Below are 71,450 nucleotides of genomic sequence, written 5' to 3'. Positions count from 1 at the left end.
ACATGGTTTTAGAGAAATATGCGATTGGGGCTTCAGCGCCGTTGGGCAGTTCATGGCTGAGGACTGCCCCCACCCCGTATGGCGACGCATCGCAAGTCAGCTTGATGGGGAGCGTCTCGTTGTACTGGATGAGGACGCTTTTGGAAGTTAAAAGTCCTTTTATGGCTCGGAATGCTGCTTCCTCTTCTTGGCCCCACTTCCAGGAAGCCGCTTTCCCCAGCAGGCGGTGGAGTGGCTCAGCAACTGTGGCTTTCTGTTTGAGAAAGATGGCATAGAAGTTAAGCAACCCAAGGAATGCCTGAAGTTCCGTTTTGTTTTTTGGGCTTGGAGCTTCATGGATTGCTTTCACTTTTGATTTGGTGGGGTGGATGCCAGTACTATCTATGAGATAGCCCAGGAACTCGACTTCCTGTACTCCTAGGATGCACTTATCACGCCTGACCCTCAAGCTCTTGGCCTTGAATCGCTGCAGGACAAGCCTGAGCCTTTCAAGGAGTTGTGCTTCTGAGTCTCCAGAGATTAGCACATCATCAAAGTAAGGCACCACCCCTGGAACGCCTTGGAGAAGGCGTTCCATCATAGATTGGAAAATGCCGGGGGCAGCGCTGACTCCAAATTGGAGGCGGTTGCATTTGAATGCCCCCCTGTGCGTGACAATTGTTTGTGCCTCTGCCGTTTTTTCATCCACTGGCAGTTGCTGGTAAGCCTGGGCCAGGTCCAGTTTCGCAAAAATTGAGCCAGATCCCAGGGAATGCAGCAGATGTTGCACTACTGGGACTGGGTATGCGCTCTGTGCCAACGCCTTGTTGATGGTACAATGGTAGTCGGCGCAGATGCGCACAGACCCATCATGCTTCAGTGGGGTCACAATGGGGGTCTCCCATGAAGCATGATCGATCGGTTCCAGGACGCCCTGGGCAATCAGCTTATCCAGCTGCTGTCTACTTTCGGCCGCAGGGCAAACGGAACCCGGCGGGGCTTAAGCCTGATTGGGGTGATTCCCTTGTCCAGATTAAAGGAGATTGGCCTTCCCACAAATTTCCCCAGTTTACCATCAAAGACTTCTTTGAACTCTTCGATGAGGTTGTCGAGTTCATCCCTGTGAATTTGGTGGATGCCTTCGATGGATAGCCCCAGCGGCTTAAACCACTCCACTCCTAACAGGTTCGGTTGGCTGTTCTCCACGACTGTGATGGGAAGCTCGCCTTGGAAATCCTTGAATTGGATGTGGATGGTGGTTCTGCCCAGGACTCCGATGGGGTTTCCGCTGAAGTCCACAAGCCTCGACTTCGGGGGTTTCAGCTGGGTCTTTTTGCAGGATGGCTTCAGATGCTTCAGATGCTGCCAGTCCATGATGGAGTAGGCGGACCCGGAGTCTACTTCCATCTTGCACGGTGACCCCTCTGCCAATAGGGTCACGTGGAAATTGGTGGCACCCTCGTCGTTCGTGTGGGCGATGGTGGTCTGGTGCACTGCTCTGCTGTGGGGATATTCCTCCTCTCCACGCCGGAACTGGTTCGAGGACCGTTTGGATGTCCTCTGGGTTTCTCTGCGGTTCTCGCGGAATCTTGGCCTGGGTGGTTCCGGGGCTGGATCTGCTGCTCTGCAGGCCTCGGCGATGTGTCCCCTCTTCAGACAGCGGCGGCAGGTTGCGTCTCTCCATCTGCAGGTTGCCCTGGGGTGGTCGCCTTTGCAACTGCCGCAACGTTCCCCCCGGTCGCCATGCTGAGGGTTTTCCCGCCTGGGAGGGCAGGAAACCTTGTGGACGGCCATTTCCTCATCAGACTCTGATGGTGTGGTCGAGTCATCTGATGAGTTCAGGCCGGACTTGTGGATCTTGTGGATCCCTCTTGCCTTCACCATCGCAGCGGCTGCTTTTTCGGACATTTCGGCAGCTGTGGCCTCTTTGAGGACTTCCTTGAGTGGGATCCTCTTTCGGCTCAGGAACTTCTTCTGAAGACCCACATCCCGCATTCCAAAAACAACGCGGTCCCGGATGGCATTATCCACGTTGTCGAATTCGCAATTGGCAGCGATTTGGCGGAGCGCTGCCACGAATTCTTTGATGGATTCACCTTCCCGTTGGTTTCTCTGTTGGAAGGTGAACCTGTTGGTGATCGGGGTGCCTGTGGGTGCGTAGTGCTCCTGTAGGACTTCCTGCAGGTCATTCCAGGACATCTCCTCAATGTCCCTGGGTGCCACGAGGTCAATTGCCATTTCTAGGACATCGGACCCGCAGTGAGCCAGGAAGAGGGCTCTTTTTCGCTCGTCGTCGAGGTTCTGGTATCCATTCCCTCGCAGGAATTGCCGGAATCTGACCATGTACGACCTCCATTTCTCTCGTGCCGGGTCGAATGGGTTCAGCGAGGCAATCGGAGCTTGCGGGTTTGCCATTCTGAAGGTCGCTGTGGTTGAGTGACTTCAGCTCGGTTGGCGATCGTGCCACGAGTCTTGCTCAGGTTCTCTTCTCTAGTCCTTCGTCGCCAGTGTTAGATCAGGCGCAGGAAATGAAGACGTGACCAGCTCGATACATTTAGTAACTTTATTGGCTACAAAGTAAGACAAGACAAGACTGCCCGTGCGCTGCCGGAGCTCTCCTTATATTCGCTCCGGCAGTCGCACCGCCCCTGACAGGGATTCAAACTTTCCCGCCCGATGGCTGGCAGCCAATCCGGGCGGATGTCCTTATAAGGACATAACAGAAAGTTTAAGGCATCTATGTGTTGCCTTGTTTGTCCTTGACAAAACTATTTTATCAATGAGATCATCAAACAAAGCTCAAAGTTATTTAGGTTCATTTCCTTGTGAGTTTGGAGGATATGCTTGGACTGAAATATCCTTTTTGCTTCTAATTAAAGCCAGAGCTATTCATCATTAGCCCAGTTAATATTAGTAATCAACCCACCTCCAGCGTCAGAGAAGACTTCCTGTTAACTCCTTGCTAGCCAACAGTTTTGAATGTTAAACATCTACATTAACTTATGCTTTTCCCAAAGGTGCTTTTTCCGAAAGGCAACTGGACTTTCTTAGTCTTTTCTTTGTAAATATTTCACTTCTCATCCAAAATGCTTCTTCACTTCTAGAGCAGTTTTCAGCCATCCAGGAGCCCTCCAGATGTATTAGAACTACATATTCTAGAATACTATGCTGTCTGAGAGATCTCCAGCTTGGGAAATACTATCCTGGGAAATAATAGGGCTACATGTCAATATATCTCTTTAACTATATTGGACTTGCTTAACTAACTCAACAAATACAGAGGAGAGAATGGTCAGTCTATCCCAGCCTATCCCATTTTCTGCACTCTTCCAGTTCAAACCTTCTGCAGATTGACATCTCAAAGGTGTAGTTCTACATCAATAGGGGAATCATGCTAAGGATGGGTATCTCTGGAAAATAGAGTCACTTTTCATGAGCTCTGAGTAAACATCTTTCTGTTGTAATGTTGCACTGGAATTCACTGAGCAGGTTGAAGGAGTGCTTTCATTCAGAGCCAAGTGTGTGGGACAGCATCATTTAGTCATTTTTAAAAAACAGAACACCAAGGAACATTTTTTTTCAGCCAGAAATACTCATATATTGGACCTGTGTTGTGAAAAGATTAATGGGCAAGCCCTTTGGCATGGTGGAGGGAAATAGGAGGTGGGGGAGACAATGGATAAAATAGATGGATGGGATCAAAGAGATTATGAAATGTCCTTGGAAGAGCTACAGGTTATTACTGAGATAAAATTTTCAACATTTTCCATGTAGTCACCATGAACCGAACCCTATTCAATAGCAGCTAATTTTTAGCTAGAGACAGCAGATTAGAGTCTATCTATCTATCTATCTATCTATCTATCTATCTATCCATCCATCCATCCATCCATCCATCCATCCATCCATCCATCCATCCTGCATGCTTTCTGATTTGCAGTTTAAAATGAAATATCCCAATAGAAGAAGGAAGGGAAGGGAACAAAGCTCAGCCAAGTGGAATGGAGATGAACCTCAAATGACTGAGTAGCTGTTCCTTCTGTTCTGGATGATAAGGAAATGGTTTTCAAAGACTTCTGTGAGGAAAGTCCCCCAATTCAGCTGTTAATATCAATTGCTTGCTGCTTCTCTTCATCACCTAATTGTGCATTTCAAACAAAGAGGTTCCTTTGACTGTATGACTTCATGGATATGTCAGTTTTGGCCTATTAAAAACATACTTCAGCCACAGCATAACTCTAAGAGGAAAATTAGTTCATTCATGGGTGTTCACAGAACTGGCTATATGTTGGCTATGCTGCCACAAAGCAATTTGAGTTGACTATCTGAGAAGATTATCATGAAAAGAAATGGAATCGTTGCTATTTAGTTTATGATTGTTGGTTTTACTATGAGAGAATGTGAGAAAATTAAGAGAGTTTCTGCCTAAGTGGTAAAATATTTTATTTATTTTAGAGCTGTGGTGGCACAGTGGTTATAATACAATATTGCAGGCTAATTCTGCCAACTGCCAGCAGTTCAATTCTCATTGGCTCAAAGTTGACTCAGTCTTCCATCCTTCTGAGGTGGGTAAAAATGAGGACCCAGATTGTTGGGGGCAATATGCTGACTCTGTGAACTGCTTAGAGAGGGCTGTAAAGCACTGTAAAGTGGTACATAAGTCTATTGCTATTATGTGGTGGTTCCAGTGGGAGGGGAAACCATTGCTGTTATCTTCAGATTCATACAACAGATCTCTATTGAAGCCTGATGCTAGATGCAGTGGATCTTAAACCTAATCTAGCAGGATATTCTTGTCATTACTATGGCACTAACATTTTGTACATAAACAAAACCATGTCCAGCACCATTTGCAAAGGATTAGTAGAAGTCACAAGAAATTATGTCAGTGATCCAAAGAGATTACCACTACATTAAAAAACGTCTGGTGGACCAATGCCTACTCAGATAAAAGGCATTGCATCCCATGATTAATGTTGTCATGCCATTGTATTTCCTTCCAATTTATAACTGCGGCTGGATCCATTTAATGACTTTCATGATGTCACTATAAATGGATCCAAATGTCATTCATAACTGCAAAACACTGGACAGTATTTCTATTTTTTTGTTTATATTCAAGTTAACTTGTTTTGTTTGTGTAGGTTTTCAAAAGCAATAAAAAATAATTTCTTCTATGATGAGAGAGATTGTAAACCATCAAGAGTCCAAAAGTCACCTCAATGACTTCCTCTTCTCTTTATATTTTCTGACTTCTCTTTCTACATTTCATAGCCTTCAATTCCCTGTCTCCTTTTTGTTGTTATTTCATTCTGAAATCCCAAAGATGCTTTTTTTCAAAAGGCAACTGGACTTTCTTTGTTTTGTTTTGTTTTTTGTTTTTCTGAACTGATGAAGCGTCTTGGATGAGAAGTGAAATGTCTTCAAGGAAAAACAAAGAAAGTCCAGTTGCCTTTTGAAAAAAGCAGCCTTGGGACAAGCATGACCTGGATGACTGAGAATCTCCATAGACTTTCATTCTGAAGCCTTTCCTTGAATCTGCCCACAGGGAACCTGACAAATAGTCCATTATTTCACACAATTTATTCATACCAATGTGGCTTGTATTGGCTTAGCATACAATATGAAGCTGTGATGAATGCAAATAATAATGCCACAGCCTACTACTTGAAAGTGACCACTATAGCTTGTTCAATAAGTGGGTTAAAGCAAACTATAGTTCAATCTAAGATGTAAGCCTAAATGTCAGATGGTTGGTCTCTCTAGCCCCTACTCTTTACTCTGCTTTTTGTTCTCCAGCAGAATAACAGAAGAGAATAATAGAATTGGATGGGACCTTGGAGGTCATTTAGTCCAACCCCCTCCCTGCTCAAGCAGGAAACCCTGTACCATTTCAGACAAATAGGCTGACCTTTCCCTCGCTTATCACAAGTCCAGATCCTCTTTACCAACGTCCTTCTCTTTGCTGAAATGGCAGGGTCTAGAATGGATGCATGTTATGGGCAGAGAAGAATGTTTATCTCATTAACTGCCCACTACATTTCTGCTTCACTTTCCCCCCCAGCTATCTCAGAGAAACTTTCTCTTCCAAATATGACTTTGGAAGTCCAATAAGGGACAATTGTTGAAGGATACCTTATGGAGAAAAATCACTGGCAAATAATTGCAGTGATTTTGCCTTTCTGCTACAACACAAGATACAGTTTTAGAGCTAGTCAGATCACTGCTGCCCATGATCTGCTAACCGTGTTGGAACTTTTTCTTTTCATAATCCAGAATCTATTTAGTGATGTTCCCCTGGCAATGGCTACAGTCCTGCAGTGGCAAGTCATGGAACCTTAAGCGTGAGTCGCCCACTCTTTTGAAACTGATGCCATTAATGAGGCTGTGTGCAATAAAAATGGCAGCCTGTGGTCTGCATGTGGCAAAAATGCACAGCAAAGCAAAGTCTTTGCAAATGTGGGATGGAAAAGTATAGCACCAAGGACGCCACAATTATAGCGTTGTGGCCAGTTTCTTCTTGGAAGGACACAGCCTCTGTTGCACAATACTTCAGTGTAATGGATCTGAAGCCATCAATAGGACTCTGGGGAAGCACAAAAGAACGTCCTGAGTTCCAGATGCTCAGTTGAAAGGCATAATATGCTATTCTGGTCCTGAGAAGTTGCAGCAATATTGTTTTCACCACTCAGTGGCAAAGCTCATCTTTGACCCAGAGAGTTTCAGGGATTTGATGACCAGTTCAGGTAGCCCTTGACTTACAAGCTGTTAGTTTAGTGACCATTCAAAGCTACAACAGCACCGAAAAAGTGACTTACAATTGGTCCTCACACTTACAACCATTGTAACATCCCCACAGTCATGTGATCAGAATTTGGGCACTTGGCAATCAGCTTGTATTTACGATAGTTGCAGCATCCCAGGCAGTGGTGAGTTGCTCCTGGTTCACCCCACTTCGGGTGAACAGGTAGTGGCGGTGGCGGCAGGAGGCTCCGTCCACCCACCCAGATGTCATCAGAAATGCTCTGTGCATGTGCAGAAGCGCCGTGTGCTTGTGCTACTGATAGCGAACAGGTAGTGAAACCCACTACTGGTCCCAGTTTTATTTGATCACCATTTGTCACCTTCCCAGTTGGCTTCCAACAAGCAAAGTGAATGGAGGAAGCCAGATTTGCTTAACAACTCTGCAAATCAACTATAGTGATTTGCAACCATGGCAAAAAGGTCATAAAATCAGGCATGACTCACTTAACAACACCTGCTTAGCAACAGAAATTCTGTTCTCAATTGTGGTTGTAAATCGAGGACAATCTATATCCAGTGAAAAGAGGTGAAGAAGGCCTCTATAGAGAGGAGATTGAGTAAACAGATGAAGAAGACCTCTGTATGGAGTAGGATTGCAGCCAATTTGAGCAAACAACAAACTGTATTGGCTAAACTAAACAGTTCAGGGGCATGGAAAATAATGGGTCAGTCCCCTTGTAAGCCAGACATGACCTAATTAGCTGCTAAATTGACAGATGTCCTGAATTGATCTAGGGCAGTTTCTTAATGCTTTTTCCCCACTGCTGATTCTATCCCCACTGCTCCTTAGAAGCTTCAGATTGGTTCCACGGGGCTAAAACTAAGGCTGGGCAGGCAGATTCTTGCTTGTCTCTGCCTTCCTCCATCCTTCATGTGAGATGTAAATGCCTTATTCCCTAATGTGTAAATAATGTATATATGGGACATCGGGGGTTAACTTATTCTTTGGTTCCTAATGTATTCATAATTCACCACTCCCATTCTTGGCTCCACCCCTTGTATATATAAGGAGCCACCTTCACCATTTTCCTTGCTTCTATCTGTGAACATTCAGTGAATATAGAATGCCTGTTATAATTAAAGAGAAATATATTTAAACCTCTAACTCTTATTATCATTATTGAGTCTGATCCTGAAAATATTGCAACAAGCTGGTAGCAGAGGATGGTTAATTGACTCAATAAATACTTAAAGATGTCTAAGAAAGATAGGCCCAACACCAGGGCCTACAGCAAAGAAATAGAAACTGAACAAGAAATAATCAACGAATCCACAAACGCGATTTCAAGAGAATCCGAAGAATACACCACTGAAGAAGAAGAACTAATAAATGAAAATAATGACCAGGAGGAAATCGAAATAGAAAATAACGAACTCAGGTCAGAGATATTAAAACTATTAAAAAGCCAGAAGAATGATGAAAGCCTCATCGCGAATCTCCAAGAAATGCTGAAAAACAGCGGAGCAGCGAGAGAGAAAAACATTGCTAAAGAGAAACCCAAAGACCAAAAAACTGTGGGTGATATGACTACAGAGAAAGTTGTTATGAAAAAGAAAAGATGTGATCCCGCGCGAAATTTTGAATGGCAGCCATCTTGGTTCCAACAAGCCTCCAAAGTGAGCGAAGCAGAGCCAATCAAAATGCTCAGTTCAAAATTTCTGGCGCGAAAAACGTTATCAGACAACGAAAGCGAAAAGGAAGATTCAAACTCTTCAGAAGAACCAGAATCAGAAAGCGAAGACGACTTAACGAAATCCCAAGTAAAGTCAGCAATGAAGACGCTTTTTGCTGCATTTGGGCCAAAATTAAAAATTTCCAAAGCGACAACGAAGAAGCTAGAGAACAAGCCGATACCTCAAGACCTGCACGCTCCCATCCTGACTTCGAGAGCGACGACGCCCGAGCCCAGAGAGCCATGTCGATTCCGCCCTACACCGCAGACCGGATCAAGTACCAACGCACACAAAAGAAAGAAAAGAGCAGTCGCCGCCATCAAAACTCCTAAAACCGAGCCAGAAACCGACTCGTCTGAAGAGGAGCGGAGCGAGCGAGCTGCAATGGAGAGAACCTTCCACGACGACGCCAAAGAAGAAATGAGCAACGCGCATGTGCGAAACTACGTAGACGGTCCGGAAAGTCTTGAACTGGCCAGAGAACCGCGCAGACTCGTTGCGAGCATCCCCATGCCGTTTTGCAATTTCCTGCACTTGCGAGACCACGGACTACCTCAGGTTGTAAGTAATGGACAAAATAATGTGGGAAACTTACCCAGTGACTTCCCAAAACTTAGAGTTGATGGCATTAATTTGCAAGAATGGTATCAACAGCTTCAGGTTGTCTTTATGAAAGAAAATTTACTATTCTTTATCACTAGTCCTCCAAGAAGACCTTGGACTTTAAAAATAGATTGTTTACATCATAGAGCATTTTTCTTAATAATATCTAGCGTGTCTCCTGCAATGTATCATAGCATCAAACCAAACCTAACTGTTTCAGAAATAATTCAATGCATGTTTAATCTGTTTCACAGCGATAGTGTAGCTACCACTACAAGAATGTCTAAGGATTTCTTTTCTTCCAGAGTAAAACCAGGGGTTTCCATAAGTGAGCATTTGATATCTCTAAACAAAATAAGAGCTGAGCTGCATTTGAGGGGGGAAGTGATCTCAGATCAAACAATGAAAAGTGTTATTATCAATTCACTTGATTCATCATGGGATAGTTTTATGTCACACTTAGACACCATCAATCTAGGATATTTATCCATAGAAAGTCTATCTAACAAATTGATAGCAGAAGACAATTCAAGAAAAAATCGTTCCAGCAATCACACAGAACACAAATCTTTTAGGAAGGTAGCTTTCCAGGAAAAATACAATGAAGCTTTTAAATGCCATAATTGTGGGTCCAGGGAACACAATAGAAGAGACTGTCCCAAAATCTCAAAGGAGAGACATAGGTCAGAGTATAGGAGCAAATACAATTATAGACAGTCTTCCACAGATAGACATAAATATAGAAGCCCACCAAATTACAGAGATAGTAGAGGGGGTAGAGAAAATTCAAAAGAGAGAAAATCTGGTTCACTGAATGGACTAAATAAACAAGACAGCACTAAAACACAACAAAATGAGAACAATAATTGGCTTATTGATTCTGGGGCAACCAACCACACCACTAATAACAAAAATATATTGTCTTCATTTACAGAAGATAAATTTGTAATAAAGGTAGCTAATCAAGAAAAGGTTCAAGTATTAGGCAGAGGAAATGTGACCTTGCCTGGCCTAGGAAAAATAGAGGGGGTATTGTTAATTCCAGAAATACCTCATAACATACTAAGTGCCATAAAACTAAGCAGAGATTCTGACATCAATATAGTTTTCTCAAAGGGGAAAGCAACTTTAGAGAAGGACAAAACAAATGTAGGCACTGTGATGATTAAAGGAGGCCTACCCTATCTAATAACAAAAGAAAGATGGTTACATAACATTGATTCAAATATGGAAGATTGTATTGAGGCAGATGATGAAAATGTTAGTAACAGTGACAATGATGAATGTAAAATATCTCATGATCACGCAAATACACACAATGAGAAGAAACCAAGAATAGGTAAACCAATTCATGATGAGTGTGCTCACATCTTGCATAGGAAGTTAGGACATGCAAGTTTTCCTGTAGTACAAAAAATGACTGAACACGCAGAAGGTGTCAAAATAAAAAATTGTGAAAATTATTTGGAATGCTCAGTATGTAAATCCACTAAACTAAAAACTAGTCCCAGACCAAAAAAATCCAACAGATCAACTAACAAAATTTTTGACTTAGTACATATGGACCTAGTTGGTCCATTAACTCCATCAATCACTTATAGAAAACGTTACTTCCTAACAATAGTAGACGATTACAGTCGCTATGGTTTTGTTTACACATTAAAACACAAGGATGAAACCTTTCAGAAATTTAAGGAATTCTACAAACGCATAGAAACACAACATAATATCAGAATAAAACAAATTATGACAGATAGGGGATGTGAATTCATGTCTAAAGAATTCTCCCAATGGTTAAAGGATAGAGGAATGCTACATTTCACGTCTAGTCCATTTTCTGCGTTCCAAAACGGGATTGCAGAGAGAAAGAATTCCACACTACAAACCATGATTAGGTGCACATTAGAGGATGCTGGTTTAGGCAAACAATTTTGGTCAGAGGCCTTACATTATTCAAATTACACTCAAAATAGAACCTGGTCCAGTATTGTGAATAAAACACCATATGAGGTGATGTATAATAGGAAACCCAAATTAGCACACATGCACATATTTGGAGTCACTGCAGACGTACACATACCTAAGCAGTTGAGAAGAAAGGGAGAAAACGTATCCAGAAGATTAAGATTTATGGGATATGAAACTGGCACCAAAGGGTACAGATTCATTGATAATAATAACAAATTTATAGTCTCCAGAACAGCTGTGTTCCATGAACAGGCCAATTGGTCTAAATTACATCTTAATGAAATATTTCCAAATAAATGCAAAGATACAAAATCTTGTGAGGAAGGGACAATAGAAAATCAAAATATCAACAAAAATAAAAACAAAACCAAAACTTGGACAAATAGTCAGCACAAAATAAAGACAGACACATTAACAAAAAAGGAAGCAAGATATTTGCATGATAACCATAGCAAACCCGAAAGAGCTATTAGAAACAATAGAAATCAAGTACCAAATAAATACAGAGATTACATAATGCATATGGATGGTGAACAAATGACACCTAATACATATGAGGAAGTATTAAAACTCCCTCGTGAAGAAAAGGAAAAATGGGAACTAGCTATGAAAAAAGAGATGGAAAGTTTGCAAGGATTAAATGTGTTTACACCTGCGATTGCACCTAAAGATAAAACGATTATAGGTACCAGGTGGATTTATAAAATTAAGAATCTAGAAGGAGGCAATACTCTATACAAAGCTAGATTGGTTGCACAAGGTTATGCACAAAAATATCCGGAGGACTACACTGACACATACTCCCCCACAGTGAGAACAGAGAGTGTTAAAACAGCTCTAGTAGTGGCATCTGCACTCAATCTTGATGTATTTCAATATGACATACAGACTGCGTATTTACACGCAAAACTAGATAAGGAAATATATGTAAGAGCACCACACAGTCAATACACTAATAAGAATGAAATTTGGCTATTGAACAAGAGTCTATACGGATTAAAGCAATCTGGCAAAAGATGGTACGATTGCTTGGTAAAAGTACTTAAGACCATGGATTTCAACGCTACCACTGCTGATAACTGTTTCTTTGTAAAAAAGAGTGATGATCATATTGAATTTGTATTAATTTATGTAGATGATATTTTATATATAGGAAAACACAAGGAGAGAAGAGAAACCTTTGTAAATAAGCTAAACGAACATTTCTCGTTGAAATCTCTAGGTAAGGTAAACAAATACCTTGGTGTACAAATTAACAAAACTAGAAGGGGATTCAAACTTACTCAGAAAGATAAAATCATTGAACTTCTGAACAAATGCAATTTAAACAATGCCAAACCCTGTGACACTCCTATGCAAACTGATTTCCTTAGAAACACTGATGAATCTTCCCCTGAATTCAAGGATAATACATTTTATAGATCAGTCATAGGTTCACTTCTTTATATATCTAATTGGACCAGGCCAGATATTGCATTACCACTCAACTTATTGTCAAGATATGTTAGCAAACCAACAATGTATCATTGGGAAGCAGTCAAAAGAATTCTAAGATATCTGAAAAGTACATTAGACTTTTGCTTAGTATTAGAACCTAGTAATGGTAAAGAACCAAAACTTACATGTTACGCAGATGCGGATTGGGCTGGAGATATATCATGCAGAAAGAGCACTTCTGGTTATATTTTTCTATTAAATGACTGTCCAGTTTACTGGTACACTGGTAAACAAGAACTGGTAGCCACTTCGACCACAGAAGCGGAATATGTTTGTTTGTCCAAAGCTGCAAATAACCTTGTATGGTTTAATGATTTGATTTCAGATGTTTGGAAAAAACCTGCTTTGCCTTTTGTTATGCATGAAGATAATAAAGCAGCCATTGAAATATCCAGATCCGATGCCATTGGACAAAGGTCTAGGCATATAGATATAAAATTTAAGCATGTGAGACAATTGTCTCAAGATGGATTTATCAAAGCAGTGCATTGTGATACCTCTGAACAATTAGCTGACATATTGACGAAGCCTTTACCTTCTAAACAGCACAAATATTTAACATCAAAATTATATGTCTTATATTGTCCTGAATCTGAATGTAATTGGTGTTGTATAGCGAACCGGCATTTAGAGGGGGATTTGTGAGATGTAAATGCCTTATTCCCTAATGTGTAAATAATGTATATATGGGACATCGGGGGTTAACTTATTCTTTGGTTCCTAATGTATTCATAATTCACCACTCCCATTCTTGGCTCCACCCCTTGTATATATAAGGAGCCACCTTCACCATTTTCCTTGCTTCTATCTGTGAACATTCAGTGAATATAGAATGCCTGTTATAATTAAAGAGAAATATATTTAAACCTCTAACTCTTATTATCATTATTGAGTCTGATCCTGAAAATATTGCAACACTTCAGTTATGTGGCACTCCCGATCACATAATCGCCCCCCCCCCTCAAGGAAAGAAAACAGCGCTCCTTCAAGGAATGCCAGGCACCTTCCTTCCCTCCCTCGGCGTCTTTGGGGGGCAGAGGAGGAAAGCCACGGCGCAGCCCCAGCCAGCAACGGAGGAGCGGAGTTGAATTGCACTGGCTACACGTGGCGAAGCAGCCCAAGACCCACCCTTCGCTGGGATGGGATCGGGGAGGGGGACCGACCGCAGTTAGGGGAGGAGACCAGCTACGTTGGCTCGAACAGGATCTGGAGGTTCCCCGCGGCTGCCAGCAACTCCCTCCCCCCCTCCGTCGCTCCCCAGTCCCTTGGTCCCCTCCCCGCATTTGGTCGCCAAGAGCAGAGGGAGCGAGCTCGGGGCAAGAGCATCTGCGCGGAACGGCGGCGTCCCCAGTTCCAATCTGCCCGCTGCAGGACTGAAGGACTGGCCGGAGGCTGCGGGAAGCGGGACCTCGAAGGGACGGGCGAGGAAGGAAGCGGCGCTGTCCCTTCTCGGCGCTCCGGCTTGCCCTCGCCGCTGGGGAGCCGCTTCTGGGCTCCGTTAGAAGCTGCCGCACGAGTCCTGCCGTCGCCCGCTGAGCTTTGAAACCTCGAAGCTGCTCGGTTGGAGCTCAAGGGCGAACCGGGAGGAGGAGACCCTGCATTTCTTCTACCAAAACCGACTTCCCTCGTTCTCGTTCCCATCTGCAAGTCAATTCCTGGACCCTGTTCTTGGGCTGGTACTTCTCTCCTTCCCTCTGGTCCAGGCTGCCTCTAGAGCCTAGCCTCTCTTCCCCACTCAGCTGTGGCTTCTAGGAGAAGATACTTCCTATACCAGAAAAACAGATAGCAGATCACCTGGAGGTATCTGTCTTTACTTCTTCCCAGACCCTTGGCCTCCATTGGAATCTATCTGCATCTGCACGATGAAAGGTGATGGTCCCCCGTTGCTTCTTTCCCTGCTGGTGGGAATCTTGTGTCTCTGGAACCCCAGTCCTGTGGAACCCCAGTCTGTGTTGACCGACCATGAAATTGAGGAATTCTTGAAAGGCTTCCTGGGAGAGGTGGATGAGGACTTAGAAGGGCCAGAGACAGGAAAGGTGGCTGTTGGTGAGGAGCTTCCTGAAAATCAAGGAAACCTGAATCCTGCAGAAAGAGAGAAAGCTCCAACAGAGGTCGAAGAAGGTGAGACCCAATATGTCATCAAAGATTTTCTCTACAATCAGTATTTCTCAACCTTGGCAACTTTAAGATGTGTGGACTTCAACTCTCAGAGTTCCCCAGCTGGAATTCTGATCTTAAACTTAAATAAGCTTGAGAAATGTTGTTTGTACTACCTGAAGTAAATCCTAAGATTTCATTTGGATGGAGAAATGATAGGAAAGATTTGCAGCCAGGAGATAACTGCTATTCAGAGTACTCTGGATTAGATTAGGCTTCCCATATATCTGGGCTGCAAAAATCTTTAGTGGCAACAAAGAGTTATTTTGCTGCTATCTAATTTTTGCCCCCTGGACATGGCAACCTTTGATTAGACGCAGTTGATCAGTGGCTTGACTTAACAGACGGGTTCCTTTATTAAGTCATAATCTATTTTGATTGACTTGACGTGCTGTGGGAATCCAGCCGCTGCAGCTTCTGGGCTCAATGTTGTCAGTTTAATCCAGGCATGGAAAACTTGTGGCCTTCTTGAGGCTGTGAAATGCAACACACAGCATTTCTTTTTGCTGGCTGGGATAGTTGGAGTTGTAATCCAACAACATCTGGAAAGCCAAAGTATCCCTGTTTCCTGTGTTTTGCATGATATGTGAACCTGACCAATTCTCTCATAGTCAGCAAACCACATTTAAATGTTGTAGCATGATGCATGAAGAATTTTAAACTTTCCACAATGGTATCTAGTGGAGAAAGTAAAAAAAGTTTTGTGTCACAGCCTTCTCTTGCCCTAAATACAGTGACAGTAAATTAAGATAATCAAAGCTCACTTACTAAGTGGAAGATACTGAAAGTTGGATGTGCTAATATTTTATTAGGAAAGTTTTGTGTTTCATTCCTTCTCCATCCCAGTCCAGAAGTGCTATGTTACTGTTACCTAGGAACTCAGGGTCTGGAAGTTTATATGGCTACTATTGAAGATGCTGGATTACAATCTGGGAAAACTTTGACTCTCGTTAATGCTGAACTGGCTACCCTATCTCAATCCAACTTTTTTCCTAAAATGAGAAAGACCCTCTTAGGTGTCCTATTGAGCTCCCCAAATGAAAACAGGATAAGAAAACCTGAGATGAATAAATGCAAATAAATCAACCTACATTGCCCTCCATGGTTGCTAGAAGGTTGCTGAGGATTTTTTGACTCAACATTTTGTTGGAGAAGTTGGTCCCTCAAGGAACACCAGCCTTTGTAACATTTGTGGATACAGCAGAATAGCTTTCTTGCATCCTAAAGACTTATTGTGGTAGAAGTTCTCATGAACAAGAGTCCATTGTCCTCCGTTGGCTGATCTACCTATGGAGAGAAAATGGGGATTAAAAAGCAAAAAGCATACTCCTAATTTTAGGAGTGAAGTCATTGTCCATTCTTCCTGTTGGGGTTCATTTGCTGTCCTTAGTTGCCAATTGGAGTTAGTAACCCATCTAAAGGAAGCCCATGAAAACTGAGGCTGTTATAAAATTGTTACTGTTTATTATTAGGAAAAAGGCAAGAATTGTGCACGGAATGATTGTGGGTACAATGTTTTTTCCTTTCCACTTCATGCACTGAGAAATCAGCAAACTATGCAGTTAACTGTCCATTTGTGTCTACTCAAGAGAGCTGTTCCTGTTCAATTTCTTTTTCAACCTTCCCTTAAAAGCCCAGAAACCAGCAAGAAATGTCCCAGGAGGGAGGTGGTTCATGCCAATGTGTGATCTTTCCTTTCTTTTTAAAGCATATATTTATGGAACAGCTGCCGCTCCTTCTATAGTTATTGCCTATTACTCATATAATGTTTTATGACTAGTAGTATATTAGCATTTATTAATTCTTCACCACATAGCATAACATTCACAACTCAGGACAGAAAAAGCTTCAGTTCTGCCACAGAGCTCCCTTGTTGAACATGGCTAATATACTTTGAAAACGGGGTTTTATAGAGTTGTGTGAGTCCTGTTATACAGCTTGGTAAAACCATGATTTAGCGAGATTGGTTAGGTCTTCAGGCAGCTTCCATCCAGACATTGACTGAACTTAGATCACTTAGAAAACTTAGAACTTTTTTCCAACAGGGTTACTATATTGTGCACCTGCAACTTTGTGAGAAGAAATGTTTAGCTAGACACATGTCCCCAAGGGTAGTCTCTATCCCAAGGTATCTCCCTATGTGTAGTTGTGTAGAGGTACAGATTTAATTCTTGCATCTGTATCTGCAAGAAATCCCTGCACTACCTATCTGATCTTCATTAAACTGGCTGATTGTTCCCTTTGATGCAAGTTGTTGCAAGTTCTTGCCTGCAGTTAGACTAGGAGCAGAACCCCTTGACAAGGAAAGTTGATTAATGGATTTCAGCTAGTTAAATTTCCTTTTGTGGAATCTGACTCACAGTTCCATTTCTTCTTGGAAGCTATCCTGCCAGAATGATAGCCCTGTTCCCAGTAGCTAGATAAAAGCCTGTTATTACGTATTGTCCAAAAATTTGCTTTATTGTGTTACTATGAAACATAAGTAGTACATTATATTCATTGGAGAAGCCTAAGATAATTTAATTTTGTTTTAATGTATTTTAATATTTGTATTGTGTGTTTTTAATTTTGGCTGTTCACCACCCCGAGTCCTTCGGGAGAGGGGGCGGTATAAAAATTTAATAAATAAATAAATAAATAAATAAATAAATAAATAAATAAATAAATTTATTACCCATTTCACCTCAGTCCTAGAGGAGATCAACCCTAACTGCTGTTTAGAAGGCCAGATCCTGAAGATGAAACTTAAATACTTTGGCCACCTAATGAAAAGGAAGGTCTCATTGGAGAAGAGCCTAATACTGGAAAAGATTGAGGACAGAAGAAGGGGACGGCAGAGAACGAGGTGGCTGGATGGAGTCACTGAAGCTGTAGGCGTGAGCTTAAATGGATTCCAGAGGATGGTAGAGGACAGGAAGGCCTGGAGGAACGTGGTCCACGGGGTCACGATGGGTCGGACACAACTTCACAACTAACAACAACAAACAACAAAATCCATTTCACCTTCCATTCTTCCAAGAGGCACAAGTTAGTGTACAGGCAGTCCTCGATTTACAACAATTCATTTAATGATGGTTCAAAGTTACAACAGCACTGAAAAAAGGGACTGACAATCATTTTTCACACTTACAACCGTTGCAGCATCCCCATGGTCATGTGATTTACATTCATATGCTAGACAACTGACCCACATTTATGACCATTGCTGTGCTCCAAGGTCATGTGATCACCTTTTGCAATCTTCTGACAAGCAAAGTCGATGGGGAAGCCAGATTCACTTAACCAAGTTACAGTTTTAACAATTGCAGTGATTCACTTAAAAATGTGAGAAAAGTCGTAAAATAGGGCAAAACTCACTTAACAAATTTCTCACTTAGCAACATAAATTTTGGGCTCAATTGTGGTCATAAGTTGAGGACTATCTATATACAATTTTTCTTCCTGCTTTAAAAAAATTATATGGTTTCTACCCTGTCTTTCTGACTGGAGAGTGTTCTGCATGTTATCATGTTATCTGCATGACAATCCTATGAGGCAGGATGTTGAATAGTACTGATCAATTCAAGATCATAAAGTGAGACTGAATCAACACTGATATTTGGGTCTCCATCGTTCCCACCATAATACCCAATCATGCAGCTTAACAGGAGATTTTTGGTTTCACTTTAGGCAAAGTGTGAACAATGCTCTGGAGGCCTGAGATCAGACATCATGAGTTAGGAGGAACCGAAAATACAGTGAGTTGTATCATATATATGTAGTCCTCAACTTACAGCCATTCGTTTAGTGACTGTTCAAAGTTCCAATGTCACTGAAAAAAGTGATGACCGGTTTTCATACTTACAACCATTGCAGCATCCCCATGGTCACATGATCAAAATTCAGATGCTTAGCAACTGGTTCCTATTTATGATGGTTGCTATGTCCCAGGGTCATGTGATCCCCTCTTACAACCTTCTTACGAGCAAAGTCAACAGGGAAGCCAGATTCACTTAACCACGTTACTAACTTAACAACTGCATGAGTCCCTTAACAACTATGTCAAGAAAGATGACAAAATGGGGCAAGACTCACTTAACCACCGTCTCGCTTAGTAACCGAAATTTTGGGCTCAATTGTGATCATAAATCGAGGACTACCTGTACCTAATTCGGCATGAAATCTTTTCCCCTGATTTCCATTAAGGCAAGACAAGAGCTCGAAAGGCTTTCTTCCTTTAAAAATACATTTCATCTGTTTTAAGGCTTAAACTGTTTTTTCTGTACTTTCTTCAAGCGTCAGGAAAGCGCTCTGTTGTTTTTCAGGGGGTGTCAAAGTTTGCCTGCCAAACAAGGGGGCAGAGGTCTTTAATAGGAGCACTGACTTGCCATGATGCTTTCTGCTAATGGAGATAATTTTGTGGGAGCCGTGTGCTTTGGCTGCTGAGTATATGCTGGCAGCAGAAGAGGAGCTTGTACTATGTCGCTGTACACAGTTTTCCTCATTACACAGAAATGATCTTAGTTGGGAATGTGTGTGGTGCTTTCAAGTGAGGCTTCTCAACAGCTCTAATCAGCTGGAGAAAGCCCAATCGGTTCTTGGAAACATCCTTCTGATGATGCATTCAAGTGATTTTACTGCATTCCTAATTTTTTCCCATCCGTTTAATCCCTCTGAGTTGATAGTTTTGCTTGCCTTTCTTAACATTGTTGTCTTCTGCCCTGCAGGAACCATGAACTAGCTAGACAGTTCCATGTGGATTATTGCTGATGAATCTCAACTGCAGTTGCTTAGCTTGGCACATAGGACTTGCCCATGCAGTCTGGATCTGGGTGGAAGGATATCACAGCTGGGACATGACTCAGTTGGAATTGGAAGCAGATCTTTTCTTAGGCACAATGGCCCCAAAGAACTCTTTGCTGTTCTTTGCCATTCTCCATCCTGGTTTGGTTACAGTAGAGTTTCCAACCTTGATTTCTTTTGTGGCTTGGACACAGCAGGAAGAGTTTAGATAGCTAGATCTTGTTCTTATCTTCTGCAAATTCCTGACCTTGCTTTAGTCATGGACTTGGTACCTCCTCGCAGAAGGAGAGAGAGATGTCAGGGGATATGAAAATTATGGCTTCTGAGACAGCCTGCCGGCAGGGCAAGATTTCTGCTCTTGGTTTACCATAAGTGCCAGGTTGTTTTATAGCTGGTTGCCCAAACTGGCCTGGGTTGTTCTTCCCACAGGCTGTAGAAATGCTGTTCAGAATTTAGGAATGAGGCTGTTGCTCTCTTGGGGTTATGAGTTGACATTCATCATTAGCAGTCTGTCCAGGGAGAGCCATTGATTAATAGAGCCAGATCCTTTGCCCAGATCTAGTGCAGGCCTTCATGTTCAGGATTTTCCAGAAATAAAAGTTTTCAAAAAATTCCATAAGGAAACCTGAAATGAAATCTAGTTTTGTGTTCAGAGTATGGCGTCATCCATTTGTTACTGAATCAGAGAGAAAAGAGCAATGGTGGTAATCATATCTTTATCTTGATGGTGATTCTAGTTGTTTTTTTGTGGATGTTTGGGTAAAACTTTTGGTGGCTCGCAAGTTAGCCCATTGTCTATAACCAAGAATTTGGTTGAATAAGCGTTAGGATGTGCCCAGTGTAATAAATTATCCAACTCTTGGATTTTATTTAGAAATGTAGAGAACTAACAATCTTCTCTCTCCCAAAGTAACACAGGAGAGAGTGACAGAGAAGCCCAAGAAAGGGAAGAAGGAGAAGCCACCTAAACCTACAAAAAAGCCAAAGGAAAAACCACCCAAAAGCTCCCAAAAGCCAAAGCCTCCCAAAAAGGAGAAGCCTCCCAAACCCACCAAAAAGCCAAAGGAGAAGCGTCCCAAAGCCACCAAGAAACCTAAGGAGAAACGTCCCAAGGCCACCAAGAAACCAGCAGCAGGAAAAAAGGTGGAAAGGCCTTCTCCTCCAGTTCCACCAGAAGAAGAGAGGTATCACTTTCCAGAAACACCACTGATTCCACCCGCAACAGGAGTTGAAGATGGCTATGGATTGCCAGATTCACCCCATGACCTCTCCCGAGTCAATGAAGAAGGGGGCGAATGTAAGTTCAGGGCATTTCTCATCCATCCTACAACCTCTTGGCTTCACCACACAGTGACTTAGCCTGCACATAATGTTAAGACTTGATGTGTGAACCCACACATCAACTGTTTCCTGAACTGTTTCCTGTTTTTTAAACCTACTTTCTCATTCCTCTCTTACTTCTTAAGAGAAAGCACCCTGGGGCAAAGATGCTTATTGGGAATCCCTAGAGAAGGGCATTAGTTGAAAGCAATGATTAGGCATTTTGGAAGCAAAGGCCCAGGCAGAAACTTTCTCCCACACATAGCCAAGAAGCACCACTTGGAGATTTGCAGTGCTGTCTTTTCTCTAAATTGTTTAAATCCTAAAGACAAGCAAGCTAGATCTAAGCAAAAAATTCCTAACAGTGAGAACAATTAATCAATGGAATGACTTGCTTTCAGAAATTGTGGGTGCTCCATCACTGGAGGTTTTTAAGAGGAGACTGGATAGTCACTTGCCTGGAATGATATAGAATCTCCTGCTTGAGCAGGAAGTTGGACTGGAAGAATTCCAAGGTCCCTTCCAACTCTGTTATTCTGTTTCAGAACTATTTCCAAAGCATTAAGACACAATTTATGATGAGACATGCCAGTTTAGTCACATACATAAGATCTACCCAGTACCTTACTCTCTTTTGCTTCTTAATTTCCTTCTTAAATTCTCTTTACCGTTTGGCCAGTTAATTGTCCCCTCCTAGCAATTTTCTATCTTCACTCTTCTACCTCCAAACTGAGCTTACGTTACTGAATGTTGCACTGCAAAATTGTTATCCTCAGACACAAACTGGACAAACAACCCGTCATTATTTTGCAGATCTGCAAGATTGACCCTGAATGGTTCCTAGCTTGTTCAGGGGCCCATAGTTTTTTTTTTAAAAAAATCTGGGTTTAGTGCTTTGTGCAAACACACTCATTGCCTTGTATCACACATCACACTAACCCTTAAAGCAATATATTTGCTTCTGGGTTAGTTGGTCACATAAAAAAACCCCAAACAATCAAGGCTTAGTGTGATGTGAAAAAAGAGTGCTCATCTTTGACTCCATCTATTTTATCCTACAGCTCTCTATCCTGAGAAGATAACTGAGAAACAAGATCCATCCAGGTTTCACAGTAAGTAGAATCAGATTATGGGGTATAGTATTAACATGTCAACAGGTATTTAAGGGTTGCTTCTAAGGCTATGTGGGAAAGGAATTTAAATTTTAGAAAAAGGGAAAAGGCATGAATACAGTTGATTAGGATAAAATATTATATTCATCAGGAAGTTGCAATAATGTAGAGTCATCCTGGTAGAAAGAAGCCAAAGAGATTTCATATGAACAGGGCAAGGATGATTAAATTCAAGGTAATAACAATACTGGGACTGACAGATTTGCTGAAGGATTACAGTAGATAAGACCATGCTAGAAAAGGGTGAAATTTAATCCAGAAATGATGTTCCCATTTTAATGGGTTTTCAAGCATTAAAATGCATTAAAATTGAAGCACTGGATTTAACAACAAATTGCCCTGGGTGAATTCAGTGGCAAGCAAGAAGCTTTGGGTGGATCTGTAGTGTGCAGATTGTAAATTACCCCTAAAAGAATAAAATAACAATAGATCAGAGGGTTGTACAGAGCAAGAATCAAATGGATCCTTTATGGAGGTATGTATATGTTTACATCCCTGTTAATTTGATTGTGCTTTTTGTTCAGCTGATGTCTATGAATCTCCAACGGAGCCACAGGAGACCCCCCCAGATGACAAAGATCAGGAAGGTCAGCCAGGTGAACAGACATTAATTTCCAAAGTTGGCTGTTTCTCAGATCTCTTGCTGTCTTTAAATCAAGACCACAAAGTGGATTAAGGAAGCTATTTCTTCACTCCTCTTGCAAACAAACTTCTTAGCTTGTTCTCTTAACCCAGAGACTGATATATACCTAAGGGCACTCCTGAATCCCACCATGGGATTAGATCAGTTTTTCTTAGCTATCATAGAAAATCCTGCATAGATGCATTCCTGGTTCTACATCTGGCCAGACCTTCACTATAAATTTTCTTACAGAGTGGAATGTAACTGCTGTCATCTACGCAAAAAGCCAGCATGCTGGAAACAGGATTTCAAAAGAATTTGAGGGCCAGCCAGAACTATCTACTATAGTTAATGTGATGCATGGAATAGAAGTGGCTATTATTTTACTGAAGCAGGGCTGGTGTGAGAGACAAATTGTGATTTGTGTCTTCCTTTCCTGTGCTTTTGTGCTCTATCACTTTGGGAAAAAGTTAAGCTTTCTATATTCAACTTGCTGTTGAAGTGTCTTGACAAGTTGTAGTCAAAACATTTGCAGAGTTTTTGAAAGAGCTAAAAATATAAGACCTCTGATGTATTACTATATGGAATACCACTTAATACATCTATGTCTTACATATTTTGTCCTTCCTCGCAGAGAATGGAGGAAATTGAGATCTATCCCAGAAGGAGGGCACCATCTTGGGAAAGGATGGTTGAAATGAATCAAACCTATTCTCTTTTTAACTAACTCTTGCCTTCCAAAGGCTTTGTGTCTTGGATACAACCCTCAAACTCAGGAAATGTCTGTGCTTCTTGTTTGTTCTCTAGAATTTCCTGTAGAACAAGAGCCGCCAACACTGGACTACAATGAACAGATTGAGCGTGAGGACTACAATGATTGTACGGTGCTATTCTTGTTCACTTACCCTATCCAAGGATCATACTCTTTCTTGGGGAGTAGCCATCTCCTGTTGTGGGTGGAGGAGTAGCAAGGGTTCATGGCTTCAGGATAGCAGATTCTTTGTGTTTCTTTGATTCAGGCATGATCTGATGTTGTTGTGTGCAATTCAGGACCTCTGAACAGATGTTCCCATACTCTTAATTATTTTCTATGGCCAAAAATTTCCTAGTCTTCCTAGCCACAAAGCTTCTTGGGTTGTGTATGAACATCTGGTGATCTTTCTTGTGACAAAAAAAAAAGGTAATGTGAAAGATTAATGACATTTCCATGGTCAGAGGATCCTTGAAACTATTTTTGATGCCCTGTGACCAGCATAATTAATTCAAGTTTACAGAATCTGTGCTTGGCTTTGATATGGAATGTATTTATGGAGAGCCTCTACTTAGAGTTTAGCCTTTTGGCTGAGTGGTAGAACAAATATGTTTATGCAACTGATCTTGGGTTTAATTTCCAGCATCTCCATGAGTGGAAAAGATTCATCATATCCTGGAGAGGTCCTGTTGATCAGTCATGTCAGCCTTCCCCCATCTAGTGCTTTCCAGATGTGGGGATTTCCAGCTTGCAGAATCCTAACTATATTAGCTATGATGGCTAAGAATTTGGGAGCTAAGAATAGGTTGATTCTGGTGGAGGCTATACTGAATTAGTACTGTAGGGTCTACACAGACTTGCTGTTCCAGAAATCCTCCCTGCTTCTATCCCAAATGTGTTTTTTCAAGTGGCAACTGGACTTTCTTTGTTTTTCCTAGAAGACGTTTTGCTTCTTATCCAAGAAGCTTCTTCAGTTCAGTTCAGTCAGTTGCCTCTTGAAAAAGCACCTTTGGGAGAACCATGGATGACTGAGAATCTCTGTAGACATCTCCCTGCTTCTAGAGATGCTGACTAAACAACAGAACTAGTATCTCATTGCTTGGTTAAGTGGGATTTTGGAAACTTTCTGGGTTAAGGTTAGGAAGTGACCCTCTGATGGATTCACCAGAAGTTGCCTTTTTGGGTTGGCATGGCCAGTCATTTTTACAACTGGGTCTGCTAGGCTATGCCGCTTCAATTGTTTTTGCTATAGGACAATCTTTGGGTTATCTAATTGTCCCCCGAAAGAGGTCCCAGCTCTGATTGTTTTTGCAGGTCACATACCTGTGTTTCATATATTTTGAACTTTGCTCTACATCAATATTTCTTAACCTTAGAAACTTTAAGACATGTGGACTTCAATTCCCAGAATTCCCTAGACAACCCCACTCGGCTTCAAGCTGACAAGATTGAGAAACATTGCTATCTCCAGATAGTTCCTCAATTTACGATGGCAATTAGGACCAGAATTTCCATTGCTAAGTAAGACAGTTCTTAAACCCCAACGATGCCCTTGAAGTGATGTCCCGGTGCCTGGAGGCCGTACGGATCTGGATGGGGAGGAACAGGCTCAGGCTCAACCCATCCAAGACCGAGTGGCTGTGGTTTCCGACGTCCCGATATAGTCAGTTGACGCCATCACTGACTATTGGGGGCGAATCATTGGCCCCCACGGAGAGGGCTCGCAAGTTGGGCGTCCTCCTGGATTCACGGCTGTCTTTAGAAGAGCACTTGACAGCCATGACCGGGAGGATTTTTCATCAGATTCGCCTGATTCGCCAGTTGCGTCCCTTTCTGGATCGGGACTCGTTACGCACGGTCACTCATGCCCTTGTCACCTCCCGCCTGGACTATTGCAATGCTCTCTACATGGGGCTCCCCTTGAGGAGCACCCGGAGGCTCCAACTGGCGCAGAGTGCGGCCGCGCGGGTGGTAATGGGAGCGACATGGCGCTCCCATGTAACACCTCTCCTGCGCAAGCTGCACTGGCTCCCGGTGGTCTTCCGGGTGCGCTTCAAGGTTTTGGTTACCACCTTTAAAGCGCTCCATGGCTTAGGACCTGGTTATCTACGGGACCGCCTACTACCACCAATAGCCTCCCACCGGCCAGTACGCTCTCATAGAGAGGGACTCCTCCGGGTGCTGTCAGCCAAACAGTGTCGGCTGGCGACCCCTAGGGGGAGAGCCTTCTCTGTGGGGGCACCTACCGTCTGGAATGAGCTCCCCCCAGAGATACGGAGGATCCCGGATCTGCGCACCTTCCGCCGCGCTGTGAAGACCTTTTTATTCCATCAGGCGGGCTTGGCCTAATCTCTTCCCTTTTTTAAATATGTAAATTTTAATCTGTTTTTAAATTATTGGGGTGTTTTAATCTGTCTGGGCCAAAATGATTTAATTTGATTTTATCTGGTTTTTAAATTTTTTGTATCTATGTATTTTATTGTTTGGCTGTTCACCGCCCTGAGTCCTTCGGGAGTAGGGCGGTATACAAATCAAAGAGAAAAAAAAAATGAATCACACCCAATTTCATGACCATTTTTGCCATAATTAAGTGAATCAATGCAGTTGTTAAGGGAATCTCACAATTGTTAAGGGAATCCAACTTCTCCCATTGACTTTAAGCTGCCTGAGAATGTCGCAAACAGCAATCACATTATTCTGGGATACTGCAAAGTCAGAAATACTTGCAGTTCCAAGCACCTTAATTTGGATCATGTGACCATGGAGAAGTTGTAACATTCATAAGTGCAAGGACCAGTCATAAATAACTTTTTCCAGTGTTGTTGTAACTTTGAACAGTTGCTAAATTAATGGTTATAAGTCAAGGGCTATAGTCTCCTTGTTGGGGGCAAGAAAACCACTTAGAGAGGGCTGTAAAAGCACTGTGAAGCGGTGTATAAGTCTACCCTGTTTCCCCCAAAATAAGACATCCCCTGATAATAAGCCCAATCGGGCTTTTGAGCGCATGGCAATAAGGCCAAGCGCTTATTTCAGGGTTCAAAAAAAATATAAAACAGGGTCTTATTTTCAGGGAAACACGGTAAGTGCTATTGCTGTGGCTTGTTGTCAATGCCTCACCTCTATGGACCAAGCAGGTCCGTTCTTTCCTGCTCTTTATGCCCACCCTGGTGAGAATCTAGACTGTCTTTTATGACCATCTTCTATCAAGAGTGACTATGGTCCATTTATGCTGAATTTTTGAAAGGATAAAGAGAGCACTATGCTGCCTGTTTCTGTGCCCTGCAGACATCTGCGTCGGAACCTCCCCATGCCACATTTCAGAAGAAAACAGTTTCTCGCATTTAGGCATTTGAGAAAAAGAGAAAGAGAACATTTCAAAGCTCAGAAAAACTATTTTAGCTCCATGCTGTGAGTTGGAAATGAAGGCGGTTCCTGGCTTGATCTCTGCTGTGAAACAGTCTGTCCATTTTGTACATGGTGGCAGAAATGATAGATGGGTAGTAATAATAATAATCATCATCATCATGCTTACAATGCTGCAGGGCCTTGAATCTGGCTTAGATTTGTGCCAACATTCATAGAAGGAAGCAGTTCAGCACCACAGAAATCTTCCCTCCCCCTCATCCTTCAGACTTACCCTTCATTTCCACCACAATGTGCTCTGGCTTTATTTTGGCTGACATGAGTGGAAAATGCCCAGAGTTTTCTGAATAATGTTTGACAGAAGAGAGAGATTTTGCCAAAACAAATGAAGAGCTACCCGGCATCAGGCTTGGCTGGAAAAGCATTTTCTTATTTCCTTATTTTATACTGGCCACTGAACTAGGAAGCCGCAAGACTTGAATGTTTTCATCTCTCCATTTACGTCCTATAAAGTTAGACAATTGTGACTTTATATATGCTCACTTCTCACTGGCACTTCCTGTAATTTTGGCTTTTTTTTCTTGTTTTGCACATTTCCCTGCCCCTCCAGGACTGAGTGGACAAAAGAGGGCTATTCCCAGCACTGCTGTCAAAAAGAGGCTAAGTGAAGAGATGCAGTTGCAAGCAGGATTTTGCTGGAGTTGTGTTAGGCTCCAGAATGGATTCACAATAATTTTCTTTATTTTATTTTCTGCCCATCTCGTAGTTCAATTTGGGAAAACCAGATTCTCTGCTGCTTCGATAGCTACATTTGCAATTGTTCTGAGCCCAAAATGTCTGATTCAGTTCTTGACTTTCCCATGTTGTGTGAGCATGACATTTGGCCTTAAATCTGTTGCAATAAGACCTCGAAAACTCTCTGGTCAATTTAGCCATCAAAAGTCTGTCTTATTGGATATGACTATCTTCCCCAATCTGGATTCCCTCAAGTCATGTGAGCTTCGGCTCCTTGAGTTCCCACCTCCAAGAGCATTGTGGAAGGTCCTGGATGCTGTCTGGAGGACTCCCAAATTATGACATTAGATCTGATAAACCACTGGTTCATTTTAACCAACGTAACAGTCCCCTCTCACTAACTGAAAGAGTCAGTTTGGTCTAGTGTTTAAGACACCAGGATAGAAAGCAAGAGACTGTGAGTTCAAGTCCTGCCTTAGCCATGAAAACCAGCTGACATAGGAGACCATGAGTTCCATTTTAGGCATGAAAGGGAGCTGGGCAGTAGTGGGTCCCACTTACCTTCGCTACTGGTTCAGAACTGTGAGCACGTGTGTGTGCGTGCAAGCGAAGCAAGCACGCAACACTTCTATGCATGTGCAGAACCTTCTGCATGTGCGCAGAGTGTCCGTGATGATTTCTGGGCAGGTGGGCGGAGCCTCCTGCCGCTGCCACTACCAGTTTGCCCGAACCAGGGAGAATTGGCAGAAACCCACCACTGGAGCTGGGTGATCTTGGGCCAGTCATACTCATTCAGCCCAACCCAATGTTTGTTGTGGGGAAAATAGGGGAAGGAAGCTGTGTTTGGATATATTTGCCATCTTGAGTTATTTATAAAAATAATAAAGGCAGGATACAAATAAATAAACAAACTGCTGAAACCTTCCATAGCTTTAAGAAGAGAAAATACAATCACCCTGCCTCCTTCTGATGAAATCCTTTTTCTTTGTACAGATCAATATGTCCGACGTGAGAAAAAACCCAAAAAACCATCGCAAAGGAAACCTGAGAGACCTAGGCTGGAACCAGAAGAGAAACCAAGTAAGTGTCGGTCGCATAGTGATTAGAGTGCAGTACTGCAGTCTATGTCTTCTGACTGCTGGCTGCCTGCAATTTGGCAGTTCAAATCCCACCAGGCTCAAGGTTGACTCAGCCTTCCATCCTTCTGAGGTGGGTAAAATGAGGACCCAGATTGTTGGGGGCAATAGGCTGACTCTGTAAAACACTTAGAGAGGGCTGTAAAACATTGTGAAGCGGTATATAATTCTAATTGCTATTGCTAGTCCTTGGGCTCCCTATCATTTTACCAGAAGTTTCGAAAATACAAAGAGGTTGAGAAACAGAGGCAGGCAAGGAGATGTTTCTCATCCCCCTGGTGATAAAACATTTCACAGGGTTGCAAGGAATAAAATTACCTTTTATTGGCTTGGGGTTTTAAGTTAATGTTGGGAAGGTTATTGAATCCTTGGAAAGCCACTGTTTTTACAACATCGACAATAGATGGCCATTTTGGTGGATGGGTAGGACAAATTGTTATATTATTGTTATTATTATTGTTTCTCACTGAGGGTTGTAGTGGATATGGTGCTGTAGGGCAACCTTGAGAAGTTTAAGTTGTGTGGATTCAATTCTCTTCAGTTGTGGGAATTGAAGTCCATACATCTCCAAGTTGCCAAGGTTCAGAAATACCACTCTAGGGGGATATTTAGCCTATTTCTTTCCACTTCCTTTGAAAGAGTTTTCCCTCCCAATCTAGGTACATATTGAAAGTTCATAAAGCTTAAAACACTTCAGGAATTTAGTTTCAGACACAAATGGAACACAGTGACCTTAGAAGCCTATCAATTCTTTTCAGAAAAAAAATTCAACTTCTGATTAGTAGAGAACCTGGTTCATGCAGTGATTAAGGCACTAGGCTAAAAACTGGGAGTCCAAAAGCTCTAGTCCTGCTTTAGACGCAAAGCCATCTGGGTGTCCTTGGGCCAGGCATTCTCTCTCAGCCCTAGGAAGAAGCAATAGCAAAGCACTTCTGAATTCTTGCCAACAAAATTGCAGGGACTTGGTCCACACAGCTGCCAAGAGTCAACACTGACTCCAAGATGTGCATGCATGCACACACACTCAGATTGCACAACTAATCTTAACTGGATAATCTCTTCCCGATCAACTTCATAAAATGGGCAAGGCAAAATGGGCAATTCACCCACTTCCTCCTGCTATGAATTACAGGAGAGACAGAAGATATTTCATAGTCTCCAATTTTAAGACTGCCAGCCACATGTTTCGTGCTTCTAATCACTTAATTTTGAGTCAGTTGATAGCAGAAAAAGAGCATGGTCTACTTAGAAATGCCTTTGTCAAGAGTGAAACATTGGCAGCTACATGCCTCATTTGTTTCAACTTGTCATTATAGAAAATGGGGGAGGTGTTGATTATAAATGGGTTAGTCGGAGAAATGAAACTCCTGCAGTCCCACAGAAGCTTGTGAAAATGTGGAAACTTTTCAAGGACATATTAACAACGTGTGAAGAGAAAGGCAGATGGTTCCCATAATAAGAGAACTTGTTTACATACTCTATTTGGGATCCTGGGGGTTGGGTTGGGAAATTCATTGTTTAATATTGTGAACTGCTGCTAGATAAATTCAGAGTTAGTTTTACCTCAGTAATATCATGTTATGTATTCAATAAACCAGTAGGTTTCTCATAAACGAAAATGATCCTGGACTTTTATTGGAGTACTCAAGATGGATGTTGACAGCCTTATTCCAAAGGACCTTTAACCAAAGAGTTATTGCCTCTTTGGAATCCAACTTCTGTTTCTGTTTTGCTCAGCAGAGAAGGTGGAGGAACCTCCCACCCGTCCTTTCGAGAGTCACTATGATGGAGGGTTACAGCTGCCAGATTATGAAGATGGTATGTGCTATTTCATGTCTTTTATGGAAGAGTCACAAAAGAAGAGTAATCAGCATTATTCTGCTGATTAATCTCTTTCTCGCAAGATGAGTCTCCTTCACATAGATTCTTTTGCAATTTCTCTAATGTTTGTTCCTGAGCGATCACTGGAGTTCTTAGGTAAGCACATGGCTTGGAACAGAATTCTCCCTATTGGTGCTTGACTAATGTGTGGGGCTACAATTTTTTTTCTATCTTGCGCATGAGCCACATCCAGGAAGAACCAGGCTGAGAAAGAATGGCATATATGAAACAATGCAGAGACGTTCCTCAGTTGACTTCCCCCTTTCAGCTAGGAAGGTGGAATGGGTCCTGATGTTGCTTTAATGTACACCAGTAGACTTCCCAACACAGCAAGTGTATAGTGGACCTTTGTCAGAAGAGATAAATCTGAAGGGTCAACTTGGTCTTCAAGAGACGCAAATCCATTTCGGTATTCTTGAACCTCCAGTTGGAAAGGGGCCCAAGAATTTTCTTTTATGTACACTTCTTTGTTTACTATGAAACTATTAATATGGAACAGTTGAGCAATTGCAAGAGAGAATGTTGTGTTATTTCTTTCCCTGCTGGAAAAAAATTCCCTCTATAACTGATTTTGCTGGGACCATGGGGTGGAAGAAGGCAATATTCTTCACCTTCTCCCCATTCTGAAGACCAGTTAGGTGACTACAGTATAGGTTGTAAACTTCTTTATTAATACTGGGCTTCGCTAGCTTGGTCATGAAATAAACATTTTAGGATTTGGAGAAAAGTTAAATTAATGATTATATAATGGAGTATTTATTTGCTCCACTTTTTTTCTGTCTTTTCAGAAATACACAACAATATACATAAGTTTCTGAAGTGGCCAAGTCCAGATGTGATTGCTGCACCATGATCTTTAGATCAGCCTTATCCAAAATAATAGTGTACAAATATGTTAAAACTTCTCATTCCAAAAGTTCCTAACTATGTTGGCTAGGAGTTCTGGAAAGTCCATATTTCTGGAGAACATCTAGGCTATGGAGACAGCTTTGAATCATGCTGAAAAAATCCATGTTGAAAAAATCCCTATGAATATATCTATCATGAAGTTGGAATAGCTCAGTTTGAAAGGATGATGAAACTGTGGAGACTCTGAATGCTCCTTTAACTGCATTTCTGATTTCATTTTCCTCTGTAGTGGATTATGGTCTGCCTCCCCAGGAGCCCAAAAAATTTCCCAGCGAAACAGATGAAGGTGAGATGGAGATAGATGAGGAGAAACTCAAACCAAATGAGGACATGGAAACTGGGTTGGCCTGAGCCTGCAGGAAGGGGATTGTTGTTAGGAAGGAATGTGAATTGGATGAACTGGTTGAACCCAAGATGTGGCAGATCCCAAGTTGAGTTCCCAATCTATTTGATTTCAAGCAAGGAAGGGAGTCAACATTGGCATCCCTGCAACTCAGCCTCAATAATGTCTTCCATGAATTAGCACAGCTACATAATCATCACTTCTCCATCAACTGTAAGCCACCACTTTGGCTTTGCACTTCCATCAGACTGCTTTACTTACCTTCCTTATTTGTACATTTGCCCCAACAAAGAAGAACTTGAGAAAGAATGAGTCTGCACTGTTGGGAATCTCAATGCCAAATATTAACACTTTTTCTCTTTTCTCTGAATCAGAGAAGCCTAAGAAAGGAGGAGGCAGTAGCAAGGAGGAAGAGGAGGGTGGAACAGAGGAGAGCAAATGGACAGAGGAGAAAAGCAAGGAGAAAGGTGGGTAAGCTTCAGAAAGAAGAGAGAAGCATTTTTTTGAGCTTGTAATTTAAAGATTATTTGCTTTGGTGTTATATTCAGGCAGAATAATTGGTGCTTAGGCTCTGCCAAGCAGCTCCTATGAGCGAACCTAGGATCCTGGACTTCAGAAGATTGGAGAAAGAGACCTCTAACCTTTATCTATCCAGTGCCTCCCTTTCATGCATCAGCTTCTCAATTACTGTCTTTATCCTTTTGGTTGCTTTCTTTCCTACTTGAATAACTTCTTTGCCTCTTCTTTGCATGCAGGGAAGCCAAAGAAAACAGGAGGGAAAAAATGGGAAACTGATGAAAATGTGTGGACTCCAGAAGAGAAAATAAGTAAGTGTAAAAGAGTGCAGAGATCATGCTGTCAAAGGAATGCAAGAGTCGGTAGAAGAACCGTTAAGAGAAAATAAATGAGAAATAAGCATCTCAGTCCTGGGAAAGAAGGAAGTATGAGAAAGGGACTCAAAGCAACCCAACCTTGATTCTGTTTAGTATAAGAGGGGAGGAAAGCTCTGGTTGTAAGATAAGAACTATCTGCACATAGGAGTAAGAGATGCATCAATGCAACTGACTGTACCTATTTGTGAAATCCTAACCATTCTGTATTTTGCCATTGAAAGTCTTTGCTTGACTATATAACTGTTTAAAAGTATTGCTTTTAGAATTTCTTAAGACAACTGATGCAGCAGCTGCTTATCAAAGTGACTGCAAGTGTGACCTGCCCGTGTATTTGGATTTCCAGAATGCCCTCCCATTGGAATGGAATCTCATCGAATTGAGGATGATCAGATCTTGTCTTCTTCCATGCTGCGACATGGTTTAGGAGCTCAGCGTGGACGTCTCAATATGCAGGTATTTCCTGGAATTGATATCTGAAGTAGTAAATGTATGTCTCTGAAATGATATTAATATATAAATTAAAAGTCTGGATAGTGGACATTGTAATATCTGGAGAAAGCAGAAGAGAAGAGAAAGAATGGAGAAAAATCACAAAATAGAAGTAGAAGTAGAATACCTATGGCAGAAGAAAGTAAAGATAGTACCAGTAGCATGTAGATACCTTGGTTGCAATTCCAAAGCATTTAGAGCACCACTTGAACATCATTGGCATTGACAAAATCACTATCAGTCAATTGCAAAAGGCAGTTTTACTAGGCACAGCTTGCATCCTTCAATGATATTATTAAACATTATTAAATAACAACATCTGGCTATCCTAGATCCTTGGGAAGGGGTCAATAAGTGGACAAAATGTCAAATCTATTTTAAATATCTAGTGATTGGGTGACCATCCATAATTTAAATTTATTTGCTGCCGAACTCCCAGCGATTCTGGGTATTGGCAATTACCCGCTTCATTCAACACAGTGTCTAAATTAATGGATCAGTGAAATACTGTGGATATAGTATACCTCGACTTCAGCAAGACATTCAACAAATTAGACTACAACATACTTCTTGGTAAAATAGAAAAAAGTGGGACAGATAGCATCATCATCAGATGGAGTTGTAACTGGCTGACAAACCATACTCAATGAGTAGTCCTTAATGGTACTACATCTACATGGAGGGAAGTAAACAGTGGGCTACCACAAGATTCTGTCTTAGGCCCAGTACTCTTCAATATCTTCATAAACGACTTAGATGAGGGATTAGAAGGGGAACTTCTAATGATACTAAACTGGCAGGAATAGACAACACCCTAGATGATAGGCTCAAGATCCAGATGGATCTTGACAGACTTGAACATTGGGCTCTATCTAATAAAATGAAATTCAATGTAGAGAAAAATAAAGTCTTGCACTTAGGCAAGAAAAACCAAAAATACACATATAGACTGGGTGAAACCAGGCTTAATAGCAGTAACTGAGAGGGATCTTGGAGTCTTAGAGGACAACCAATTAAATATGAGCCAAGAGTGTGCGGCGGCAGCCAAAAAACCCAATGTAATCCTAAATTGCATTAAATAGAGGGATTCAATCAAGATCAAGGGAGGTACTAATACTTTATAAAGCCTTAGTAAGATCACACCTAGAATACTTCATCTAGTTTTGGTCATCACGCTATAAAAAAGATGTTGAGATTCTAGAAAGAGTGCAGAGGAGAGCAATAAAGATGATTAGGGGACTGGAGGGAACATATGAAGAAAGGTTGCAGGAACTGGGCATGGCTAGTCTAGTGAAGAGAAGGACCAGGGGAGACATGATAGCAGTCTTCCAATATTTGAGATGGTGCCACAGAGAGGAAGGGGTCAAGCTATTTTCCAAGGTACCTGAAGGCCAGACAAGGAATAATGGATGGAAACTGATTAAGGAGAGATTCAATCTTAACAGATTAACAGAGTTGGAATGGACCTTGTAGGTTATCTAGTCCAACCCCCCCACCCAAGTGGGAGACCCTACACCAGTGATGGCGAACCTATGGCACGCGTGCCACAGGTGGCACGTGGAGCTATATCGGTGGGCACGCAAGTGTTGCCCTAGCTCAGTTCCGGCATGCATGCGCACACCGGCCTGCTGATTTTCAGGCCTTCTGGGCCCACCGAAAGTTGGGAAACAGGCTGTTTCCTGCCTCTGGAGGGCCTCCAGGGGTGGGGAAGGCCTGTTTTTCAGTCTCCCCAGGCTCCAGAGGCTTTCTAGAAGTCTGGGGAGGATGAAAACAGCCTTTCCACTCCCGGAGGCTCTCCAGTGGCTGGAAAGATCCCGTTTCCCGACTTCCAGTCCCACCGGAAGTCAGCAAACAGGCCATTTCCGGCCTCCGGAAGGCCTCCGGAGGGGTGGGGAAGGCCGTTTTTGCCCTCCCCAGACTTCTAGAAAGCCTCTGGAGCCTGGGGAGACCGAAAAACGGGCCTACCGGGCCCACCGTGCCATCGCTTGCCAAAAGTGTGGGGAGTGGGTGGGGCCCATTGAATTATGGGTGTGGGCACCCATGTGTGCAACCTCCCTCCGTTTTTGGCACACGACAGAAATGGTGTAGGGTCTCCTGCTTGGGTGAGGGGGTTGGACTAGATGACCGACAAGGTCCCTTCAAATTCTGTTAATCTTTTAATCTGTTAAAACACATCTTTTCCCAGAAAGTTGAACAATTTGCATGCTTTGCATGCTTTAAATCAGTTCAATGCTGATTTAAAGATGTATATCTGTGCTTTCCTTATTATTTTTCCCCTCCAGGCTGGATCCAATGAGAATGATTACTTCGATGGTGCATGGTGTGCAGAAGATGACAGTAGCATACAGTGGATCCAGGTGGATACAAGACGAATTACCAAGTTCACGGGAGTCATCACCCAAGGCCGGGATTCTCTGCTCCAGTATGTGAGGGTCTGGGCAAGTCTACTGTATGTGTGGGGTCTTGAAGGATCAGTTGAATGGATGAAATAAATGGATGTGGATGGGAAAAGTGGACCACCACAATATATTGCTTGCTCTGTATTGGATCTCTGCATGCTCTACAATTCTGCAACTAAAGAGGAAAATGAATTCTACATGATGGTACGGTATTAAGTAAAACATTATAATTGTTGTATAATTATTGCTATATTGGGGCATTCCAGTTCCTGATTAGTGGAAGTTTTCTGGACCATCTCCCAGTTTTTGAGTCCTTTCCAAGCATCACTCCTATATTCAGGTTCTCTTCATCAAGACTAGAATTCTGGTTTTCTTAAAAGGGGGAGAGTCAAGAATGCTGATGTTGCCTCCAGCCAGCTTCCTACCTCCCACTGATCAGCCTTCTCTTTCTCTATCCTAGTGAGGACTTTGTCACCACTTTCTACATTGGCTTTAGCAACGATAGCCAGAACTGGCTCATGTACAGTAATGGTTATGAAGAAATGGTATGTACTTGACCTTGCAAAATCCTTCTGGTGCCTGATGTGAAATCATCTGTCTTTTAACAATGTTCTTTTATTCATACCTCACTTGACCTGAGAGGGTCCAGATGGGCTGAAACAGAAATTCCCAAAATTGGCAGTAACTCTGCTGGCTGGGAATCATGGAAGTTCTAATCCCAACAAGCTGAAAGATGCAAAAGTAGAAAAAGTCAGCCCTGGGGTACTAAAAACTTTATTCTGATTAGCCAGGACCTGTACTGTGCTGTTGATTTCAAGGGGTTGAGAAAGTCTGAGGCCCATAGTCACTCTTTACTTTGGTAATTCCTTTATTTGCAAATCTGTCTATCAATTTCAAGATTAATTTCCAGTGGACTGCAGAGAAAATGATCAGATTTGATGGTGCAAACTCATAGGACAATCAAAATTATTTTAAAAATTGTTCAAGGGAGCACCAATTGATATGAAAAGTTTGGCAGAATTTTTTTTAAAAAATACTTCTTTTAATGGGCATATGCCCAAAGGACTCTGAAGCGCTATAGTACATTAGAATAATCTTGAAAAAAAATAAAATGAGAGGCTCAAGGATACAGTTCTATAGTAGCTGGATCTTCTTGACTGTCAAAAAAAAAAAAAAAAAAAAAAAAAGCAGCTGTCCCTCTTTCTCCTTCTCCCTTTTCTAGCTTTTTTATGGAAATGTTGACAAAGACACTCCTGTGATGACCGAATTCCCGGAACCGAAGGCGGCTCGTTATATTCGGCTCTATCCATTGACATGGAATGGTAGCCTCTGTATAAGATTGGAAGTTCTGGGCTGTCCCCTATCCAGTAAGTATGGAAGAAACAGTGGCCCTTGGTCCCTTGTCCAGTTCAAAACGACCATTTTAAAAAAAAAGGTAATTTGTGGAAGGAGATGGGAAAGACTAAGCTCTTAGGGGTCTGCTGCTACTGTGTTTCTCCGAAAATAAGACCCTGTCTTATATTTTTTTGAATCCTGAAATAAGCGCTTGGCCTTATTGCCATGCGCTCAAAAGCCCAATTGGGCTTATTATCAGGGGATGCCTTATTTTGAGGGAAACAGGGTAGCTGAACTGGTCTAAGTGGAGCTAAAATTCTGACTGAGTAATAAGCAGCTATTGGTTTGGTATCAGAGAGAGAAGATTTGGTATTAAAGTTCCTGCCATGTTTAATCTGTCCTTCCTTTCTTTCTCCCCCTCTCTTTTTGCAGGCATCCATAGCTATTACAGTTTGCAAAATGAAGTGATGACATCAGTGGACAACCTGGACTTTCGCCATCACAACTACAAGGATATGAGACAGGTAAATATGCATGTTGAAAAAGATCTTTACTCTTCAAGAAATGCTGCTTTGAAGACAGGATTTAGGCAGGTTAGAAATAAAGAGGTAAAGAATAGTAGGTGATATATCCACTCGTTTCGATTTCAACTTGAGCACAACAGTGTGTCTGAGATGGATTGTATGTCCTATGAATTCTCCTTAGATGGAGCTCAGCACCATCAGCACCATTGTGAATGCTTCAAAAGCTTCCATGAACCTACTTCTAATCACTTCTCTATCTTCAATTTTCTGGCTGGGAGTACCATTGTTTTCCTTCCCTGCAGCTTATGAAAGTAGTGAATGAAGAATGTCCCACCATCACCCGCATCTACAATATTGGCAAAAGCTTTCGAGGACTTAAGATCTACGCTATGGAGATATCCGATAATCCAGGCGAGCATGAACTGGGTAAGAATCCCACTGCCTTCAGCAGGCCAGGTCCCAAAGACGCAGACATCCCCAAGTATTATGCAGATCGGATCACAGATCTTTTTGTCTTAGTTCAAGAGAAGAATCTCTGTGTATACCCAAAGACATAACAGACATACATGTACAATACAACACACAAATTTTACTTATTATTATCAGCAGGGTGGTTGTTAAGTGCTAGTAGCATTCAATTATGTTATCTTTTTTGCCATGGTTGTTAAACAAATCAGTGTGGTCGTTAAGTGAGTCTTGCAGTCATTAAGTCAATCTGGCTTTCCCACCAGCTGGGAAGGTTGCAAATGACAATCAAATGACCATGGACCTGTCAAAATACATGCTGGTTGCCAAGCACCCAAATTTTGATCATATGACTGTTGGGATGCTGTAATGGTCATAAACGTGAAGACTGGTCATAAGCAGTGGTGGTATTCAGCCAGTTCTAGCCAGTTCGGGCAAACCGGTAGCGGTGCTGCGGGAGGCTCCGCCTACCTGCCCAGATGTCATCATGTCCCATTTTTGATGCTCTGCGCATGTACAGAAGGTCCTGCGCATACTCAGAGGTGTCACGCGTGAGCAAAGCAAGCGCACGTGTGTGCTCACATTTGCAAAATGGTAGCGAAGGTAAGTCAATACCAACCCTGGTCATAAGCCACTTTTTTCAGTCCTGTTGTAATTTCAAATGGTTACTAAACAAATAGTTCTAAGTCAAGGACTACCTGCAGATCTAAAAATTATCATGTTAAAGTCATACTTGATAGAGATAATGTCATAAATAATCAAAGCAATAAATAGTATAATATTAGATCAAGTAGTGGGAGCTACATGGTTCCTTAGAGGCTGAGAGTTCAATCCTAGGCAGTGGCAGAGGTTTCTCTATCAGGACACAAAAAGAAAATATCTGCTGTGAACTCCACAAAGACGTCAGGAAGGGCATCCAGCCAGTAAACGCTTAGCTCCATTCAGTTGTCCCAACTCCACTCCAAATAAAGGGAGTACAGGGTCATAAAAAGAAAAGAAAATAAATAGATCAAGTAGTGGATTTTCATTACCTTATAAAATGTGCTTCTAATTTCTTTTGCCCTCTGCTTTCTTTCTGCCTTTTGCATAACACAGCTTCCAGGGGAAGGGAATAGCATTATGGGTATTGATGTTAATATGGACTCTTTGTTGCATTTTCTAATGGAGTATTAGCAACTTTCCATTTTGAATTATTATAGGAGAGCCAGAATTCCGCTATACAGCTGGCATCCATGGCAATGAGGTGTTGGGTCGGGAGCTGCTGCTTATGCTGATGCAGTTTATATGCAAGGAGTTCAAGGATGGAAATCCACGCATCCGGAACCTGGTGACGGAAACCCGCATCCACCTTGTCCCATCGCTTAATCCTGATGGCTATGAGATTGCCAGCCAAATGGTGAGTCTGACTCTGTAGACTGAGCTGAAGGAATCCAAAGACAGGCAGAGGGAACCCCAAACTGGAAGAGTTGGGGCTATTACCAAAAAAAAAAAAAAAGATGGAAATGCACCAGTTAGCTAACTTTCTAAATTTATGCACACTAAGATCTGCCTTGGTTTTGCATAGCTGTGCCTTGCTTTCTTTACTAGAAAAACAAAAAAGTTGGCTGCTTGAGCCATTTCAGAATTAGGTCTTCTGCCCAAGTTGAGCACAAAGCATCCAAGCAATTTGTAGCCTAAAAACTGCCATGTTAGTTTTATACACACCTTAATGGTTCCTAGACAGCTGTTTTGGCATCATCACCACAGGGAACAAAAATAGGGAGGCCTACTTGTGATTGAGGCTGTCTCAAAAAACAACAAAAAACCAATAAAAAATAAGTGTAAGGTTTAGCCATGAATATGATTATGCAAGCATATCCTCTTTTCCCCGCATTTTGGCCATGTCATTTTGGCCATGTCATTCACTGGAGAAAACAATTATGTTTGGAAGAGTTAGCAGTAAAAGGAAACCAGGCTGCCAAAAAATATGGTGGCTGGATATCATCAAAGCTGACACCAGCCAGAGCACAGAAAAACTCAAAGAAGTAGTGTAAGATTGGAAGATATGGAGAGACCAGGCCCATAGAATTGCCAAGAGTTGGACACAATTGAATGGATAACATCATCATCTTCTTCTTTTCAGGGCTCAGAATTAGGGAATTGGGCTCTGGGACATTGGAATGAAGAAGGCTTTGATCTCTTTGAGAACTTCCCTGATCTCAACAGCATCCTATGGGCTGCGGAAGAAAGAAAATGGGTACCACACAGAGTCCCCAACCACCACATGCCAATTCCTGATCACTACCTTGCAGAAGATGCTGCAGTAAGTACACAGATGGAAGAAGATGGGTGAGCATCTGGTGCAGGAAAAACCCACCAGCCCTTAAAACATGTATGTGAGTTTTTAAAGCCAGAAATAATCCAGTTCAAGAAACATAGAATATAGAATCATGGGGCTGGAAGGAACTTCAGAGGTCTTCTAGTTCAACTACGTGCTTAAGGCAGGAGACCTTATACCATCCCGGTCAAATAGTTGTTCAGTCCATTTTTGAATATCTCCAGTGATGGAACACCCACAACTCTGTGGGAAGCTATTCCATTTATTAATTGTTGTCCCTGTCAAAAAAAATCTTCTTACTTCTAAGTTGGAACTCTCTTTAACAAGCTTCCATCAGTTAAAAAGAGTGACCTGACCTTTTTTATTTGTTTTCATCTGCTTGGGCTGGCTGATTTTAGAAAAGCTGAACAGGGTTGGACCTTGTGAGGATTTGGTTAAGGGCGCCACATAATCCCAGGGCTTTAGGCTAGTTGTTGAAAAAGCATTCTAGAAGAAATTGGTTCCGTGCTATTACTAAGAAAAGTAAATTGATTTTGAAGTCATCAGGAGTTGAGATGGAAACTGAAGTAGAACTTATATAGCTTCACTTTTAAAATGAAAAAAAAAAGCTTAATCATGGCTTACAAGAAAAAAAATACTTATTTTTCATTGGAATATTCTGGTGTGATCCCATTCTTTCCAGCATCCATGACTTGACTTTGGAACGTTTTTCTCCCAGGTGGCAGTTGAGGTGAGGGCCATCTTAGCCTGGATGGAGAAGATCCCCTTTGTGCTTGGTGCCAACTTCCAAGGGGGCGAGAAACTCATTACCTATCCATTTAACATGGCTCGGCCCATCAATGAGAATGAAGTAGGTCGTCCACCATCTCTGGAGGACTATGAAGAGGAAAATCCAGAAGCCAAAGAGACCCCAGACCATGCCATCTTCCGCTGGCTGGCGATTTCCTATGCATCAGCCCATCTCACAATGACGGAAACGTTTCGTGGAGGTTGTCACGATCAAGATGTGACCAACGGAATGGGGATTGTCAATGGGGCCAAGTGGAAACCACAAGCAGGCAGTAAGTATGAAGCATGGAAGAAAAGCAGAAAGAATCTCAACAGTCTGATCTGTTAGGGGAAGTGCCATTATTGATAATACACAGCGGCATGTGGATGTACACATTTCAAACAAGATTCTTTCAAGTTCTCCTGCCTCTTTTTGCTTTCAACCTGTGTTTGTCTAATGCCTTTTTGGTCCTCTGCTCCTTGGTTCTGAATTTGCAGAGGATGTGAGTCATTCTATATTTTTTCATAACAATGTTGATCTTTTTGGTTCAAAATATCTTCCCATTTTGCAGAACACAAAAAGGAAGGAGAAAATAGCAAGATGAAGAATTTAAAAGGCATGAGATAAGGAAATTTCAGAATTGTAATCTTGTATGTGTCTGTGTGTGTATGTGAGTGCGTATGAAGCAGTGACACTAGATTTAGATAGATTCCTGGGTCGGTGTGACCTCCAATAGGAAATGAGGCTAAATAGGAGATCTTTATTGTTTAAGCAGTTCTCTCATGAAATTTGGTTTCTCATGAAATTCACCCTTTGAGGATTTAAACGTCAATCAGGTTTTCTAAATTTCACTTCATCCTCTGACTTTGCAGTCTTTGTACAATTTGTAGAAGTAAGTTTGTCAAGGGAATTAAGGCCTTAAGTGGAGAGTAGAGGGTGATGTCCTTTTCCTGCTAACTCTTTCAGCCCTGAACGATTTCAGCTACCTACACTCCAACTGTCTAGAGCTCTCCATCTATCCTGGGTGTGACAAATTTCCCCATGAAAGTGAACTTCCACAGGAGTGGGAAAACAACAAGGAATCTCTTCTGACATTCATGGAGCAGGTGAGGTGCAGAGTTGGTCCACAGAATGAACAAATCTTTTCAGCTAGGCTGGGTCAGTCAGTAAGGATTAAACCAGTAATATACCATTACTTCTACATGCAGATGCATGTAACAGGTGAGTGCCCTTCACCAAGTCATGAAGAGAACAAGTTGTTCATCCACACAGTTGGTTGGATAGAGTAGATGGAAAACAGTTGTACTTTTCATGTGTTGTCTCCAAATAGTAATTTTAATGGAAAAAAGGGAAATTATTAATGCACATTTTAAAATTACATTTATAATTCATGTTTTCTTTGGAGTTCAAGGTGGTGTTTAGAGCAGAGTCTCTACTTACTCTCCCATCAAAAAGCCAATGAGCTTATTATCTTGAGCTAAGTGACTGGCTCCATGTCACTTAATAAACTGTTTGGCTGGATGGGGATTTAAATCTAAGTATCTCTAGTTCAAGATCAGTGCCTAATATGCTAAATTACATTGTTTTTATGTACCTCACTGGAGCATTGAAAGCTCGCTTAGTTCTTCTGTTGTCTGCTACTCAAGGACAGTAGAAATATTGGATGGTTGGACAGTGTTTAGAGTTAGTTCCTGCACTGTTCTTATTCTGAGCACCCTCAAGCATTTTGGTGGATGGCAATTACCAGAACAAGTTTTTTTCCGGTTGCGTACAATACAAAGTATGTCTAGTGCACTAACTTGGAATACATACCAAGTATCCTATGAACCATCAGAGTTCTTATCAGGCATCCGAGTTTTCATAATAGCTTAACGGACTTTTCAGAAGTGTGTCCTGGAGGCCCGAGGTGGATGATCACAGGAAAGGCAACATCTAAACAATTTAAAATAAAAATATAATTCTCCTACCCTAAAGACTTTGTCTTACAGGTACATCGTGGTATTAAGGGCACAGTGACAGATCAACAAGGAGATCCCATTGCAAATGCATCCATTTCTGTGATGGGGATCAATCATGATGTGCAAACAGGTATGCCTAGAATAGTGAAGACAAATATACAAGTCCTTTCTTTGAGCCTTCTTAGCACACGCATCTCCTTGATCTTTTTGCTTGCAAAGCACGCGCCTTTTTTCACACACAAAGAACAACAGAGTGGGAAGGGACCTTGTAGGTCTTCTAGTTCAACCCCATGCTCAAGTAGGAGACCTATACCATTTCAGACAAAAAGCCTCCAGTGATGGACCAAAATGTACTATTGATTGTTTTCAGTGTTAGGAAATTCTTGCTTCTCTCCTTCTTTAGTTTCCATCGCTTCTTATCTTCTGGTGCTTTGGAAAATAGGTTGACCTTCCTCTTCTTTGTGGCAGCCCTTCAAATACTGGAACACATTTCCTTATCTGCAATCAGTTTCAGCATCATAGCAATAGCACTTAGACTTATATACCATTTCAGTGCTTTACAGCCCTAAGCATTTTACAGTCAGCATATTGCCCCCAACAATCTGGGTCCTCATTTTACTGTCCTCAGAAGGCTGAGTCAACTTTGGGTTGGTGAGACTCAAACTGCCAAACTGCTGGCAGTGGGCAGAATATCACAGGCAGAATTAGCCCGTGATACTGCATTCTAACCACTGTGCCACCATGGCTAATCAGATATTGCTCTCTTGTGTTCCAGCAACTGGAGGAGATTACTGGCGCATCCTGAATCCTGGTGAATACCGTGTTACAGCCAAGGCTGAGGGCTACAATCCGAGTGTCAAAACCTGCAGCGTCTTTTATGACATTGGAGCCACCCAGTGCAACTTCATCTTGTCACGGTCCAACTGGAAACGCATCCGAGAGATCATAGCCATGAATGGCAATCACCCACTTGGGAGGCCCATGCTGGGACGACCCATGACACCTAAGGAGCGCATGCGCTGGAGGATGAGGATGCGCCAAAGAGCTCGCCTGCGCCAGAAGATGCTTGAACGGCTGCGGAAAGCCAGCACAAGCATTCCCACCACCGTTCCTCCAAGTTCTGCATTTTCCTTCTGGTTCAGCAGCACCACACTCCCACCGTGGAGCCAAGAGCCTCCCATTGCAGAATCAGCCACTTCTTGGGATGCCGATGTCTACACCGAGACGGTGACAGAATGGGAGACAGTAACAGAGGAAGTAACCGAGGTGGAGATGACTGGCACTGCCTTTCCCATGACCACAGCAGAGACGTACACAGTGAACTTTGGCGATTAGGATCAGCCTGTCAAGTTTGTGAGGACTGCAGGCCAGGAACACTCTAGACATTCCTAAAGCCTACTCTGCCTCTTCTGGAGCAGGTAGTGGTATCTATTCACTGTAGTATGTGGAGGCATGTTCTCCTAGTTTTAGGACCCACCAGGAGCCCCTTGCTTTAAGCAGGCTCTAAGAGCCGTCACATTTGCATCATTTATTTTTCAAACACACACAATGAACAACTTTCTCTTTCTTCTTTGGATATAAAGGCTCAGCTTTCTTTATAGGGTTGGAATACTGAATGGAAAGTTGAGGTGAACAAATTGTACATCTCAGGATGACTATAGAATAGGGAACAAGCTAAGAACATAACCTGGTTGAATCTTTTAACATTCTGGTATGTTAACCTTTTTTTTTAATTCCTACTTTATGTTGTTCTTTATAGCAGGGGTCCCCAACCCCCGGTCCATTGGCCAGCACAGGTCCGCAGCATGCCAGCAACTGGGCAGCGCAAAGAAGCGAAGCCCCATACATGGGATGCAGGCAGCATGCAAAACCACACCACCTCCAGTCCATGGAAAAAATCTTTCTCCATGAAACCAGTCCCTGGTGCCCCAAAGGTTGGGAGCCACTGCTTTATAGTATAGTGTAAGATTCTTGCAATGGGGAAGGAGAAGCAAACTAGGCTTTTATCCAAAGGCCCACAGCTATTGCTTCCCCATGTAAATTCACTGAAATAATGGAGCCCATCAAGCACTGACACATATTTGGGGCACAACCCAAGTTTTATCAAAGTGTCCCCATGACTGTTAAATGGCAGTCATTTATGAAAGGGATCTGCTATATGAAAAATTCAGATTTCTTTCCAATTCTATTTAAGAAGTGAAATAATTCTTAAAGCATAGAATAAGACCATAACTAGAACCAGAGCAAAAATTGATTAACTTGAACATTGATTTGAAAAAGAAGATCTATTTTTGACTTCTCAAAATGCCAACCAGTTTAACTTTCCAAGGCATAAATGGCTTTCTTTCAGTTTTCTTCACTTGATCCGGCTTGAATTCCCATAGGATTCTGGGTATTTTCCAAAGTGAGGAGCTGGTACAGCCTAATCTTCTCCCAGTTACAAAGTCAGTATCACTTTGTTGTGGTCCTCCTAACATCAAGGAAAGCTGTTGCCTTGATTGCAACAGTCAAGAAGGAAGATTGAGATTTTCTAAATCCATGGATGACTTTGAAGCAGCTGCTGCCCAGGAGGCAGTCCAGGGTCACCTTGAGTCTTTTTGGTTTTCCAACAGTTGTATTCATTGAATAAAATGAATTATACAAGAAATTCCCCTTGTTCTTGGTCATGAAGATCAAACACACATGAAGGAACCGGAATATTTTATTGTATTCCTATCTATCTGAATCAAAGGTCAAACTCTACAGTAAAAAGCAGGAACAAGGATGACTCCCAAGTTCCAGAAAGAAGGAGAACTAAGCCCATATCTCTTAGTTACTAGTCTCCATCACTGTCTCTTCTTCTTCATCATCACCAAAGGCTGAGAAAGTAATCGGCTGACAAGCAAGATCGCACAAATTGATCAAGCAAGCGGTCTGTGTTGAGCTGAAATCAGGTAGTGTCACCAGCAAGACTTTCTGGCCATCTTCCCCTGCAAAGGAGGAAGGAAGACAAGTGAAGACAACTATCAGAACTTTGGAAGGGACAGGCAAAGATGAGGAAAGGGTCCCCCTCTTCCCAAGTTAGGAAAAACATTCGTGATTGCTGTTGTTTTTAAAGAAAGTTTTCCTAATTTTTATCAGGGTTTGTATTAACATTTGCCTCTCTCTCACAACTGACTTTTAAGAGCCACCAAGATAGATGCCAGATTCACCCGTGTTTGCAAACTGTACTCACATTGCCCGTTCATGCCCTACCACCATGGCAGAGTGTGATTTGTAGAGAAGTTGCCAAGTTGAAGCCCTGCTCTCATCAGAAAGGTTTAAGGATTAAGGGATGGTAAAGATATAAAAGATTCTAGCAAACAACTTGCAAATCAGGGAACTGACATTTTTTTTCTACCTAGAGCAGGAGTGTCAAACTCAATTTCCAATTTTTAGGAGCCTTGATAGTACAGTGGTTTAGTGCACCCTGTTATTAACACAGCTGCCTGCAATTTCTGCTGGTTCGAATCTCTCCAAGGCTCAAGGTTGACTCAGCCTTCCATCCTTTCTAAGGTAGGTGAAATGAGGACCCAGTTTGTGGGGGCAATAAGCTGACTTTGTATAAAATATACAAAAGAATGAAGGCTATTGCTTAACGCATTGTAAGCCGCCCTGAGTCTCCGGAGAAGGGCGGCATATAAATCAAATTAAAAAAAAAAAAAATCATTGAGGGCCACATCAGGGTTGTTTTTTACCTCAGGGGGCCGGGGTGGACATGGCCAGCTCAACATCACTGTTGGTGGCCTGAGAACTCTGGCAGACGCACTGTGGGCCAATCCTTCGCTGTTTCCAGGGCGGTTCCATGGGCCAGATCTAAGCACCTCATGGGCCAGATCCAGACCTCGGGCCTTCACACCCCTGACCTACAGCAATTTTTCTTTGACTTTCAGTAGACAAAAGCACCACTTGGGACAGGTGGTGGTGGGCTGGATGGACAAAGCTCTTAGTATAACACAGATTCCAGGGCTTTAGGCTAATGTAGCTTGTTGTGGGATCTACTAAGAACAAAAATATCTAATAAAAATAAGCCAACTTGTAAAACCAGAACTGGTGCACCTGAGAAAGGATCTTGGTACTTACAAAAACATTGAACTATCCAATTTATTGGGGAGATTTAAGATTTACATCGAATAGCAGCAATTTATATAATCCTGCATCTGAATGTTGTCTGCAAATATTTCAAGCAACATTTCAAAAGTTTAGTTTAACTCACTCCCCAGACTTTTGGGCAAAATATTGTAGGCTCAAGTACATCCTGGTTACATAATGGTGAGCTTTTTCAACCGGTTGTTATGCTGGCAAAGCTGCAAAAGCTACATCAAAACCGCTGCACAGGAGCTGTGAGAAATTTCTATAGTATATTGAGAATATTCTATGTTTTAGCTATGTCTGCCATTCTCCACCCCCCTTTTTTTGCATGGTTCAGGCTCCTTTCTGCAGCAAACCCCATAAAAGACAGCAAACTCCATCATGGGGCAATTCACTTCACAGGTGGGTGGGTGGGACCAAAGAGCAGGTCTGTATCCTGTGTCAATCCTAATATTTATATGAACAGGTACTGATTTTAAAAGCAACTAAACAAGCAGTTTTCAAAATGTTTTTTTTTCCAGAAAAACAACCAAAAAGTTCTTTGTTCTCTAATCTACATCTTTGCCAACTCTGATTTAGCATGTTGGACGATCCAGCAAATATGTTCATTAAATCAACCATGGTTAAATCATGTCTTCATACCAAGTGAGAATCTAGTTGTTTGCTGGGACAATGAAACTCAAGAAATGTATCCTGGGCTTCCCATCCTGCTTTTATTCTTTTCTATCTGGTGGTGGAACCTTGTGTTTCGCAGGACACTGGCTTCCAATTTATTGCTTACGCCCTTAGGAAAAAAGTCACCAAGTCTCAGCCAGGAAGAAGCCAAGCCTGTTTTACAGAGGACACAGCCGCCAATACTGGCTTACCTTTGACTTCCTTGGATTTGAAGGAGGGCGCATTGCCACAGAAATAGATATGAGGGCAGTCACTGAAGATGAAGGGGTCTGTCTTGTAAAATGGATAGCAGGCTGAAAGACAAGGCAGATCAGGGACTTTAAATAAATGGCCCACCAACAGGCAGCCTTAAGGCAAAATATGTGATCAGCTCCTTGCATGGAACCAACTCGACATGCTTCAGAAGATCGATAGTTCCAGGCAGGCTGTGACCGTGCCATAAAAACACAGATCATTTAGGCCGATTTGGGTTTGGGCCAAAACCCATGGGAGTTTGAAAGGATATGTAGGGTTCAGCTGGTGCACCTCACTCTGCTGCTGCTGCTTCTCTCCAGGGTGTTTCTGCCCAGTGATTTTTCTGGCACCTTCCTGCCTCCCTTCGTGTTGAATCCAAATGCAGCATATATGCACTCAGCCCACTGGGCCTCATCCCAATCTTCCCTGTTCCTTCCACACCCCCTCAAGGAATCTAACTTTCCTGCCAAAGCATACATCCAGCCTTCCTTTTCCCTGCTCTCCCCCACAGTTCTATTGGCATACACAGGCTTCAGTTCTGGGCAGGGATCTAACACCTGCTCCACAGGATAAAGCACCTGAAAAAGTGCAGTTGCTTTATCCTGTGCAGAGGATATTCTACCTACAGACAATGGTCTACTGTACATCTCTAGGAAATATTGTTGAAAATGTAGGTACTGAATTCTCCATTTGCAACCCCAGAGTTTTATGCTTCTGCATTGCATTCTCACTGGCTTTAGATATTATGGGCAATCTTTTATGATAGAGCAATCAGATATTTAATCATAATCATATATTTAAGATATATTATAGAAATTAACACAAAGAGGAGGAAGCAGACACTGATCTTCCACTACAGGCAATTATCTCCTCCTCCTTTACCCAAAAATTCTTAAATTGCACATCTGAGAGGTCTTGCTAGCAACTAGACTAATTCCCCCATAATACACCCCCGGTCAAACAATCTGCGAGTTGGTTTAGCCCATCTGCAAAGCTTAAAATAAGATGAACAAACCCAGCAAATGTATCTCTTAGTTATATTACCCAGAGTGTCTGGAGCTGTGGGGCTGAGATGCCCAATCCTTAAGGTCCATTCCAGAATTTCCAGATAATCAGACATGCTGCTGTACTTGAAAATATCACTTACATTTTGGCCTGAAGTTCCCAGAAATCTACAGAGAAAAATGGCAAGTGTTTTATATTTGAATTAGAAGGAACTCTGATGTAGAATGTCAAGGAAAGGACTTTATGCATTATATTTTTATCCTACATATTTTCAGGGTAACTCAGAGTAACATACAGGCAGTCCTAACTTAATGTTCAACCATTCAATGACTGCTGAAAGTTACGATAGTGCTAAAAAAAATAGCTGACTTCTGGCAAGCAGTCAATGGGGAAGTTGGATTCATTTAACAACTGCAGTGATTCACTTCACAACTGTGGCACAAAATATTATAAAATCGGGCAAGACTCTCTTATGAACCGCCTTGCTTAGCAACGGAAATTCTGGTCCCAATTGTGCTTGTAAGTTGAGGACTACCTGTACAGAACAAAGATGCTGGTTTTTACCTCACTCCATCAATGTTTGCCTGGTATGGGTTGGTGACTAGCTGCAGGGTGGTGTACGCATTTGAGAGAGGAAACATGCAGCGATGCAGGGGCTGCTGAGGCAACGTGTAGTTGGTTGGATCAAACTCGCCTGGCATCACATCAACAGGGATGGACATCTGTAAGGGAAGAGTGGGGAAGCTGTTCAGTTCCCAACCATTATTCCTTGTCTGGCCTTCAGAGGCTTTGGAAAATAGCTTGACCCCTTCCTCTCTGTGGCAGCCCATCAAAAAAATTAATAATAATAATAATAATAATAATAATAATAATAATAATAATAATAATTATTATTATTATTATTATTATTATTATTATTATTATTATTATTATTATTATTTTATTTATATACCGCCCTTCTCCCGAAGGACTCTGGGTGGTGTACAGCCAAGATTAAAAACATAAATATACAATATCATAGTTAAAATTAATTAAAATCAAATAGTTTTGGCCAAATTTTAAAACCCAATATTAAAACCCAATTTAAAATCATTCAGTTAGATAGCCCCGCTTGTCGGAACAGTAGGGTCTTGAGGGCACAGCGAAAGACCCAGAGGTCAGAGATGTTACGAATACCCGGGGGCAATTCATTCCAAAGGGCAGGAGCTCCGACAGAGAAGGCTCTCCTCCTGGGTATCACCAGCCAACATAACTTGGCCAACGGTAACCTGAGGAGTCCCTCTCTGTGGGAGCGGACTGGTCGGTTGGGAGGCTATTGGTGGCAGAAGGCGGTCCCATAAATATCCTGGTCCTATGCCATGGAGCGCTTTAAAAGTGGTGACCAATACCTTGAATTGCACCCGAAAGACCACTGGGAGCTAGTGCATCTCGCGCAGGTGGTGTTACATGGGCGTAATGAGGTGCGCCCATAACCACCCACGCGGCCGCATTCTGCACCAGTTGGAGCCTCCGAATGCTCTTCAAGGGGAGCCCCATGTAGAGAGCATTACAATAGTCCAGATGGGAGGTGACGAGGGCGTGAGTGACCGTGTGCAAGGTTTCCCGGTCCAGAAAGGGACGCGAACCTGATAAAAGCCCCCCTGGCTACGGCTGTCATATGCTCTTCTAAAGACAGCCGTGAGTCCAGGAGGACACCCAGATTGCGAGCCCTCTCTGTGGGGGGCAAAGATTCACCCCCAATAGTCAGCGATGACACCAGCTGACTATACCGGGACGCCGGAAGCCACAGCCACTCAGTCTTGGAAGGGTTGAGCTTGAGCCTATTTCTCCCCATCCAGACCCGCACAGCCTCCAGGCAGCGGAACATCACATCAAGGGCATCATTGGGGTGGTTTGGGGTGGAGATGTACAGCTGGGTGTCATCAGCGTACTGATGGACTCTCACCCCAAAACCACAGATGATCTCACCCAGCGGCTTCACATAAATGAAGGGGCAAGAGGACTGACTTTTGCGGCACCCCCCAAGCAAGGCACCTCGAGGTCGACCTCTGCCCCCCTGCCAACACAAACTGTGAGCGGTCGGAGAGGTAGGAGAACCACCGTAACACGGTGCCTCCAATTCCTAACCCTCAACTGCTGCAGCATGATACCATGGTCGATGGTATCAAAAGCCGCTGAGAGATCTAATAGAACCAGGACAGAGGAGCAACCCCTGTCCCGAGCCCTCCAGAGATCATCAACCAACGCGACCAATGCCGTTTCTGTGCTGTACCCCCGCCTGAAGCCCAACTGGTACGGGTCCAGATAGACAGCTTCCTCCAGGTACCGGGGTAGCTGTCATGGCACCACACTCTTGACAACTTTCGCCACAAAGCGAAGGTTGGAGAGCGGACGGTAATTTGCTAATACAGCTGGGTCCAGGGATGGCTTCTTGAGGAGGGGCCTCACCACTGCCTCTTTCAAGGCGGCGGGAAAGGCACCCTCACTCAAAGAAGCATTTATAATCCCCTGGAGCCAGCCTCGTGTAACCTCCCGGGAGGCCAGTACCAACCAGGAGGGACACGGGTCCAATAAACATGTGGCAGCACTAAGCCTACCCAGAATCTTGTCCATGTCCTCGGGAGCCACAGGGTCAAACTCTTCCCAGATAATATTCTCAAGACTCACCCCCGTCTCCCTCCCCGGACTCACCCAGTCGGAGTCCAAGCCTTCCCAAATCTGAGCGACTTTATCATGCAGGAATTGCACAAAATCCTCAGCTCGACCCTGCAAGGGATCTTCCCACACTTCCCCCCGAAGGAGGGAGTGGGTCACCCTAAACAGAGCAGCTGGGCGGTTCTCTGCAGCTGCGATAAGAGCAGAAAAATAGTTAGATTTTGCCGCTTTTATTGCCACTAGGTAGGTCTTGATATAAGATCTCACCTGTGTCCAGTCAGATTCGGATTGACTAGTCTTCCAAACACTTTCTAGGCGTCTTTTCTGACGCTTCATCTCTCTCAGCTCCTTGGAGAACCAAGGAGCCAATTGAGATCAGCATCGGGTCAGAGGCCGCAAAGGCACGACGCGGTCCAAAGCCCCTGCGGCCGCACTATCCCAAGCGGCCACCAGGTCTTCAGTCGAGTTGTGTGCCAGAGTCTCAGGAAACGGCCCAAGCTCCATCTGGAACCTTTCGGGATCCATCAGGCGCCTGGGACGGAACCATCTAGTCGGTTCCGTCTCCCTGCAGCAGGGGGAAGCGGCTTGAAAGTCTAAGTGAAGGAGCGAATGATCTGTCCATGACAAGGGTTTAATGTCTAGGTCCCCTCTACCAAAATCATTCAGCCACTGACCAGAGATAAAAATCAAGTCCAGAGTGTGTCCCCCTGTGTGAGTGGGGCCTTGCACTAACTGGGTAAGCTCCATGGCCATCATGGAAGCCATGAAGTCCCGAGCCACCTCTGACGTCTCACTGATGGATGGCAGGTTGAAGTCCCCCATAACAATAAGTCTGGGGGTATCAACCGCCACCCTGGCAATCCCGTTGAGTAGTTCAGGCAGGGTCGCTGCCACGTGGCAGGGAGCCAGGTACGTAGTCAACAAACCCATCTGCACCCCACGACCCCACTTCACAAAAAGGGACTCACATCCAGCTATCTGAGGAACAGTGGCCTCCCTCGGACAAAGACTTTCTCTAATAATTGCCGCTACTCCCTCGCCCCTCCCCTGGGCCCTCGGCTGATGAAATGCACGGAAGCCTGGAGGGCACATTTCAAGAGGGGAAACCCCCCCCTCCTGGCCCAACCACGTCTCCGTAATCCCAGCCAGGTCTACACCCCCCTCCACAATAAGATCACAAATTAACTTTGTTAATTACCGACCTGGTAAATATTGGAAGACTGCTATCATGTCTCCCCTGGTCCTTCTTTTCACTAGACTAGCCATTCCCAGTTCCTGCAACCATTCATCGTATGTCCAGGGAACACTTCTCACCATGGACCGAGGGAAAAACAGAACAGCTTCTTCACCCTTTCTTGAAAACAAAACTTACACAGAGCTGCAGTAGAATTTCATCCAGCATTTTTACAGCTTCCACACTGGCTGCTTGAGTCTTCTTGGTGAGGTATTTTGCCTGCATGACAAGGTACAAAAAAAGAGCAAAGTATGAATTAAAAGGAAATGAAAGAAATGCTGAATGAATACAAGAGAAGCTAAAGGATAATAGTTAAGGACTCTTCCCCACTCCTGCCTGCCTTCATAAGGCAGAAATATCCCCTTTGTTAAGTCTCTTTAATGACAAGGAATAGGGCTGTACTGATGTTCAAGATGTAGGTTTACATCAAAATTCGAAAGACGGAATGGAGCATGTACAAAGAAAATGATAGCACAGTCTGGAGTGGGTAGGTATAGAGGCTCAAAACTTCCCAACTCAAAATAGGAGATAAACCAAAATGTTGAATAGGTAGAAAGCATAAAAATTCCACTGGAGATTTTATGACAAGTTGGAATCCTGGCTCAAAAAACTAAAGCCATCAATTTGCTTTAAGATTCCATAATAATTTTCTTGAGAAATTTTCACAGGGATTGGTTGACTGCTGTTTAAATGTATCCTGCAAGCATAAAAGAATCATAACTACAAAATTGGGAAACCATACCTCAGAAGGTACATCAATTTATGTCCATTAAGCCCCACATATATTTAGATCATCAACGAATTTGCTATGATCTTCCATCTGAAGTAACAAAACTAGACATTTTAGCTAGTTTGGTCTAGTGGTGAAGACACCAGGTTAGAAACCAGGAGATTGTGAGCTTTAATCCCTCCTTAGGCATGAAAGCTAGCTGGGTGAGCCAATCACCAGGAGATTGTGAGTTCTAGTCCTACCTTAGCCATGTAAGCTGAGTGATTTTTGGGGCAATCACTCTCAGCCCAACCTACCACAGAGGATGGTTGTTGTGGGGAAAGCAGGAGGGAGTATTAGCAATGTTCACCACCTTGTTCACACTACAATAATGGTATGATAAAAATAAACCTAACAAATCACTCTCCACTCCTTTGGAATGGAGAGTGAAAGAAAGACACAACATAAATGCAAAGTATAAGCTAACAGTGTGGTTCACAGGACATTTCTGACACTTTCTTCACCTTGTTCATGCTGTCTCTGCTCTGGGTATTCTGGCTAAGCAAGTTGCCTGCCAGAATGACCCGAGAAATTAGGGCCGCGCTGGATTGCTCCCCCTCTGCGCCCAGCTGTCCTGTCACCATGTCCACCAGAAGCTGCATGCCCAGGAGACTGTCTCCACTCTTGCCACCAAGGCCCAGGCCTGACACCAGCAAGACAAACCTGCAAGGTGAAATACAAGCCATGGGGGTCAGAGAACAGAGTGGCTTTTGTACTCGGAAATGGCTTATGTCGGGGCTTCTAGAAATTTCTAAGGAAAGAAGGGAAGGAGCCCCATCACCAGGATCACTCGACCACAAAGATGGCATTTTCTCAGGTCCATGTAAATGAGCAGCCAGCAGCCAGGAGGGTGAAAAGATGCTATGCTGTCACCAGTGGATGGAGAACAATTTTAGGTCCATTTATCCCGAGGAAGGGGTTGGTGTTTTTTTAAGAAAAAGGACAATATGTGCATTAAGGTTAGTCAAGGTTTCATGCATCTATTTTACTTTCTTTGCCAAAAAGGGTGCCTGGTGTTTTGTCAGTTTGCTGCTAAGTTTCAGTGATGCCATCGCAGATACTCCAAAGTCCATACCACCAAAAGAAGGTGAGTATCTTGGCCTACACAAGTATAAATAAATTGTTAAGTAATTATTGATTGATCCACCATTAAGGGGAGATCTCTGAGGAACTGTATCTCTGAAGATGGCCACTTGCGAGAACAAACTTGGGAGCCTGTTCCTCATTCCAGTTCTAGGCTGACAATCGGTGGAAAGACTACAGGTAGTCCTTGACTTACAACAGTTCACTTAGTGACCGTTCAAACTTACAACGGCACTGAAAAAAGTGACCTATGACCATTTTTCAGTTACAACCTTTCTAACATCCCCATGATTGTGAGATCAAAATCCAGATGCTTGGCAACTGGTTCACACTTATGACCGTTGCAAGGTCATGTGATCCCCTTTTCCAACCTTTTGACTCTCAAAGTCAATGGGGAAGCCAGATTCACTTAACAACCAGGTTATAAACTGATCAATTTTAGTGATTCACTTAACAACTGTGGCAAGAAATGGGGGCAAAACTCACTTAACAAATGTCTCACTGAACAACAGAAAGATCGGGCTCAATTGTGGTCGTAAATTGAGGACTACCTGTATTCTGAGTGACAGAGAGCCCTGGACTGCTTCAGCAGAGGTCGTCATAGGACAAGGTTATAGGAGGCCTCACTTGTCTGTGCTGGGCCCCATCATAGGCAGCTGGGTTGGCATATCTGCAAAGCAGTGATCTTCCACAAGGAATCTGCCATCGTCCTTCTCTGAACCATAGACAGCAAGGATGGTCCCTGAAATGGCAGAAAGGGGAAGACATGAGCAATTGAATGGGAAGTTTGCCTCCACAAAAGCCAGACATTCAAAAAATGTCAAGTACAAGAAGCTCAAAACAGGGTCATTGGCTCACCTGTCACCAGCTTGTCAATCGGTATCTCTCCCTCAAGTTTGATCCGCTGCAGCTCATCCTCCAGGATCAGTTCATCTGACTCGTGAATGTATTTGAGGCGGGGAGGATGGGGAGGCAGGTTGTGCTGTGAAGATGAACAAAATCTTGCCATCAGGAAGAAGCAAATGTGTACCAGCTTTGATGCTAAGTCTCTGATACACTTGGCAGGAGCTAAAGCACAAATTTAAGCTGCTTAACTTTAAATCTCTTCTTGGCCTAACGACCTCCTTTGGTGCATTTTTTCATTCTGGGGTGTGACAGAGACTCACAAAAAGATTGCTACGGTGAACATGAATAATTTAGCATAGTGCAAACTGATGAAGTTTCTTCCAGTCTCTCTTACACCTCCCCCTAATGGTCTCCATCCCTCCATCTCACCCTTTCTCCCACTCTAGATAAGGGATGTATTTCCAAATGAAGTAGTGGGGTGCAGTCAAAAGAATGCCTGCAATTCTAGAATACAGGGGTTTTTTTGTCAGTCTTCTGTTCAATTTTTCTTAATTGCAAGAATCCAAAACTATCAGATAAGGAAGGGAGACTGGCTGATACAAAGAAGGCACCAATGTACGGATTCAGTTGCTTATCAAGCTTTTCTGAGAACATTGAAATCAGCTTCCTGACAATGTTGAATGTCAGCAGCTGCTGCATTATAGAAGCTGAACATATGGCTCCTAGGGCCTCAGATGACCACTAGATAAGATCTGAAACTTTAACACAGGTGTCTAAGTCTAGGAATAAAATACTTGGGTGGGATACAACAGGGGTGTCAAACTTGTGGCCAGGGGCCAGATGCATCATGTGCTGGCCATGCCCACCTGTTTTAGTGAAGGAGGAAAAGTCGTGATACATCATGTGACGCCGCAAGTTTGACAGCCCTTGGATACAACATCCTTATCTCTCATAGATTTACATTTAGGGAGTGCCAAGACCTGTTCTGGAAAGCTGCTTAAGCAGTGAATTATCCTATGTCCATCAATGATTTTTTTTTTTTTAGTTTTTCAAATTGATAGTTGAGTTTTAGCAATGCTGTGGTTTGTAACATACATTTTTAATACCCTCTTATTCTACAGGTAGTCCTCGACTTACAACAGTTCATATATTGCCCATTCGAAGTTATAACAACACTGGAAAAAGTGACTTCTGAACTGTTTTTCATACTTATGACCATTGCAGCATCCCCATGGTCACATGATTTATATTTGGGTGCTATTTATGACAGTTGCAGTGTCCCAGGGTGATGTGATTGCTATTTGTGACCTTGTCACCTTTTGTGACAAGCAAAGTCAATGGGAAAACCAGATTCACTTAACAACCGTGTTACTAATTGAACAAGTGCAGTGATTTACTTAACAACTGTAGCAAGAAAGGTCATAAAATGGAGCAAAATCCATTTAACAAATGTCTCACTTAATAACAAAAATTTTGGACTTAATTGTGGTTGTAAATCGAGGATTACTGTACTACCTTCAGAAAGGCCAGATAATAGTATTTTTAGGAATTATCTCATTCTCTATTGCTCCCCATGGTAAGCAGAGCAGAGGCTTCTCCATCACTGTCACCAGTGGTTTTACAGCAAATAAAGTTCTGTTTTATGTTGGCGGCATTTTAAGAAAAAATTACAGTCCATAAATAGATAACTAAGTAACTTCAGACTGCAGAGTTAAAGGGAAGATTGAAACATGCTATATCTAGAAACACATGTTCAATAAACAGGAAAGAGCCAAGTTTCCACTATGCATTTAATTCCAGAAGCTCTGGCAGAAGTCTTTTCCTCCACAGGGAGAACGTAGCATTTGCTGGCAAAAACAATTTACCCCCTGGTCCCACAATTCTTCTCCAAAATCCTATGCACTGACAAACAATTGGAAATGGCTGAATCATCCCACATTTTTATCACTGAGGACTCTTAACATTCTGAAATAATACTTTTGAAATCATCAGTAAGAGCCTTGTGGATTTATGATATGCTCAGTCATTGCCAACACAGCAATGAATCAACTACAAAAAAAAAAAACCAGATCCATAAAGCAAAATAATTTTATAATAGCACTTATTTCCCAATCTGTCCTGATTAATGCATTAATAGTAATTCCTAAGATGTTGCTATTTTATGTTTGTTGGCACTCAGGAACACAGCAAGCAGGTTTTATTAAACAAACAAATTAAAAAGTATCCTATAATGATGTTATTCATTTGATCAATAGCTTTTACAGCCAATCTTTGGTGGTAAATTTCCAACACGTTTGCCATCAATAGCATGCTATTGGAATGTCTTACTGGGACAAGTTTAATATTACTCATCAACTGTCCTTCCAAAATAAGCTAAATGTTAATCCAATTGTGCAAGAGATCAGTTTTTAAAATAATGTCTGTTTTACAAACTTCCAGATAGAACATTTATCTTTTTGCTCATACATCCTGAGTAATTATTATGCAAGAGGAGTTTGTTCAAGGAATTCTTCTTTCCACTTTCCAATTTTTTTTGATAACCTTAGCATTATACAAAGCACCAGGACTGTGAGTCCAGCAAGGTCATTGCAAAACTTGAAAGGGTCTGAAACTCAGTTGCAGGTTCTTTAGATGCAGATCTCTCAGTCTGCCTTTGATATCTCCCATGCTTCCTGAATGAAACCTGTAAAGTTCTTTTCTCATACCTCTTCACTGATTTCCCGTAAGATGGAAGGCTGAAGCTGCATACACTTGAAGAGTGTTCCCACCACACAACACTTCTCTGAGACCTGCAACTCGCATAGCTTTTTCACTGTAATGTTGCTCCCTTTAGGAAAAGTAGACAATGGATTAAATGTGAAATAATGTTAAGAGCCTATGATGTGGAATTAATTAGAAGGATTACTTCTAGTCAACCTGCTGAAAGCCTAACATCTGTCTAGTTTCTGGGCTCACAATGTAAGTTTTTATTTATTATTTTTTGAGGAAAAAGTATGTTCAATAGATGTTCCAAACCAGCATATTATAAAAGGACATATCAAGATTAAAAAAAAATACTGTGATACTACGTACATCCTCAAAGTCCTACAGTGTCTACAAAACAAGACTTCATTAGGATAAGCTCACCCCATTTACGCCGGGCTCTGTCCACCAATAATGGTCTCATCTGGATAAGGCGTGTAGCATAGATATGAGCATATTGCCGACTGAAAGTTCGCTCCCCAAGCCTGAAATTCTGGGAGCAGTTGGTATATGTTGAGATGGGCACACGGGCAAAGGTGGAAGCAACTGCAGATGGGGATGTCAAGAGGCCCTGTGCAGACTGGATACCCTGCTCTGAGAACATTGTGTTGCAGAATTAAGCAGCTACGTAAATTTCTGTTGGAGACAAAGAAATGTGCTCAGGAATCTGGTAGCACCTTTTCTGACATGTTTTTCTTAAGAAGCATAAACTTTCATGAGATGCAGCTTACTTCACCAGCTGCCACTTTTTGTATCTCAAAAAACAGCTGAAACTCACAAGAAATTAAACCTTTAAAAACACGATTAATTTCTATAATCACCCATCTCAATACATGACAGTTAGGTGGAAAAGGTGTTGAAGAGTCATTGCTGAGTTGGTTGTTTTCTTGCACATGTTCCATTACCTGAACTAGGTAACATCAGTGCTAAAAGTCTGTAGAGATTCTCAATCATCCAGGTCATGGTTGTCCGAAAGGTGCTTTTTCAGGAGGCAACTGGACTTTTGTTCTTCTTTACTCATCCAAGAAGTTGAAGAAGAGAAATATCTTCAAAGAAAAACAAGGAAGTCCAGTTGGCTCTTGAAAAAGCACCTCTTGGGGCATCTTCAGTGCTAGTAGAATGGGTTTGTTCTCCATTTATATTCTAGTGGCTTGCCCTGTCAGTGTTGGGGTTCCTTTAGGCTGTTTACTGTTGAGTCCTCGCACTTACGACGAGATCCTCGCACTTACGACACGCGGCTCTGATTGGCTAAGACGAACCATCCAGCCAGCGGGAGAATACTAAATCCTTATTGGTTGTTGGTTTGACAGCTATGGTATAAATAGCTGTCAAACGCCTGTTTCTGTGCTTTGTTTCTCTCTATCTGTTCTGTTAGCAATAAACGTTCCTGTTTGACTTTATCTGGTCTCGCCTCAGTTACTGACCCCGGGTTGCCCTACAGAGCATTTACTGTTAGCTTATTAGGCAGTTCCTTGATTGGGTTGCTGTTTACTTCTTGACTGTTGGTCTGATGTTAATTTTGGCAGCCATTTATCACGTTGACTCCTGTCCTAAGCTGGGGCTGACTCAAGAGCCCCTTTAAATATCAGGATTTTAGGTTGGTAATGTAAAAGCTACTGCTTGTGGGACATCGTTTCATATTGCATTATGCAATAATTGGAAATACCAGTTATCTTCTGTTGCCTGCGTGCCAGTACTTTGCAAGGAGGGAACAAGAGTCCATTGGAATTAGGTGATTAATACATGAGGAAAAAATAAAATAACAGCAACAAGAATAGGCAGAAACCGTGCCAACCTACCACGCCAAGGCTTCCCTTGTTAGACTTCTACCTACCAGGCTTAGCTCTTCCCTCCAAGGCTCCCGATCGCCGGCGGAGCCCACCTTCCCCGCCCTCACCCCAGTGCTTCACTTGCCGAATTCCCACCTGCCATACAAATTCCCGCCCTCCCCCCTCCTTCAAGCACTGACCCGGAGGAAAAGAAAGTCTCCCCGATCAAAGCCAGCAGTCAGCCGCTCCTTCGCGCCGATCGAGCCCGCATCGCTCGCAGAAACCCGGCAGAACCGCGCGCGAAGAGAAAAAGCGCGCCGAATCCCACGGCGGATATCAGGCTGCGACTGAGAAACGCCGACGGGAAGTGACGTAGAGGCGCCGCGCAGTCTTTCCTCCTTCCATAGACTCACGAATTTAGAGTGATAACGCCTTGGAAGTGATGTTTCCGGGTCGCTTTTTTTTTTTGGTGCCTCTCCTTCGACACAGCCCCGCAGGAGGGCGTTTTAGAACGGCTGGCTCTGCGGCACGAGGGAGGGGGCGTGTCCGCCCCCCCCGCTCTCAACGACGCATGCGCTTAATCCATTTCACGTTGTGTTGCGTGTTGGATTCGCACCTGGCTTCTTCGCCTTAAATACAGAAGAAAAACCGTATCCTTAAAATCCTTTAGAACCACAACACGGACTGAATTCAGAAGCACTGAATACTCTTTCCATAAAAAGTAAAGGGGAAAAACTTCAGTGAAAGCCTGGAAGATAAATATTAAGTTATTCTAAGGGTCACTCCAGCCTGGAAATAAAGATAATGGCTAGAACAGCAATTTTAAAGTCCAAGTGTGCATTTCATTTAACCGAGAAATTAGTATTTTAAATTAGAACATTGCAAGACAGGATAAGAAACTATTTTAGAAGAAATCTAACAGTTGTAGGTTGTTCAAAAAGCATAAAAACAGCTGCATTTAGGTGCCCGGATACCTTTGGGTGCGTTGTACAATAATTCAACTAGGAAATGAGGAAGGAAGGAAGGTCCTGTACAACATAGCTTTAAAAAAAATGTCAGTCTTAGATTGGTATTTCTATTTGGCGCTAAGGCATATTTTCATTCATCTGAAAGATACAACTGAAATAACCAGTTGCCCTCATTTCTGGTGTAAAATAGATGTTCTCAAGAAAACAAAGTATTTATAGCATGGCCATATCCTGCTTTCAGTGTTTTCAACTACAGTGTCAGAGAAGTTATCTTCATGGCACTGGTCTCCATGGTCATTTGGGCTTGGAGTTCAGGATCAATAAACATCTGGCTTCTATTGAAGCATTTGACCACATCTTGCCTAACCAGCACTTTCCAAACTATCTACTACTAGCCTTACCTTGGGCTTATTATACTGCATATTTTGTATATCTGCCCTTGAGTGCAGCTTGAAATGGGTTTTATTTCATTATGTGATAAATACCATGCTTTGATGTTTAGAAATGATAGACCAAAGTCACTTCATCACAACAGAGATCAGAGAACATTAATAACTTTTCTGACATTCTCCTGAAATAGCAAATCATCCCAAATGTGTATTAACCTTTAAAGGGAGGGGAGATTGCTATAATGTACAAAAACAAAAACAAAATACAGAATATATATATGGTTTGACTGCAAGTGTTTGGAGAATTGAAGAAAAATTCCTATAGATTGTGATTTTAATCTATACACTTACGTTAGCCATTAGCTGGTTCCAATCTGTTGATATATTTGGGCTTCATTTTAGAAGCCAAAAATTGAGGCACCAACTTCTTTAATAAATCAGCTATAACCAAAAAGCCAGGAAAGATGGCAAAAGCCATGTCTGAAATCACTGGGATTCAAAGTCTTCACCTCAATTTTCAACACCTCTTCCAGCTCAAAGAATCATAGACTGGAATGGGCCAGTTACATCCTCAACTTCAATCATCTGTTCAGTGTATAAATCAAAATTAAAGCATCCCTGGCAGATGGTTGGACACATCTAATGAGGAAATTACCCCATCTTTAAGTAATTGGTTCCATATTTCAAATTGTGCTTACCATTAAGAGATTCAACTGGAATCCTCAATTCATTATCTGAACACTATTACAGATAGTCTTTGACTTACAACAATTTAGCAACTGTTTGAAGTTACAATGGCACTGAAAAGATTTACAACTAGTCCTCACACTTATGACTGTTGCAACATCGCCACAGTTATGTAAATAAAATTTGGGCCTGTATTTACCATTTAAAATTTGTCATGTATTTACCAGGGTTTCCCTGTCCTGCTTGGGGTCATTTGATCACCATTTGTAACCTTCCCAGCTGGTTCCAACAAGCAAGTTGGAGAGCTGTTCAGCAGGAAGAGCAACAAACGGAGGGAGCTGGGCCTTAGCCTTGAGAAAAGTCAATGGGAGAAATCAGATCCACTTAACAACAGCATGATTCATTTAACAGCTGCACTGATTCACTTTACAACCATGGCAAAAAAAGATTGTAAAATCAGGCACTCACTTAAAGACCACTTTGCTTAGTAACAGAATTGTGATCATAAGTCAAAGTCTACCTGTATAGTCTTTGTTTTCTTGTTTCCTTGTTTTGCACTTTTAGTAAATGGAGAACTGTCTTCTGTCTTGGTGATACGCATATATGACCTGAAAAATTTATCCCCATCTTTTCTCAAGGCTAAGGCCCGGCTCCCTCCATTGTTTTTTGTACTCCCTCATTGTGTTCTTATCCAATTGACCATCAGCACTCCATGTTTCATGTAGATGTCAACACTCTTAGTGTACTATTGGAGTGATTTTTATTTTGTTCTTTCCCATTTCAAAGGGAAATATATGATCTCTGTCAGAGATAAAAATCTGCTGATTCTATTTTTTTTATGCCAGTCTGTTGTAAAAATCCTGCCTCTTCGAAGTATTTTATTTTATTTATTTATTCATTTCATCAAGCATATATTTTATGACAGATAGAAGTGTAAACATAATTATAAATACATGAAAAGGATACAAATAAAACATTAGGATAGGGATGGTAGGCATGCTGGTGTGCTTATGCACGCCAATATCAATATCAATATAAATATCAAGTAGATATGCTATTTACTTGAAAAGACAACTAGACCAAATACCTTAACAATATTTGAGGGGTCTTAAATTAATTAAGAATCTGGTAAAAGAAGGACTTCCGGTTTGCTCTTTGTCGCTGCCAGACGGTCCCTCGGGACCGCCAGCCCCGTCGCCTGTAAAGAGCCGCCTTTACAACTGAAAGGCGGCTCGAAAAACTCCATTTCCATAAGGAAATGTGAGACAGAGCAGGTGAGGGCAGGTAGAGCTCTCTGCGAAGCCCCCAGAGTTTTTTCTTTACTCTTGGGGATGAAGCAGATGAGGCTCCCTATTTCCCCCGCCGCCGCTCCGGGCTTCGGGAGACCTCTGCCTTTTTGCAGAGCCAGGCGACGAGAACAAGCCTTTTAAAGAAAATTAACAGATTGTTTAATCAAAGAGGATGAGATTTGGACCTGGGACCCTAAATCGCAAGTATTTTCATTGATTTTATAAATGATATTGAAGAAAGGAAAAAAGAAATTTAAAATGGCGACTGCTGAGGTTTGAGAAGGGAGAGTTGAAAGAGAAAGTCCTTCCGTCTCAATAGTTTAACAAGCTACAAAGTAGCGGAATAAATACTGCTGGCTACAATTGACAAGAAAAAGTTCTACTTCTATGTTTCTTTTTTCCTGAAGATCTGATACTGACCTTGTTTGGAAAGAAGCTTTCTTTTCTTAAAAAAGAGTTTGTCTGTGTGGAAGGATGGCGTTTGAATTAACAAAGCCAGACAAACAAGCAGCGGGGGGGGGGAATTCCCCCATTTACAAACTACATGAACAAGTTTTAAACCTACAGACTCAGAAAAATGATTTTAACTTAATTGAATTTCTTTTGGAGGAGATGGTAAGAAGGGATGAGATTGTGAACCAGAATCTTGAAAAATTCAAGCAGGAAATTAAAGAACTGATACAATTAAAGTATGATAATTTGCAGCGAAAGATTGTAACAGTGACTAACGGTTTTTCAGAAATTGCTATAAAGTTGGATACAAATATCAAGTTATTAGAGTCTAAAATGGAGGAAATTGATGACAAGATTTACAATTTGGACAATAAAATATAAAGAATTGAAAATGATTTGATAAATTGGTCCTTAGGGCCAATTACCCATCTATGGCCCATGGTGTGTTGAGAGGGCTGATTTGCCAATCCGATGGGAGCATTTTCGGCTCCGGAAGACCTTCTAGGAGAGCGGTTTTGTGGCTTTGCTCTCTGAAACAGCTTATAATGAGACGGGCAGTGCTGGTGGGATTTGAGTCAGCGAATTTGGGCCGATAGCTTCATGACAGCCGGCCCTACATTCATCAGAGGCTGCCGGATGGATGGCGATATACAGCTGCGATGACTGTCTGGCACCCTGGGCTGACTTCGTTAGACCCTTGGCAAGATTGGAGGTTGCCTGCAGAGGCCGGCGGTGGGCGAAATCGGTGCGGAGGAGGCCGATGGTGGTGGCAGTTTAAAATTCCAAAATGGCGCCCGAAATAGCAGTTACAGTTGGCAGTTACAGGCAGCAAAAACCAAAGCAATTTAGAGACCAAAGAGGCCTCAGAAAGGAGAATAAGGACCTTTCTTATTTATTTTCAACTGATCTCCTGGGCAATGGAAAGATGCTGATCCTTCCATTGTCGGGCCAGCTCTGGATTACCATCCCAGAGGCCTCCCCCCTCTCTTTCTATAGGGGGGGGGGTTAAACCTTCATGCATAAAAGACCTAAAGAAAGCTAAGGAGATTAGAAATGATTGTTATATCTATCATGGGGGCTTTGCTTCTACAAAGTGACTGCCTTATTCCATCTCCCCTCCTGTATTTTTATCTCCTATCGCCCTTTTATGACCGGATATTCGGCTTTTTGTGAATCATTTGCTATCCAGATTTGTTGTTTCCTGTATATCAGGATGAGAATTTCCTTACTTTTATTTCATCTGAGTCTCCCTGGATTTTCGCCTACTATATATATTTCCCACAGACTATCCGTATCTCTAATCTCAAGGATTGGCTATTCCATCTATGCCTAGGTACAACATTGAAAGAACAGGACTATAGCTGCTGTTTTCCTCCCTTATATCTGGTTGCCGTGAGAGGTTGATCGATGTTCACATCTGAGTTCAAAATGGCTCTTTCTACTGCTGATATGAGAGTTCAGCAGGACTAAAATGACTTGTACCTCTAATTGATACTCTCTCCACAGGACCCTGGATAACTAGGACATGCCTACCAGCTATAGACTATCTAGCTACAAAATGTACTCATTGGGAGAACTCCTCAAACTGCGAGATGCCCCCCTCTCGCAGGTCTGGCCCTCTTCTTTATCGAGGGCCTATCTCGATGACGGACTTTGGAGTCCGGAGAGATGGCATACAGCAAAAAGAGGGTTATGGGGTTTTTTAGGGAAATTTCTTAATAAGATTTTAAGGGATTCTGGGAGGGGGGTAGATTACGTGGGTTCGGGGGAAGACCCGCGGGGGAGGGTATCTGGGCCAGCCGTAGGGCATGGCATAGGAGGTGTGAACTCTGGGGTCAAGGAGATGATTAGATCTTACGATACAGATGCCCATAACATCGATACTGTAGGTGGGAGGGGCAGATATGGCGGGAGCAGGGGGCCACATCATCCTACGGGAGTGCGTCCTCGCTGTTTACAAGCGGTGGCGCGCTCCGACCCTCAAAGCTCTTCTCGTTCCCCAGGTTGTAGGGAACCTCGGGCCCCAGGCCTTCGGCTGATGCTGTGCAACGCCAGGTCCGTGGTAAATAAAGCCCCCCTCATTTGTGATCTTATTCAGGAGGGGGGTGCGGACCTGGTGGGTATTACGGAGACCTGGTTGGGCCAGGAAGGGGGAGCCCCCCTTGTTGATATGTGCCCACCAGGTTTCCGTGCTTTCCATCAGCCAAGGTCTCAGGGGAGGGGCGGAGGGGTGGCGGTTGTTATTAACGAGGGTCTTGGACCAAGGGAGGCCACTGTTCCTCAGACGGCTGGATGTGAGTCCCTTCTTGTGAAGTGGGGTCATAGGGTGCAGTTGGGCTTGCTAGTCACGTACCTGGCTCCCTGCCATGTGGCAGCAGCCCTGCCTGAGCTGCTTGATGTTATAGCCGCGGTGGCTGTTGACACCCCCAGGCTTATGGTCATGGGGGATTTTAACCTGTCATCAGTTGGCGAGACATCTGAGGTGGCTCGGGAGTTCATGGCTTCCATGACGGCTATGGACCTGACCCAGTTAATTTATGGCTCTACTCACATGGGGGGACACACACTGGACCTTGTTTTTGTCTCTGGACAGTGGTTGAGTGATCTCGAGATAGGGGATATAGTGATTGAACCCTTGTCATGGTCAGATCACTCCCTCCTTCGCCTGGACCTTCAAACCGCCACACCCCGCCGCAGGGAGGCGGAACCGACCAGGTGGTTCCACCCCAGGCGCCTGATGGATCCTGAGAGATTCCAGAAGGACTTGGGCCATTTCCTGAGGTTCTAGCACACGACTCGGCTGAGGACTTAGTGGCCGCCTGGGATAGGGCGGCGGCTGATGTTTTAGACCGAGTCGTGCCTTTGCGGCCTCTGACCCGGCGCCGGTCTCACCTGGCTCCTTGGTATACTGAGGAGCTGAGGGAGATGAAGCGCCGGAAAAGACGCCTAGAGAGCAGTTGGAGGGCTAGTCGTTCTGAATCCGACCGAACACTGTTAAGATCTCATATTAAGAATTACCTAGTGGCGATGAGAGTAGAGAAGAGTAACTACTTTTCTACTCTTATTGCGTCATCAGATAATCGCCCAGCCGCCCTGTTTAGGGTGACCCGCTCTCTGCTCCATCAAGAGACGCGGGAAGACCCCTTGGAGGGTAGAGCTGAGGATTTTGTACAATATCTGTATGACAAAATTGCTCAGATTCGTGAACAGCTAGACTCTGACTGGATTGATCCAGAGGAGATGACAGGGGCAGGTCCTGAGAATATTATTTGGGAAGAGTTTGATCCTGTGACTCCCGAAAGCGTGGACAGGATACTGAACAGACTAAAGGCAACCACATGTTTATTGGACCCGTGTCCATCCTGGTTGGTACTGGCCTCCCGGGAGGTGACACGAGGCTGGCTCCAGGAGATTATAAATGCTTCTTTGAGTGAGGGTGTCTTTCCCACCGTCTTGAAAGAGGCGGTGGTGAGGCCCCTCCTCAAGAAGCCCTCCCTGGATCCAGCTGTATTAGCAAATTATCGTCCTGTCTCCAACCTTCGCTTTGTTGCAAAGGTTGTTGAGAGTGTGGTTGCACGACAACTCCCTCAGTACCTGGATGAATCGAATTATCTAGATCCGTTCCAGTCGGGATTCAGGCCCGGGTACAGCACAGAGACAGCATTGGTCGCATTGGTTGATGAACTCTGGAGGGCTCGAGACAGGGGTTGCTCCTCAGTCCTTGTTCTATTAGACCTCTCAGCGGCTTTTGATACCATCGATCATGATATCATGCTGCACCGGTTGGAAGGGTTGGGGGTGGGGGGCACTGTTCTACAGTGGTTCTCCTCCTTTCTCTCTGACCGGTCGCAGTCTGTGTTGACAGGGGGGCAGAGGTCGACCCCGAGGCCCCTTATATGTGGGGTGCCACAAGGATCGGTCCTCTCGCCCCTTCTATTCAACATTTATGTGAAGCCGCTGGGTGAGATCATCCGTGGTTTTGGGGTGAAGTACCATCAGTATGCTGATGACACCCAGCTGTACATCTCCACCCCAGACCACCCCAATGATGCCCTCGAGGTGATGTCCCGGTGCCTGGAGGCCGTACGGATCTGGATGGGGAGGAACAAACTCAGACTCAACACATCCAAGACCGAGTGGCTGTGGTTTCCGTCGTCCCGATATAGTCAGTTGGCGCCATCTCTGACTATTGGGGGCGAGTCGTTGGCCCCCACAGATGGGGTTCGCAACTTGAGCATCCTCCTGGACTTACGGCTGTCTTTTGAAGAGCATATGACGGCCGTAGCCAGGAGGACTTTTTATCAGGTTCGCCTGATTCGCCAGTTGCATCCCTTTCTGGATCGGGACTCGTTACGCACGGTCACTCACGCCCTTGTCACCTCACGCCTGGATTATTGTAATGCTCTCTACATGGGGCTCCCCTTGAGAAGCACCCGAAGGCTCCAACTGGTCCAGAATGCGGCCGCGCGGGTGGTAATGGGAGCAATGTGGCGCTCTCATGTAACCCCCCTCCTGCGCGAGCTGCACTGGCTCCCAGTGGTCTTCCGGGTGCGCTTCAAGGTTTTGGTTACTATCTTTAGAGCGCTCCATGGCTCAGGACCAGGGTACTTACGAGACCGCCTCCTGCCACCAATAGCCTCTCACCGACCAGTTCGCTCCCACAGAGAGGGGCTCCTCCAGGTGCCGTCGGCCAAACAATGTCGACTGACGGCCCCCAGGGGGAGAGCCTTTTCTGTGGGGGCACCTACCATCTGGAACGGGCTTCCCCCGGAGTTACGAAACATCCAAGACTTACGCATTTTCCGCCGAGCCCTGAAAACATTTCTATTCCAACAAGCTGGTCTGGCCTAACTCTCCCTTTTTAATTGGCTTTTAAACTGTCTTTTAAATTGGGTTTTAAACCTCTTTAGATAAATTTGGATGTTTTTTTTTTTTTTTAATCTTTGAGCCTAAATTACTTAATCTGTTTCTTAATAGTTTTTAACTTCTATATGTATTTGTATTTATTATGGCTGTTCACCGCCCTGAGTCCTTCGGGAGTAGGGCGGTATACAAATATGAAAAATAAATAAATAAATAAATAAAATACTCAAGACAATAGCTTAGAAGAAAAATTTAAAATGGAAGCTGATCATAAGACTTGCAATGTAGGAAATATAAAACAACGGATTGAAAAAGAAGTTTTAATGATGCAACACAGGTTCACAGAATTTGCGATTAGAATGAGAGGATTACAGGAAAATAACAGAGATGATTTAAGGAAAATATCTGCTGAAATTCTGGCTGGGATTTTAAAGGTTCATCCTAAGGAAGTATTTTGCAGGATTGATAGAGTCTACAGAGTAAATTCTTGGATTGCAAAGCAAAGGCAATTGCCTAGAGATGTGGTGATTTATTTTACAGACAAAGAAATAAGAAATAATATTGTGCAAAAAATCTTTTAATTCTACTTTACAACTGTATGGAAGAAAGATTTGGATATATAAAGAGCTACCGCCCAAGATGTTATTAGATAGAAAGAAATTTGGATTCCTGGTGACTGAGCTTAAAAAACAAAATATTTTATTTAGGTGGGATGTTCCAGTTGGTATAATATTGAGATATCAAGGAAAAAGATATCAACTAAATACTATTTAAAAAGTGGAAGAATTTTATTATAAGATTTTGAAAATGAGTTCAACATCTTCATGCATAATACAGGATAAGCAGAAGGAGTTGGAAATAATGGAAAAACATCGAGCTACAGAGGTCTTTGTAGATGAATTGCCTTTGGATCCTTTAGATGTATCAGATGGACTACTTATAAATACGAGAAAAGCGGTGTTGGACTCTAATGTGAAGACTTATCAAGTCACAGACAAGCATGAAAATCAATCAGTTGATATACAACTTATAGAAAAGAAACCTGAATGGCGATCTAAGTTACAAAAGCAAAACCAACAAGATCAAGTTATAGATCAGAACGAAAATCGAACAGTTGATACACAACTCATAGAAAGGAAATTAGGCCGGAGATCAAACCCACAGGAAGTCAAGAAAAAAAAAAAGAAATAGGTCTCATAAAAATAAAAATTTTTAAACTAGGCAACAGTGAAGCCAGTTATCTAAAAGATGACTGAATATATGAAAAGACAGTTGAGGCGAAGTATTGGTTAATATTATCCTGAGGAGAGTGACAGACCTCTGCAATGCCGTATTTTTGGGATGTGAAAAGGGCCTTAAACTGTTGGATTGGAATTATCTATTTTGGATTCTTTGATAAATGTATTACGTTTATGCTGAGTTATATGGCAAGAGAGCTACTTTGGGGCATGCAGAAGATCTGGTTGTTACCCCATTATGATGGCTGGAATTAATAATCTTGAAGAAAGCCGCCACTACAGATACTATATGGAATACAATTATAATGTCACTCGGGTGGTTGTTTTCTTTTTTTTTATATACATACATGAAGATATTTATTATTGATGGGGGCAGATGACAACTGAGGATTCCGAACATTTTGCTGGAATTAGGATGTGATGTTACCCTAATATGGGTGAAGGAGTTAACAATCCAGTTTAAAGACATTACAGAAGACATTATATGGATTACAAGTTTAAAGTTATTGATTTTATCTATATAAGGGATAATTTATTTATTTATTTTTTTTGCAGGGTGGGCAGAAGAATAAAGATATTAAGAATTGTTATTTTGTAGGAAAGTGGGTGGAGACAGGCTAGTTTATTGATGGTTTAGTTTAAGAAAAGAGATGTCTAAGAGATATATTTATGGGAGTGGAGGAAATGGACAGACTATGAGTTGAATAAATGTTAAATTAGGATTTATTATATAGTTTTATAGTGGAAGGCTGCTTTGAATTATATAGTTTTAAAGTGGAAGGTTGTTTTGAGATGTTATATTAATATACATAAAAGGTTTGATTTAAGAGATATATGTATGGGGGAGGAGAAAAAGGGCAGATTATTGCTGAATTGGGAGTTATAATAATATTATTATGTTAAATCAGAAGTCATTACACAATGTTACAGTAGAATGTTATTTTGAAATGTATAGTAAAAGGGGGATATAATAATATTATTAGAAAGAAAGGGTCAGTATTTGGGGGATGGAGTAAGGGAATGGTAAAGTATTATATAATCTGTTATGAATTTGGATTTTACTTTGAAGAAGTCACAGGGGGAGGTGGTGAGGGGGGGTTAGGGAGGAGGGGGGGAGAAAAAAGGGGGAAAAATCTGTATTTGAAAAACTTTTTCAATAAAAAAAAAAGAATCTGGTAAAAGAAGATGAAAATTTAATTTTAATCTTTTCTCCTTAAGTTGAGCATCTTAATGTCAGGGCTGTCTTCCATTCAGTTAAGCAAAGGACTTGCATTCCCTTTAAAATACAGGTTGTAACCTGTGTGATTACAAGTGATTTTGTGTGAATCAGAGTTGGAAAGAGTTAAATTCTCTCATCCCCTCCACTCAGTTCTGAGCTTCCTTGTCAGTGCTATTTATATTTATATGACAAATAGCATGCGTTTTAATTTTGTTTACACTATTATCTTCACCTCTAATTTAGCCTTCCAGAGAGACTGAATCAAAATACTGGTTTCCCAGAAACAGTATTTGAAAAACTCACTTGCAATCAATTTGGAGAACTGAAAGACAAGGGAAAGTTTAGAGTGCAGCATGAGGCACATAATAACACCACAA

At 42.6% G+C, this 71,450-nt stretch overlaps 2 protein-coding genes across 5 annotated transcripts; one reads left to right on the top strand and one right to left on the bottom strand.

The window, feature by feature from the left end:
- The first annotated feature begins 14,202 nt into the window (after nt 1-14,202).
- AEBP1 (AE binding protein 1) lies at nt 14,203-45,447 on the top strand. Of its 3 annotated transcripts, none has more exons than XM_070952553.1 (22): nt 14,203-14,646; nt 20,375-20,761; nt 21,846-21,896; nt 22,481-22,543; nt 23,386-23,457; nt 28,421-28,507; nt 30,301-30,381; nt 31,583-31,639; nt 32,071-32,163; nt 32,452-32,523; nt 32,933-33,042; nt 35,361-35,500; nt 35,938-36,022; nt 36,700-36,844; nt 37,245-37,336; nt 37,639-37,762; nt 39,001-39,197; nt 39,924-40,103; nt 40,837-41,179; nt 41,854-41,993; nt 42,876-42,975; nt 43,621-45,447. In XM_070952553.1, the coding sequence occupies exons 1-22, from the start codon at nt 14,388-14,390 to the stop codon at nt 44,178-44,180; spliced, it is 3,438 nt and encodes a 1,145-aa protein (XP_070808654.1). In that variant the 5' UTR covers nt 14,203-14,387; the 3' UTR covers nt 44,181-45,447. The 3 variants fall into 3 exon arrangements, with proteins under 3 accessions (XP_070808654.1, XP_070808653.1, XP_070808652.1); XM_070952552.1 differs by having other exon boundaries at nt 22,481-22,552; nt 30,304-30,381; XM_070952551.1 differs by having other exon boundaries at nt 22,481-22,552.
- Nucleotides 45,448-45,528: 81 nt separating this feature from the next.
- POLD2 (DNA polymerase delta 2, accessory subunit) lies at nt 45,529-60,291 on the bottom strand. 2 transcript variants are annotated; one of them, XM_070952555.1, is made up of 11 exons: nt 60,168-60,291; nt 58,583-58,834; nt 58,162-58,283; nt 55,469-55,592; nt 55,238-55,352; nt 53,992-54,190; nt 52,897-52,977; nt 49,434-49,591; nt 48,909-49,036; nt 47,822-47,923; nt 45,529-45,814 (listed from the first exon to the last, which is right to left on the bottom strand). In XM_070952555.1, exons 2-11 carry the CDS (start codon nt 58,800-58,802, stop codon nt 45,654-45,656), a joined length of 1,410 nt encoding a protein of 469 aa, XP_070808656.1. In that variant the 5' UTR covers nt 58,803-58,834; nt 60,168-60,291; the 3' UTR covers nt 45,529-45,653. The 2 variants fall into 2 exon arrangements, with proteins under 2 accessions (XP_070808656.1, XP_070808657.1); XM_070952556.1 differs by lacking the exon at nt 60,168-60,291 and having other exon boundaries at nt 58,583-58,876.
- Nucleotides 60,292-71,450: the final 11,159 nt, after the last annotated feature.

This window comes from Pituophis catenifer, unplaced genomic scaffold (assembly GCF_029215685.1).
Source record: "Pituophis catenifer annectens isolate HBS135680 unplaced genomic scaffold, rPitCat1.0.hap2 SCAF_12, whole genome shotgun sequence".
NCBI classification, from domain to species: Eukaryota; Metazoa; Chordata; class Lepidosauria; order Squamata; family Colubridae; genus Pituophis; species Pituophis catenifer.
This window is presented reverse-complemented; position numbering and strand designations above follow the sequence as displayed.

Bases quoted from the DNA above. Each gene is read 5' to 3' on its own strand.
- AEBP1 (XM_070952551.1), top strand. From the start codon at position 14,388: ATGAAAGGTGATGGTCCCCCGTTGCTTCTTTCCCTGCTGGTGGGAATC. The intron at 36,023-36,699 runs GTATGTACTTGA...TCCCTTTTCTAG, and splicing joins GTAATGGTTATGAAGAAATG to CTTTTTTATGGAAATGTTGA. The intron at 41,180-41,853 runs GTAAGTATGAAG...TAACTCTTTCAG, and splicing joins GTGGAAACCACAAGCAGGCA to CCCTGAACGATTTCAGCTAC.
- POLD2 (XM_070952555.1), bottom strand. From the start codon at position 58,802: ATGTTCTCAGAGCAGGGTATCCAGTCTGCACAGGGCCTCTTGACATCC. The intron at 49,037-49,433 runs GTAAAAACCAGC...TTTTCTCTGTAG, and splicing joins GCAAACATTGATGGAGTGAG to ATTTCTGGGAACTTCAGGCC. The intron at 45,815-47,821 runs GTAAGCCAGTAT...CCTCCTTTGCAG, and splicing joins CAAATCCAAGGAAGTCAAAG to GGGAAGATGGCCAGAAAGTC.